The 63,864-nt window shown below is 44.6% G+C and overlaps 1 long non-coding RNA gene across 1 annotated transcript; it reads right to left on the bottom strand.

Moving 5' to 3' along the window:
- Positions 1-23,104: 23,104 nt before the first annotated feature.
- Positions 23,105-27,562, bottom strand: LOC135058055 (uncharacterized). Its single transcript, XR_010244567.1, has 3 exons — positions 27,376-27,562; positions 27,045-27,066; positions 23,105-23,236 (listed from the first exon to the last, which is right to left on the bottom strand). It is a non-coding gene; the product is annotated as an uncharacterized LOC135058055 (long non-coding RNA).
- Between the last annotated feature and the right edge of the window lie 36,302 nt (positions 27,563-63,864).

The following is a 63,864-nucleotide window of genomic DNA, read 5'->3' as shown; positions in this document are numbered from 1 at the left end:
TCCTTACTGGGCAGCAGCATAAGCCCTCATGTTGGCAGCACAGCTGCCTGTTCCTGTACAGGTGGGGGGGTGATCACACTGATCACATTCCCCCCCTCGAATTGACCCTGGCTGAGGGGCTGAGCCAGGGCTGGGGACTCAGTCAGGGGTCACTGTCAGGCACTGCACAGATTCCCACCCTAACGTTTTCCCATAAGGGGGCGTGGCCACGCCTTCCGAGATTAGGCCACGCTCCAAAAACGTCTTGGCAGCGGAGCTTTGTGTGATCTGAGGGGGTAATTCCAAGTTGATCGCAGCAGGAATTTTTTTTAGCAGTTGGGCAAAACCATGTGCACTGCAGGGGAGGCAAATATAACATGTGCAGGGTGAGTTAGATTTGGGTGGGTTATTTTGTTTCTGTGCAGGGTAAATACTGTCTGCTTTATTTTTACACTGCAATTTAGATTGCAGATTGAACACACCACACCCAAATCTATCTCTCTCTGCACATGTTATATCTGTCTCCCCTGCACTGCACATGGTTTTGCCCAACTGCTAAAAAATTTCCTGCTGCGATCAACTTGGAATTACCCCCTGAGGCCGCACACTGGGGAGGAGACGGGGGAGAGAGCGGCGCTACACGCTGCCAGCGCTGCCGCTACCTGTCATCCAGTTTGACAGATCCAGCGGTAGCAGCAGGGTAGCAAAGCGGGGAAAGCGTATCCCTGCTTTGCATACCCTTGCTGAGCGAGCAGCGCCTGCTCTGTGGCTGCAAGGATCAGGAGGTAAGCGCTCCCTTACGCATCTGTCATATTTTGGGGGGGGGACAAGCTGCCCCCTTGCCCCCCCCCCCCCCCCCCCCCCCCCCCCCCCCTGTTCCGACGCCCCTGAGTCTTGGGAATAAATTGACTGCGCCGCATTTTTCAAAGCTGCTGTGTGTTTGGCTGTGCTAGCTGCTGGATTTAAAGGGTAATAATATCAAATACAAAACATCTGGTTTTGAAAAGCACCGCATAGTAAATCACTCTTCAGTTTGGAAAGCAAAGTGAATTTAGTTTCCGAGGTTGACTAAAACAAAAAAATGATTATCTCTGAGAAGCAACTTGTAATATGAACAGTTATCTAATAACTGTAATTGGCTGACTTTATTTACGTTCTTAATACATTTGAAGTAAAATAGTGAATGAAGCACAATATAGGGCAGATATAGAGGTTAGTGCAGGTCGGCTTTGCAGATGCATCTTGAGTGATTTTGCAGTGCGCATGCTCCGGAGCCTAGCAAACACAAGTGAGGGTGTTTTATGCAACTGAGTCGCATTTCTGCTTGCAGATGAATGGGAGTAACTGGGTGGCAAAAGATTCATGCATAGGCAGGGCCAGTTTGGTTAGATGATCATCATATACAGTAGCGTATCTACTGTAGAACATTGAGGGCTAATGTCATAATGTTTTTATTGGTACAGACAGACAGGCAGGGCAGTAGAGAGCCTGGCTGGGCCCAGGTACTTTTCAGGGGGCGTGGCCTAATCACAGGAGGCGTGGTCATAAAATACTGAAAAAAAAGTATATTAAGTGACTCCATGGCCACACTGCAGCCCAGCACGCAGCAGCGTGTGCTGGGCTGAGGGGAAGAGCTGCAGCTGCTGCTGCCAGGTAAGGGGGAGGAGGTCCCCACTAGGCCCCTCCATCAGACCTGGGCCCGGGTAATTTGTACCCTCCTCCCCCCCTTTCGGCACCACTGCAGGCAGATGGATGGATGAGGTGAATGTAATAAGCATTTCTCGCCATTGTCAATTTGCCTTCAAATAGGAATGTACCCTATTTTTTTAATTTATATGAATTGAAACAGCTCAAGAGCTGACACTTCCTATTATGGAAACCTATACAGTTTGTTACAGTGTTTTATTTTCCTATAGAGAATTATGTATTTTAAGACTGGTATCCATTCAACTTGCTATTAGGTTGCTATCTAAAGTATGATATATTCAAGTTCCTTTTAGCACTTAAGGTAATGAATTGCAGGTTTCTTCAATGGTTTCATACAGTATTCCTCTCGCTCTGTCTGAGTGCATAAAAAGGAAAGATAATTTAGTTCTGAGAAGTAAGCAATTTACGTTTTACAGCCATCACTATGTTCAGAATGTGTCCTCATCTCTAGGACACACTGGGGTATATTTACTAAGCTCCCGATTTTGACCGAGATGCCGTTTTTTCATCAAAGTGTCATCTCGGTAAATCTCGGTCATTTACTAAACACTAATCACGGCAGTGATGAGGGCATTCGTAATTTTTTGCTAGTTCAGGTAAAAAATTACGAATGAATACACCATCGGTCAAAACGCGGCTGTTTAAGTATGAATCTCGGTCATTTACTAAGAAGTGCAAAGCAAAAAAACACAAAACACTGCCGTGAAAAATTACAACTCGTAAAAAAGTCCTAAAAAAAAACAGACCTGCTTTTTTTATCCGTGATTTGAGATGCATGCAGGGATCCATGAGATCCGTGCATGTATATCAGTGGGAAGGGGTGTGAAAGTGCTTATTTTTGCTAAAAAAATTGCGTGGGGTCCCCCCCTCCTAAGCATAACCAGCCTCGGGCTCTTTGAGCCGATCCTGGTTGCAGAAATATGGGGAAAAAAATGACAGGGGTTCCCCCATATTTAAGCAACCAGCATCGGGCTCTGCGCCTGGTCCTGGTCCCAAAAATACGGGGGACAAAAAGAGTAGGGGTCCCCAGTATTTTTAAAACCAGCACCGGGCTCCACTAGCTGGACAGATAATGCCACAGCCGGGGGTCACTTTTATACAGCGCCCTGCGGCCGTGGCATCAAAAATCCAACTAGTCACCCCTGGCCGGGGTACCCTGGGGGAGTGGGGACCCCTTCAATCATGGGGTCCCCCCCCCCAGCCACCCAAGGGCCAGGGGTGAAGCCCGAGGCTGTCCCCCCCCATCCAATGGGCTGCGGATGGGAGGGCTGATAGCCTTTGTTGTAAAATAAAAGATATTGTTTTTAGTAGCAGTACTACAAGTCCCAGCAAGCCTCCCCCGCATGCTGGTACTTGGAGAACCACAAGTACCAGCATGTGGCGGAAAAACGGGCCCGCTGGTACCTGTAGTACTACCACTAAAAAAATACCCAAAAAAAGACAAGACACACACACCGTGAAAGTATAATTTTATTACTTACATACACACATACATACATACTTACCTATGGCCCCACGCAGGTCGGTCCTCTTGTCCAGTAGAATCCAAGGGTACCTGTTGAATAAATTATACTCACGAGATCCAGGGGTCCAGGCTCCTCGGCAAATCCAGGGTTAATCCACGTACTTGCCAAAAATAAAAAAACGGTGTCCCGACCACGAACTGAAAGGGGACCCATGTTTGCACATGGGTCACCTTTCCCCGAATACAAGAAACCCACTTTGCCTTCTGGCTAAGTGGGTTTCTTCAGCCAATCAGGGAGCGCCACGTTGTAGCACTCTCCTGATCAGCTGTGTGCTCCTGTCTTCACTGACAGGCAGCACACGGCAGTGTTACAATGTAGCGCCTATGCGCTACATTGTAACCAATGATGGGAACTTTCTGCTCAGCGGTGACGTCACTTTAGGTCAACCGCAGGGCAGAAAGTTCCCATCATTGGTTACAATGTAGCGCATAGGCGCTACATTGTAACACTGCCGTGTGCTACCTGTCAGTGAAGACAGGAGCACACAGCTGATCAGGAGAGTGCTACAACGTGCCGCTCCCTGATTGGCTGAAGAAACCCACTTAGCCAGAAGGCAAAGTGGGTTTCTTGCATTCGGGGAAAGGTGACCCATGTGCAAACATGGGTCCCCTTTCAGTTCGTGGTCGGGACACCGTTTTTTTATTTTTGGCAAGTACGTGGATTAACCCTGGATTTGCCGAGGAGCCTGGACCCCTGGATCTCGTGAGTATAATTTATTCAACAGGTACCCTTGGATTCTACTGGACAAGAGGACCGACCTGCGTGGGGCCATAGGTAAGTATGTATGTATGTGTGTATGTAAGTAATAAAATTATACTTTCACGGTGTGTGTGTCTTGTCTTTTTTTGGGTATTTTTTTAGTGGTAGTACTACAGGTACCAGCGGGCCCGTTTTTCCGCCGCATGCTGGTACTTGTGGTTCTCCAAGTACCAGCATGCGGGGGAGGCTTGCTGGGACTTGTAGTACTGCTACTAAAAACAATATCTTTTATATTACAACAAAGGCTATCAGCCCTCCCATCCGCAGCCCATTGGATGGGGGGGGGGACAGCCTCGGGCTTCACCCCTGGCCCTTGGGTGGCTGGGGGGGGGGACCCCTTGATTGAAGGGGTCCCCACTCCCCCAGGGTACCCCGGCCAGGGGTGACTAGTTGGATTTTTGATGCCACGGCCGCAGGGCGCTGTATAAAAGTGACCCCCGGCTGTGGCATTATCTGTCCAGCTAGTGGAGCCCGGTGCTGGTTTTAAAAATACGGGGGACCCCTACTCTTTTTGTCCCCCGTATTTTTGGGACCAGGACCAGGCGCAGAGCCCGATGCTGGTTGCTTAAATATGGGGGAACCCCTGTCATTTTTATTCCCATATTTCTGCAACCAGGATCGGCTCAAAGAGCCCGAGGCTGGTTATGCTTAGGAGGGGGGACCCCACGCATTTTTTAATGGAATTTTACATTGTTTAATTTTTTTAAAAAAAAATACGAACCCCAGCACGGATCACACAGATCCAGCCGAGATTGATTGTAAAAAAAAACGGCAGTGTTTTGCTAATCACTGCCGTAAAATTAGGTAAAAAAACACGAATGACATCGACATCGGAAGCAAAGAAAAACCCGAATACGACAGCTTAGTAAATCCATCGTAATCAATTCAAAAAGTTGCAGTTTTACACTGTCGATGTCATTCGTGATTGAACTTTGACCTTTTTACGGAAATTACGAATCTTAGTAAATAAACCCCACTGTCTTATTTTAGATTAAATAACTTATATCTGCTACAGAGTTCTGAACTTGGGAACATTTTCTGTATTATTCTTAAAAGTAAAGTGCTGACAGGATACACTGGAAATAAATTGCTCCTTGATTTATCCCTTTATTTCATCTTCCATGAGTCTTGTAACTGGCTACATTAGTCCCTGTATATCAGATATTACCTCATGTCACAGCAGGATTAAGAAGCGAGTTGCTCTAAATTGTAACATCATCTGCTGTGATACTGGCTGTGAACAGTATTCTTCCTACTGTGATGATCAGAAATTGAATTACTGTAGATTATTGAAGTGCTGTGGATAGCTAGGTTGCTATAGCGCAAAGTTCTAAAAAGTAACTAATAGTGCAATGCACTATAACTGATATATAATAACATCATCACCCGAGCCCGGATCCGAGTCAGGCTTGGGTTTTCCTGCCTGACTCGGAAACCAGAACGAGGCAAAACATCATCATCCCGCTGTCGGATTCTCGCAGGGTTTGGATTCCATATAATGAGCCGCACGTCGCTGCAATTTTCACTCTGGCATTGGAGAGTGTAGAGAGTGGACGTGTCTCCATCCTCAGTGTCCTGCATCAGTTCAGTGTTAGTGTCTTGTGCTGCATCAGTCCAGTCACAGTGGTTGTGTCCTCTGCTGCCATATGTCCAGTGCTGTTGTATAAGTCCAGTCTAGTGGTGCTGTGTTGTGCTGCATCAGTGCAGTCACAGTGGTGGTGTCCTCTGCTGCCAGGGTCGGACTGGCCAACAGGGGAAACCACCAGTGGGCCCCACTGCCTGAGGGCCCTCCTCCGACCTCTAAGGATCAGGTTCCAGACTGTGCACTTGTATTATACATGGTAGATATGTTGCATTACACTGCACAAGATTATTGTGCATTTCAAGCCTCTGTGGAGGCTGGCCACACCCCCTTTGTAGGCTGGTCACACCCCTTAATATGGGCCCCTATAATTGCATTACCCCTATGGGCCCTTCATACCCCAGTCCGACACTATCTGCTGCCATATGTCCAGTGCTGCTGTATAAGTCCAGTCCAGTGGTGCTGTGTTGTGCTGCATCAATTCAGTGGTGGTTTATTGTGCTGCATCAGTCCAGTCACAGTGGTGGTGTCCTCTGCTGCCATATGTCCAGTGCTGCTGTATAAGTCCAATCCATTGCAGTGGTGCTTTGTGTCCTGCATCAGTCCAGTGGTGGTGTCCCTGTGCTGCTGTATATGTCCAGTGATACTGCCGTATATGTCCATTGATACTGCCGTATATGTCCAGCGGTACTGCCGTATAAATCCAGTGATCCTGCCATATAATTCCAGTGATCCTGCCATATAATTCCAGTGGTACTGGTGTATAAATCCAGTCCAGAAATACTGCCGTATATGTCCAGTGGTACTGCCGTATAATTCCAGTGATCCTGCCGTATAATTCCAGTGATCCTGCCGTATAATTCCAGTGATCCTGCCGTATAATTCCAGTGATCCTGCCGTATAATTCCATTGGTATTGGCATATAAATCCAGTCCATTGATACTGCCGTATATGTCCAGTGGTACTGCCATATAAGTCCAGTGGTATTGCCGTATAATTCCAGTGATCCTGCCATATAATTCCAGTGGTACTGGCGTATAAGTCCAGTCCAGTGATACTGACATATCTGTCCAGTAGTACTGCCGTATAAATCCAGTGGTACTGCCATATAAATCCAGTGATCCTCCCGTATAATTCCAGTGGTACTGGCATATAAATCCAGTGATCCTGCCGTATAATTCCAGTGGTACTGGCGTATAAATCCAGTGATTGCCATATAATTCGAGCGGTACTGGCGTATAAGTCCAGTCCAGTGGTACTGGCGTATAACTCCAGTGATCCTGCCATATAATTCCAGTGATCCTGCTGTATAAATCCAGTGATCCTGCCGTATAATTCCAGTGATCCTGCCGTATAATTCCAGTGGTACTGGCGTATAAGTCCAGCCTGGTCAAACTGCCGTATATGACCAGTGGTACTGCTGTATAAATCCAGTGGTATTGCTGTATAATTTCAGTGATCCTGCCGTATAATTCCAGTGGTTCTGGCGTATAAATCCAGTCCAGACAAACTGCTGTATATGTCCAGTGGTACTGCCGTATAAGTCTAGTGGTACTGTTGTATAAATCCAGTCCAGTGACACTGCCATATGTGTCCAGTAGTACTGCCATATAAGTCCAGTGGTACTGCAGTATAATTCCAGTGATCCTGCCGTATAATTCCAGTGGTACTGGTGTATAAATCCAGTGATCCTGCCATATAATTCCAGTGATCCTGCAGTATAATTTCAGTGGTACTAACATATACGGTAAATCCATTCCAGTGATACTGCTGTATATGTCCAGTGGTACTGCCGTATAAATCCAGTCCTGGGTGCTGCCATATAAGTTCAGTGGTGCTGTCCTGTGCTGTATATTACTTACACCAAATAAAGGGGTTATTAATATTTAATCCAAATAATTTTCACAGGGTTTGCCCTGTGTGGTGTAGAGGTACGCTCTCCTGTACCGCATATTGTTATATAACTCCAGAAAAATAATGGAGAACAAAAATTTGGAGGATAAAATAGGGAAAGATCAAGAACCACTTCCTCCTAGTGCTGAAGCTGCTGCCACTAGTCATGACATAGACAATTAAATCCCATCAATGTCGTCTGCCAAGGCCGATGCCCAATGTGATAGTAGAGGGCATGTAAAACCCAAAAAGCCAAATTTCAGTAAAAAGATCCAAAAAAAAGAAAGGGTCTGAGGAGAAACATAAACTTGCCAATATGCCATTTATGATACGGAGTGCCAAGGAACGGCTAAGGCCCTGGCCTATGTTCATGACTAGTGGTTCAGCTTCACATGACGATGGAAGTCCTCATCCTCCCGCTAGAAAAATTAAAAGAGTTAAGCTGTAAAAAGCACAGCAAAGTACTGTGCATTCTAAGATGGTATCACAAATTCCCAAGGAGAGTCCAAGTGTGTCGGCGGTTGCGATGCCTGACCTTCCCAACATTGGACAGGAAGAGGTGGCTCCTTCCACCATTTGCACGTCCTCTGCAAGTGCTGGAAGTAGCACCCACAGTCCAGTTTCTGATATTCAAATTGAAGATGTCACTGTTGAAGTACACCAGGATGGGGATATGGGTGTTGCCGGCGCTGAGGAGGAAGTTGACGATGACCATTCTGATGGTGATGTGCTTTGTTTAAATCAGGCAGCGGGGGAGACACCTGTTGTCCATGGGATGAATAAGGCCATTGTGATGCCTGGGCAAAATACCAAAAAAGCCACCTCTTCGGTGTGGAATTATTTCTCCACAAATCTGGACAACAGGTGTCAAGCTGTGTGTTGCCTCTGTCAATCTGTAATAAGTAGGGGTAAGGATGTTAACCACCTAGGAACAATCTCCCTTATACGTCAAATCCAGTGCATTCAACATAAGTCAGTGTCAAGTTGTGAAACATTGGGTAAGAGCGTAAGCAGTCCACTGACACCTAAATCCCTTTTTCCTCTTGTACCAAGCTCCTGCAAGCCACACCACCAACTCCCTCAATGTCAACTTCCTCCTCAGTCAGGAACGTCAGTAGTCCTGCAGGCCATGTCACTGGCATGACTAAGGAGTCATCTTCTAACCGGACTTCCTCCGGAGGATCCTTGAGTGGTACAGATGGGTCCACCGTTATCTTGACTAGTTTTCTGTGCCTAGTCACAACATGACTTATTAGCATAAACCCTTCATCAACTGCAATACAATACAGAGAACAATACAGCAGGGGATTAAGTCATTACAGCAGGGGATTAAGTCCGACTGGCCAGTCTCAGTTAATCCTATTAAAGGTCAAGATAAATGTGGACCCATCTGTATGCCTGCTGTTGCTGCCGCTGCTGTTGTTGCTGCTGGGAGTCGATCGTTATCCCAGAGGGGAAGTCAGAAGACCACTTGTATGACTTCTACTAAGCAATTGACTGTCAAACAGTGCTTTGTGAGGAAGATGGAATATGACATCCTTTTTGCAAAGCAGATAACTGAGGCCATGGCAGCTCTGTTGGTGTTAGACATGCATCCGGTATCCCCCATTAGTTCAGTGGGACTTAGAGAATTGTTTGAGGTAGTGTGTCCCCGATACCAAATCCAACCTAGGTTCCACTTCACTAGGCAGGTGATACCAAGAATGTACAGAGACATCAGAAAAAGTGTCCTCAGTGTCCTAAAAAATGCAGTTGTACCCTTTGTCCACTTAACCATGGACATGGGGACAAGTGGAACAGGGCAGACTAAGGACTATATGACTGTGACAGCCCACTGAGTAGATGTATGGCCTCCTGCAGGAACAACAGCAGTGGAACCAGTCGCAGCATCTCGCAAATGCCAACTTGTTCCTAGGCAGGCTACACTATGTATCACTGCTTTCCGTAAAAGGCACACCGCTGACAACCTCTTACGGAAACTGAGGTACATCACCGCACAATGGCTTACCCTAATTATTGTTAGGCGCCGGGGTCCGCTCGTCGGTGCGGCCCGGCGCCTAGCAACCAGGGACGCCGTGCGCGTACAGCCGCCGGCTCCCTGGCAACGCTAGACGCCGGGCGCACGGAGCCGCTCTGACCCTAGCAACGGGGACGCCACGTTCGGGCCGCGTTCCCCGTTGCTGGGTCTGTTCTAATTGTATCATGATGTGCTGATTGTATCATGGTGTGCTGGCCGTGCAGCATGCAAGCTGCACGGCATTAATTGTGATGACCCAGTTTGGCTCCTGATTGGGGAGCTCACACTTATAAGCACCCTTTGGACTTCTCACAGACGCCGGTGATAGCTTCCTGTTTGCCTTTGTCAGTTGCAGAGAGTTTCCAGTCCTGCTCAATCCGGTTGTTCCTGTCCTCAGTGGTCCTGTACTCGGATATTTGTCATCTATTCCTGGAGTCTGACCGAGCACCTTTAACATCCTGTGGTGTTCGTGAGTCGCGGCGCAGCCGTGTGTTGCGGCTTGTCCGCTTACTGTTTATTATTTAGTTTATTTGTGTTCTGGAGCTTTTGCGGAGGATTCCGCTCCCACAGATCCACTCTGATATCCAGCGGTGCTGGATAGGAGTAACGGATCAGTGGATCTTTGGTTGTCCTTTTCCCTGGCGGCTAGTCCGCACATACCTTGGTTTAAGTTAGTTAGCTTGTAACCCCTGGCCTGGTTGCTTAGTCAGAGGGCCCCTTGTTATCACCCTGTCTCGGATTTCCCTTTGTCTCCCATTAAGACCTGAGGGGGCATCGGGGTTGGGCAGACATAATCCGCCCTTCGAACGCGGCTGCCATGGGCTCAAGCAACCATAGTCTCGCAGGGGATTTCTGATAACACGGGCGAGACAACGGAGTTAGGGCGCCAGGGGTTACTAGGCTCTCCTGCTCCCACAACCAGCAAATCTTCCCAGTACTCAGACCTCTGCCATTAGATCTCCTCTGGTCTGGAGTACGGGAATCAGAACATTATCACCGGCCAGACAAAAAAAAAAAATTAAAAGGAGTTAATTTTTTTTCACTTATTCAGTTGGGAGATTTTGTCGGCCTCATGAATCCCACCGGTGTTGGGCCAAATCCTGGCCAACTTCTAGTTAGTCAGATTCAAGAACTTACTCAGATGGTTCAGGATCTGTCCCTCCGGGTGAGGTCACAGGAAGATCTGTTACGGACTTCCCCGAGGGTCATCCCTGAACCAAAAATGCATCTGCCTGACCGTTTTTCTGGGGATAGAAAACAGTTTTTTAATTTTAAAGAGTCTTGTAAACTTTATTTTCGTTTAAGACCAGTCTCCTCAGGTACGGAGGCTCAGCGGGTTGGAATTATTATTTCTCTGCTTCAGGGGGATCCTCAGACCTGGGCTTTTGGTTTAAAGACAGACGATCCGGCCTTATTGTCTGTAGACGCCTTTTTAAAATCTTTAGGGCTATTGTATGACGACCCTGATAGAGAGGCGTCCGCTGAGAGTCAGTTGCGTGCTCTCAGACAGGGTAGGAATCCCGCAGAGATTTATTGTACGGAGTTTCGCCGTTGGTCGAACGACTGTGGATGGAATGACCCAGCCTTACGCAGTCAGTTTCGCCTCGGCTTATCTGAATCTATAAAAGACAGTCTCCTTCAGTATCCCGCTCCTGAGACTCTCGATAAACTCATGGAGCTCTCTATTAAGATAGATCGTCGGCTCAGAGAGCGGAGGGCTGAAAAAGGAGCATCTGTCGGATCTACTCCTTGTGTTTTTTCCATTCCTGTGGACATGGAGGAGCCTATGCAGATAGGTCTCTCCAAATTGTCTCCTGAAGAAAGAACCAGGAGGCAAAATTCTGGTCTTTGTTTATACTGTGGAGGTAAGGGACATTTTGCTCATAGTTGTCCGAACAAGTCGGGAAACTACCCGACCAAGTGAGTTGTGAGGGGGTTCACTTTGGTCTGCAGCTTATCTCCTCAAATAATTCACTGTTAGTTCCTGCTAAAGTTTCCTTTGGCAGCCTCTGTTCCTCGGTCTCTGCTTTTGTGGACAGTGGAGCTGCAGGGAACTTTATGGATTTCACATGGGCCAAGGCCTTAGGTATTCCTCAGTTAACCTTGGGTAGGTGTGTCACCATGCATGGTTTAGATGGGAGTCCCTTGTCCAATGGGGTTATTTCTCTCTGTACACCTCCTGTTTTACTTTCGGTAGGAGCTCTACATTCTGAAAAGATTGAGTTTTTCCTTACCCATTGTCCAGCAGTTCCTGTGGTTCTGGGTCACCCTTGGCTGGCCTTTCATAATCCCATCATTGATTGGCAGTCGGGGGAGATCTTACAATGGGGTACCATCTGTAATAAAGAATGTATTACGCTTCCTATCCGAGTAGCTGCCGCCGTTCCCGCACCCATTCCTGTGGAATACCAGGATTTTGTTGATGTATTTTCCAAGGGCAATGCGGATATTCTGCCTCCCCATAGGCCTTATGATTGTGCCATTGAGCTAATTCCTGGTGCCACGTTGCCTAAAGGAAGGTTATATGCATTGTCTGGTCCTGAAACTGTGGCCATGAATGAGTATGTGAAAGAAAGCCTTGGGAAAGGATTTATCAGGCCGTCCAAATCCCCTTTAAGTGCAGGTTTCTTCTTCGTAGAGAAGAAGGATAGTTCTCTCAGACCCTGCATTGATTTTAGAGCTTTGAATAAAATCTCAGTAAAGAATACTTACCCTCTGCCGCTGATCTCTGTCCTCTTTGATCAGCTACGTTCGGCTGTGATTTTTTCTAAGATTGACCTGAGAGGAGCATATAACCTCATCAGAATCAAGTCAGGGGATGAGTGGAAAACGGCATTCAGTACTCAGTCAGGCCACTATGAGTATCTGGTCATGCCATTTGGCCTGTCTAACGCTCCGGCAGTCTTCCAGGATCTCATTAACGATGTGCTCCGTGAATTTCTTGGAAGGTTCGTTGTAGTCTACTTAGACGATATTTTGATATATTCTGATTCTGTAGAACAACATGTTACCCAGGTGCGTCAAGTTCTAAAAAAATTACGTGAAAATCACCTGTATGCCAAGCTGGAGAAGTGTGAATTTCATGTTACGGAGGTATCCTTTTTAGGGTACATTATTTCCCCTCGGGGATTCTGTATGGAACCAAAGAAGCTCCAAGCCATCCTTAGTTGGGCGCAACCCACCAACTTAAAAGCAATTCAGCGCTTTTTAGGGTTTGCGAACTACTATAGAAGATTTATTCACTCTTTCTCTGACCTAGTTGCTCCCATTGTGGCACTAACTAAGAAGGGAGCAGATCCTACCAATTGGTCACGTGAAGCTGAGTTATCTTTTCAGGCCTTGAAACAAGCCTTTGTCTCAGCCCCTGTCCTCAGACATCCCAACCCAGAATTGCCTTTCATTGTTGAGGTTGATGCCTCGGAGGTTGGAGTGGGGGCTATCCTATCTCAGAAGGATCCGGATTCCCTTGAATTACATCCTTGTGCCTTTATGTCCAGGAAATTCTCATCTGCAGAATCCAACTACGATGTTGGTAACCGGGAATTGCTGGCTATTAAATGGGCTTTCGAGGAGTGGAGACATTGGCTTGAAGGAGCGACTCATACTATTTCAGTTTTGACTGATCACAAAAATCTTCAATACATTGAATCAGCTAAGCGACTGAATGCCCGGCAGGCTCGTTGGGCTTTATTTTTTACTCGTTTCAAATTCATTATCACCTTCAGGCCAGGTTCCAAGAATACTAAGGCAGATGCCCTGTCACGCAGTTTTCTTCCAGTTCAAGACAACAGTCCTGTTACTCCCATACTGCCGTCCTCAACCATTCGGGCAGGCCTCACACAGGATGTATTTACCCAGTTAAAGCTGCTTCAACATCAAGCTCCTGGAAATACTCCTGCTGGTCGTCTTTTTGTCCCTGAGTTTTTGAGAGCAACTGTTTTGACGGAGTTTCATGATAGCAAAGTTGCCGGGCATCCGGGAATCGCTAAGACTTTGGAATTAGTCTCCCGCTCAGTATGGTGGCCTGGTCTTTCCAAAGACATTAAAGAGTTTGTTTTTTCGTGTCAGGTCTGTGCACAGCATAAAGTTCCCCGTTCTTTACCCATCGGTCAACTTATGCCCTTGAATGTTCCTCTTAGGCCATGGTCGCATATCTCCATGGATTTTGTGGTGGACCTCCCTCTGTCAGCCGGATGCCGAGTCATATGGGTGGTAGTGGACCGTTTTAGTAAAATGGCCCATTTCATTGCTCTTCCCCGATTGCCATCTGCCCAGGGATTGGCAGTCTTGTTCCTCCGCCATGTTTTCAGACTCCATGGCTTACCCACTGATATTGTTTCTGATCGGGGTCCACAATTCATTGCACAATTTTGGAAGTCTTTTTGTGCTTCATTAAAGATGAAGTTATCTTTAACGTCCGGCTATCATCCCCAATCCAATGGGCAGACTGAGCGAGTTAATCAATCTCTAAAACAATATTTGCGTTTGTACTCGGCCAAACTCCAAAATGACTGGTCGGAGTTTCTTCCATTGGCGGAGTTTGCTTATAATAATGCCTGTCATTCTTCCACCAATGTGTCTCCATTTTTTGCAGTTTTTGGTTTTCACCCCAGAGCTAATTCATTTTTTCAACATTCCTCTGTCTCCTCACTGGCCCTGACCTCTCATTTTAAACTTATTTGGAGAAAAGTGCACCTGGCTCTCAGAAAAGCGGCATTCCGGGAAAAAAGATTTTCTGACAGGCTCCGGCGGCCGTGCACTTTTAAAGTAGGAGATAAGGTGTGGTTGTCGACTCGCAACATTAAACTTCGACAAACCTCAGCCAGATTGGGTCCTAAATTTATTGGACCATTTCACATTATCAAAAAAGTCAATCCAGTTGCTTTCCGGTTACGTTTACCAAAAACTTTACGGATCGGAAATACCTTCCATTGCTCATTGCTGAAACCATATGTTTCGTCCAGTAGATTTCCTCGTAAAATATCTCAGGGGAGATCACCTATAAATGTACAGGGTCAGCAGGAGTTCTTAGTGGAGAAGGTTCTCGATTCCAAGTTGTCCCGGGGTCGGCTTTATTTTTTGGTACATTGGAGAGGTTATGGGCCAGAGGAAAGGTCTTGGGTCCTGGATGAGGATCTTCATGCCCCGAGGCTCAAAAGGGCATTTTTTCGAGAATTTCCTCAGAAACCTGGCTTTAGGGGTTCCTTGACCCCTCCTCAAGGGGGGGTACTGTTAGGCGCCGGGGTCCGCTCGTCGGTGCGGCCCGGCGCCTAGCAACCAGGGACGCCGTGCGCGTACAGCCGCCGGCTCCCTGGCAATGCTAGACGCCGGGCGCACGGAGCCGCTCTGACCCTAGCAACGGGGACGCCACGTTCGGGCCGCGTTCCCCGTTGCTGGGTCTGTTCTAATTGTATCATGATGTGCTGATTGTATCATGGTGTGCTGGCCGTGCAGCATGCAAGCTGCACGGCATTAATTGTGATGACCCAGTTTGGCTCCTGATTGGGGAGCTCACACTTATAAGCACCCTTTGGACTTCTCACAGACGCCGGTGATAGCTTCCTGTTTGCCTTTGTCAGTTGCAGAGAGTTTCCAGTCCTGCTCAATCCGGTTGTTCCTGTCCTCAGTGGTCCTGTACTCGGATATTTGTCATCTATTCCTGGAGTCTGACCGAGCACCTTTAACATCCTGTGGTGTTCGTGAGTCGCGGCGCAGCCGTGTGTTGCGGCTTGTCCGCTTACTGTTTATTATTTAGTTTATTTGTGTTCTGGAGCTTTTGCGGAGGATTCCGCTCCCACAGATCCACTCTGGTATCCAGCGGTGCTGGATAGGAGTAACGGATCAGTGGATCTTTGGTTGTCCTTTTCCCTGGCGGCTAGTCCGCACATACCTTGGTTTAAGTTAGTTAGCTTGTAACCCCTGGCCTGGTTGCTTAGTCAGAGGGCCCCTTGTTATCACCCTGTCTCGGATTTCCCTTTGTCTCCCATTAAGACCTGAGGGGGCATCGGGGTTGGGCAGACATAATCCGCCCTTCGAACGCGGCTGCCATGGGCTCAAGCAACCATAGTCTCGCAGGGGATTTCTGATAACACGGGCGAGACAACGGAGTTAGGGCGCCAGGGGTTACTAGGCTCTCCTGCTCCCACAACCAGCAAATCTTCCCAGTACTCAGACCTCTGCCATTAGATCTCCTCTGGTCTGGAGTACGGGAATCATAACAATTATACTCTCCTGGGGATTTGTGATATTGGACAACACCATCAATATTGTGCGTGCATTACGGGCAAATTCCAGCATGTCCCATGTTTTGCACATACAATTAATTTGGTGGTGCAGAATTTTTGAAAAAAGACAGGGGCATGCAGAAGATGCTGTCGGTGGCCCGAAATATTATGGGCCACTTTCGGCAATTCAGACACTGCGTGTAGAAGACTAGAGCACCATCAAACACTCCTGAACCTGCCCTGCCATCACCTGAAGCAAGAGGTGGTAATGAGGTGGAATTCAACACTCTATATGCTTCAGAGGATGGAGGATCAGCAAAAGGCCATTCAAACCTATACATACACCTACGATATAGGCAAAGGAGGGGGAATGCACCTGACTCAAGCGCAGTGGAGAATGATTTCTGTTTTGTGCAAGGTTCTCCAACCCTTCGAACTTGCCACACATGAAGTTAGTTCAGACACTGCCAGCTTGAGTCAGGTCATTCCCCTCATCAGGCTTTTGCAGAAGCAGCTGGAGAAATTGAAGGTGGAGCTAAGATGGAGAGATTCCACAAAGTACAGGTATGTGGAACTTGTTGATAGAGCCCTTCATTCGCTTTGCCAGGATTCAAGGGTGGTCAATCTGTTGAAATCAGAGCACTACATTTTGGCCACCGTGCTCGATCCTAGGTACAGTATAAAGCTTAAGTTGTATCTCTCTTTCCGGCAGACACAAGTCTGCAGAGATTCAAAACCTGCTATTAAGAAAATTGTCAACTCAAGCGGAACAAGACCCGTCAACAGCTCCTCCTTCATTTTCTCCCGCAACTGGGGCTGTGAGGAAAAGGATAAGACTGCCTAGCACACCCACTGGCGGTGATGCAGGGCAGTCAGGAGCAAGTGCTGACATCTGTTCCGAACTGAAGGACATGCCAACGATTACTGACATGTCTACTGTTACTGCATATGATTCTGTCACCATTGAAAGAATGGTGGAGGATTATATGAGTGACAGCTTCCAAGTAGGCATGTCAGACAGTCCGTATGTATACTGGCAGGAAAAAGAGGCAATTTGGATGCACTTGCACAAACTGGCTTTATTTTACCTAAGTTGCCCCCCCTCCAGTGTGTACTCCGAAAGAGTGTTTAGGGCAGCCGGTAACCTTGTCAGCGATCGTCGTAGGAGGTTACTTCCACAAAATGTGGAGAAGATGATGTTCAGCAAAATTAATTATAAATTCTTCCGGGAAGACCTTTACCAGCAATTGCCTCCAGAAACTACAGAGGTGATGATGGATTCCAGTGGGGACGAATTAATACTCTGTGAGGAGGAGGATGTACACACTGCAAGGGGTGAGGAATTGGAGGATGAGGATGAGGATGAGGTCGACATCTAACCTCTGTAGAGCCAGTTTGTGCAAGGAGAGATTGATTACTTCTTTTTTTGGTGGGGGCCCAAACAAACCACTCATTTCAGCCACAGTCGTGTGGCAGACCCTGTCGCTGAAATGATTGGTTTGTTAAAGTGTGCATGTCCTATTTATACAACATAAGGGTGGGTGGGAGGGCCCAAGGACAATTCCATCTTGCCATCCTGTCTGACACTGCAGTGCCACTCCTAGATGGGCCAGGTGTTTGTGTCGGCCACTTGGGTCGCTTAGCTTAGTCATCCAGCGACCTTGGTGCAAATTTTAGGACTAAAAATAATATTGTGAGGTGTGATGTGTTCAGAATAGACTGGAAATGAGTGGAAATTATGGTTATTGAGGTTAATAATACTATAGGATCAAAATTACCCCCAAATTCTATGATTTAAGCTGTTTTTGAGGGGGTTTTGAAAAAAAACACGCAAATCCAAAACACACCCGAATCCGACAAAACATTTTCAGGGAGGTTTTGCCAAAATGCGTCTGAATCCAAAACACGGCCTCGGAACCGAATCCAAAACCAAAACACAAAACCCGAAAAATTTCCGGTGCACATCTCTAATGAAAACTGCTCCAAATGCCCTTTAATACATTGGAGTGATAATAAAATAATGTGAAATGGCTGTGAAAACACCCTTTTCACATTATTTTAGTAAAAATAATGTTTATAAATAGACCCCTTAATACTGTACATTAATTTATAAATACAAATTCTCAAACTGGCAAGAACCCCATGATTTTATTTCAACAAAGCTTTTCTACAGTGACACCTTCTGGGTTCTTAAGAAACAACAGTTAAAATCATAGTAACAGACTTCCATATGATGATCACTACACTAAATGTACTGTAGATTTGGTCCATGTTTTCCTGGGATGCGGTCAAGATCCCGAACCCACAACAACAAAATATTCTTTTAAAGTCTTTAACGCCTCCCACCTTCCTCCCAACTGACACCTGTCACAGACAGACATGCTCTTTCTCACAAACCATTAGATTATCTTATGTCTATCTTACTACTGTAGTTATCTATCTATCTATCTATCTACAGTATCTGTCTAAACCTTATTTCTACAAAGTAAAATAAAACAAATGAATATATATCTTGAAATGACCGGAGGAAATCTGTATTAAAAATGTTTGCTCAAAATATGTTCTGGATACATTTAGCATTACAGTGATACACACTTATGGCTCGTGTGTACAAAATTCAACGCACAGCTTTTTAATTTAATATTAATAATATTATAACAATTTTTTCAGAGGGTTTTGTTCTATTTAACAAATACTGCACTTGTGTATAGCATTTTGTGCTTCAGTACAGTATTTACTGTACTAAGCATCAATTTTGACTGTCATTTGAAAACCAATACCGATGCCAATCAGTTTCTAAGACAATGGGCAGGATGTAACGGAGTGCCAGAGGACCAGAGCTCCGAGATTATTTTAAAGCAGCAAACATTGACAAGGCAAAAACAGTGTGATCGCTCTCCCCCCCCTCCTCCACACAGTCAGAAGAGACTCCCTGCACCCACTTCAGTCTAGCAAGCACACGGCAGCGTGAGTTGGCTGGGGAACTTAGCTTCTGCTACTGATAGGTAATGGGGCCAGAAGGAGAAGGGAAGGTGGTGGACAGCGGACCCGGGCCCCAGCCAGGCCTATCCACAAGACCTGGCTAATTAGTAAACCCCCCCCATCAGCTATAGTGCTTGTCACCAATAACCCCATGACAACAAGGCTTCTGGTACAGCATATCTGCTTTTATGGCATATGGTCAGGATCTCGGCGGTCGAGAACCCGGCAGTCTGAATTACACTGCCGCGCCGGTCAGGTAAGCTGTGGGGTGTGTGTGTGGGTGTTTAGGTTTAGGCCGTGGGGGAGGGTTAGGCTGCACCCTGGGGGTTAGGTTTATGCTGCGGGAAGGGGTGGTTAGGTTTAGGCACCCCCCAGGGAGGGTTAGGTTGTGTGGAGGGAGGGTTAGGTTTAGGCTGCGGGAAAGGGAGGTTAGGTTTAGGCTCCCCCCAGGGAGGGTTAGGGTTAGGTTGTGTGAAGGGAGGGTTAGGTTTAGGCTGCGTGAAAGGTGGGTTAGGTTTAGGCACCACCAGAGAAGGTTATGGTTAGCCTGCAGTGGGGGGATGGTTAGGTTTATGCTGCGGGAAGGGGTGATTATGTTTAGGCACCCCCCCTTCCCCCACAGGGAGGGTTAGGTTGTGTGGAGAGAGGGTTAGGTTTAGGCTGTGGGAAGGGGAGTTAGTTTTAGGCACCACCGGAGAGGGTTATGGTTAGGCTGCGGTGGGAGTATGGTTAGGTTTAGGCTGCAGGGAGGGAGGGTTAGGTGGATGGGGTGGGGGAGGTACGTATACCTACCTTTCCCTGCTGGTGCTGATTGGTGTGTGCTGTCAGGTGTTTATTAAAGAAGAGGGGGGAGTGCTGTGAGGTGATTAATGAAGTGGGGGCTCTGTGAGGTGATTATTGAAAGGTGGGGTGTCTGAGGTGAATACTGAAGGGGGTGCTGTTAGGTGATTATTAAAGAGGGGGGGTGTTTTGAGAGGTAGACATTAAAGGGGCCAGGGGTAGGGGGGGCAGAAGGGGGTCACTGTATTGCCCAATTTCATGGACTCTACCCCACAACCTGTTCTTTGCCATTTGGGCCTCAGATCCTTGCAAGGGCAGCGAGGTCTTTTGGACTTTATTGGATGTTGTCCTATTGGTGCTGTATGCGAAGGGACTACTATAACAGTTTAAACTTCAGGATCCCAAAAATGTAGGTCCGCCACTGACTTCAGTACTAAAGTATTGAAGAGTAGAATTCACCACAATGTGCTTACTAGATTAGCGCAAAGCATTTAACAGTTTCTGGTTGAATTGTACAGTGCAGAATGGATACTGGTACGGGATCCAGTCTGAAGATCGACAGTGTCTAGGTCGACAATGTTTAGGTCGACAACTATAGGTCGACAGTCACTAGGTCGACATGGATGGAAGGTCGACAGGGTTTCTAGGTCGACATGTGCTAGGTCGACAGGTCTAAAGGTCGACATGAGTTTTTCTAATTTTTTTTCTTTTTTTGAATTTTTTCATACTTAACGATCCACGTGGACTACGATTGGAACGGTAAAGTGTGCCGAGCGAAGCGGTAGCGGAGCGAAGGCACCATGCCCGAAGCATGGCGAGCGAAGCGAGCCATGCGAGTGGACGCGGTGCACTAATTTGGGATCCCGGTCACTCTACGAAGAAAACGACACAAAAATAAATAAAAATCCTCATGTCGACCTTTAGACCTGTCGACCTAGCACATGTCGACCTAGAAACCCTGTCGACCTTCCATCCATGTCGACCTAGTGACTGTCGACCTATAGTGGTCGACCTAAACATTGTCGACCTAGACACTGTCGATTTGATGAACCACACCCCCTGGTACTTGCAGACTTCAGTACGCTACATAGGATGAACAATAGTACATGTAGGCCCTCATTCCGAGTTGATCGCTCAGTTTTTCGTTCGCACAACATATTCGCAAAGTTGCGTTAGTGTAGTAAATTTGCGAACATCCGCCCCCAACGTATTTTTGCACAATCGTACGCAGTATTACACAAAGTGGGCGTACGCCAAATGAGAACGCAGCAATGCGAAACCATCGCAGCAATGCGAAACCATCGCATTAACACATACTACATCGTAAAAATACAAAGTTTTAGTAGATTTACACATTCATCTTAAAAGTGCACACTTTTGCGGACAAACGCACCACAATGGTTTTTTTCCCTTTTAAGTGGAATAACACCTTTCAATTAAAAGTCCACAAGCCCTCCTCAATTACGAATCCAATTAGTGAAATGATTTGTAATGTTCATGATCAATTAAGTATTTTTCAAATACCTGAAGAGCACTTTGTAGCCATAATTGGACATCAACATGTAATATTTTTAACTATAAATATAGATGTTTGAAATGTGCCTGGTCTAATGTTTTATGTTTATTTAGGGTGTAGAGTTTTAGTATGTGAATGAAGGTGTTTGCATGTTTATTTAGACAATAACAACATATGTTTTTTTAATGGTTTAAACAAACTTACGTTAGATGTATGAAATGTTTAAGGTAATAAATGTCTGATAGGCAATCTGCTGTTCCTTTATTGCATTAATAAATAATAAACACCCGCTTACCTTGAAATATTTTTTTTTTTATTTGTCATATTTTTTATAATAAGAAAAATAGAAAATGTAAAAAGAATTTTAACAGTCATTAAGCAAATTTTTGTAGCTGGTCAACATGATCCAGCAAGGCAAGAAGATTTTGGCGCATGTTGGCCAGAATGCCCGCAAAAGTTGTGGAATCTCCAACGGCAACATCTGAAATTAAGAGGTAACATAAACATTAATAACTTACTCACATTACTTATTATACAAGCAAGGCACAAAGCACACTTTAATGCAGGCATGTCCAAACTGCATCCCTCCAGCTGTTGTGAAACTACATATACCAGCATGCCTTGACACAGTTTTGTGGTCAGGGAATGCAAAAGCTGTGTCAGGGCATGCTGGGATGTGTAGTTTCTCAACAGTTGGAGGGCCGCAGTTTGGACAGGCCTGCTTTAATGGCAAAGTGACTACATCATGGCTGTTTTATGGTACAATCATTAGCAGAACAACACACAAGCCTGCTCAGCCTTTTTTTTTAAATTAAAAGTGTCCCAGACCATGGGGTACATTTACTACTATGTGAGTTCTATTTAAGATGGAACGTTGCCCATAGCAAACAAGCAAAAATAAGAATATTATCTTGTAGAAGTGGTTCCAAAATTTTAAAGTATAATCTTATTGGTTGCTATGGGCGACAGCCCATGTTAAAGATAACTACCATCTTCGTCAATGTTACACCATGTTGGCATTCATTCACATCTGGAGTGACGTTTTTTTTTTTTTTAGGGGGTTGGTCCTGCATCATCACACTGCATATCAACATCTTCAGAAGGACAACATATCCTAGCATGACCACACTCCCTGAAAGCTGCCCTTACTAAATAAGGTCAAACAGGTTTGACTTTATCCAATAATCATTTTGTGAGTGTAACTTTCACACCACAAATCATTGTGTCGTTAGGCGGCCTAACAAAGTGAAGCATGTGATTTGTAAGTGCAAATATTAAGAATACACAGGCACAAGTGTAAAACACCAACAACATACTAAACTCCACTCAGGTCTAACTGTTTACCAGAAAACCTAACACATATAAACCCTGTTGTCCTGGCAACCCTGTCGACCTAATGAGTGTCGACCTAGAGTGGACACAAAAAACATTGCACACATAAACACTGTACATATAATGACACTCACAAAAATGTAAATGCAACATGTAGACCATGAAGAATAACTCAAATATTTTTCCTTGGTACAAGAATTCCAACAGTACAACACTGCATGTTTTGTCATTGTAAGTGTAAGTAGGTAATCATTTTTTTAAAAATGTTAAAACACTTACTTTCCTCTGCAACATGATGACTCCCAGAAATGTCTTCAGGGGCTTCTTCTGCCCATTCACTGGGTGGGGAAGGCGGCTGGATGGGGGAAGGCGGCTGGATGGGGGAAGGCGGAGGGATTGGGGAAGGAGGAGGGATGGGGGAAGGAGGCTGGATGGGGGAAGGAGGAGGGATTGGGGATGTTATTTCAGAGGGTGGGTCTGATTGAGAGGGCGAGGGGGGCGGAGAGAATGTTAGGCCAATAGAGGGTGAGGGGGGCTGAGAAGGTGATTTGGAAGTAGAAGGAGAAGGGGTATGGGAAGGAGGAGAAGGGGTCACAGAAAGAGAAGGAGAGGTGGGCTGAGAAGGGGAGTGGAAAGTGGAGTGGGCCTGGGAAGCTGAGGGTGACTGGGAAGCTGAGGGGGATTGGGAAGCTGAGGGGGACTGGGAAGCTGAGGGGGACTGGGAAGGGGAGGGGGAGTGAGAAGGGGAGGGGGACTGGGAAGCTGAGGGGGATTGGGAAGGGGAGGGGGAGTGAGAAGGGGAGGGGGACTGGGAAGCTGAGGGGGATTGGGAAGGGGAGGGGGAGTGAGAAGGGGAGGGGGACTGGGAAGTGGAGGGGGAGTGAGAAGGGGAAGGGGGCTGAGATGGTGCCTCATGTGTTGCTTGCCGTTGTGGTCGTCCTATAATGATATTTGTGTTAAAATTTAATTTGCATGTTAAATTACATACTAAACAATTGTAAATTTCACTGTTCTGTTCCATGTAAAAGACACAGTGGTTTTTTTTTTTACAAAAAAATACATTTTAAAAACCTCTTCATGTTGCCCACAGCAAAATAAATGAGTCCAAACAATTATTTGGACGCTCATTCCTTAATCTATTCCATTGAGTCATATTGATTGGTCTAGGCAACATCACCAGATCACTATTCAAGCCACCTTATTATATAGACAGCACTGATTAAGTTTTTGGGTACAGTTTCCTGCCTGGTTATTTTTTCAGGAAAACATGCACTTGTTTGGTGACATTTTGCTACAGTCAGTACTGTTTGCCCTAACCACACACACTGTCCTATTGAAAAAAAATGTTCACTCAATGGGGTATATTTACTAAGATTCGTAATTTCCGAAAATAGGTCAAAGTTCAATCACGAATGACATCGAGAGTGTAAAACTGCAACTTTTTGAATTTATTACGATGGATTTACTAAGCTGTCGTATTCGTGTTTTTCTTTTCTTCCGATGTCGATGTCATTCGTTTTTTTTTTCCTAATTTTACGGCAGTGATTAGCAAAACACTGCCGTTTTTTTTTACAATCAATCTCGGCCGGATCTGTGTGATCCGTGCTGGGGTTCTTTTTATTTTTTATTTTTAATTAAACAATGTAAAATCCCCCCAAAAAATGCGTGGGGTCCCCCCTCCTAAGCATAACCAGCCTCGGGCTCTTTGAGCCGATCCTGGTTGCAGAAATATGGGAAAAAAATGACAGGGGTTCCCCCATATTTAAGCAACCAGCATCGGGCTCTGCGCCTGGTCCTGGTCCCAAAAATACGGGGGACAAAAAGAGTAGGGGTCCCCCGTATTTTTAAAACCAGCACCGGGCTCCACTAGCTGGACAGATAATGCCACAGCCGGGGGTCACTTTTATATAGTGCCCTGCGGCCGTGGCATCAAAAATCCAACTAGTCACCCCTGGCCGGGGTACCATGGGGGAGTGGGGACCCCTTCAATCAAGGGGTCCCCCCCCCCCAGCCACCCAAGGGCCAGGGGTGAAGCCCGAGGCTGTCCCCCCCCATCCAATGGGCTGCGGATGGGGGGGCTGATAGCCTTTGTTGTAAAATAAAAGATATTGTTTTTAGTAGCAGTACTACAAGTCCCAGCAAGCCTCCCCCGCATGCTGGTACTTGGAGAACCACAAGTACCAGCATGCGGCGGAAAAACGGGCCCGCTGGTACCTGTAGTACTACCACTAAAAAAATACCCAAAAAAACACAAGACACACACACCGTGAAAGTATAATTTTATTACATACATACACACATACATACATACTTACCTTATGTTCCCACGCAGGTCGGTCCTCTTCTCCAGTAGAATCCAAGGGGTACCTGTTGAATAAATTCTACTCACGAGATCCAGGGGTCCAGGCTCCTCGGCAAATCCAGGGATAATCCACGTACTTGAATAAAACAAAAAAACGGTTGCCCGACCACGAACTGAAAGGTGACCCATGTTTGCACATGGGTCACCTTCCCACGAATGCCAGAAACCCACTTTGCCTTCTGGCTAAGTGGGTTTCTTCAGCCAATCAGGGAGTGCCACGTTGTAGCACTCTCCTGATCAGCTGTGTGCTGCTGTCCTCACTGACAGGCAGCACGCGGCAGTGTTACAATGTTGCGCCTATGCGCTACATTGTAACCAATGGTGGGAACTTTCTGCTCAGCGGTGACGTCACTTTAGGTCAACCGCAGGGCAGAAAGTTCCCATCATTGGTTACAATGTAGCGCATAGGCGCTACATTGTAACACTGCCGTGTGCCGCCTGTCAGTGAGGACAAGAGCACACAGCCGATCAGGAGGGTGCTACAACGTGGCACTCCCTGATTGGCTGAAGAAACCCACTTAGCCAGAAGGCAAAGTGGGTTTCTGGCATTCGTGGGAAGGTGACCCATGTGCAAACATGGGTCACCTTTCAGTTCGTGGTCGGGCAACCGTTTTTTTGTTTTATTCAAGTACGTGGATTATCCCTGGATTTGCCGAGGAGCCTGGACCCCTGGATCTCGTGAGTAGAATTTATTCAACAGGTACCCCTTGGATTCTACTGGAGAAGAGGACCGACCTGCGTGGGAACATAAGGTAAGTATGTATGTATGTGTGTATGTATGTAATAAAATTATACTTTCACGGTGTGTGTGTCTTGTGTTTTTTTGGGTATTTTTTTAGTGGTAGTACTACAGGTACCAGCGGGCCCGTTTTTCCGCCGCATGCTGGTACTTGTGGTTCTCCAAGTACCAGCATGCGGGGGAGGCTTGCTGGGACTTGTAGTACTGCTACTAAAAACAATATCTTTTATTTTACAACAAAGGCTATCAGCCCTCCCATCCGCAGCCCATTGGATGGGGGGGGACAGCCTCGGGCTTCACCCCTGGCCCTTGGGTGGCTGGGGGGGGGGGACCCCTTGATTGAAGGGGTTCCCACTCCCCCAGGGTACCCCGGCCAGGGGTGACTAGTTGGATTTTTGATGCCACGGCCGCAGGGCGCTGTATAAAAGTGACCCCCGGCTGTGGCATTATCTGTCCAGCTAGTGGAGCCCGGTGCTGGTTTTAAAAATACGGGGGACCCCTACTCTTTTTTCCCCCCGTATTTTTGGGACCAGGACCAGGCGCAGAGCCCGATGCTGGTTGCTTAAATATGGGGGAACCCCTGTCATTTTTTTCACCATATTTCTGCAACCAGGATCGGCTCAAAGAGCCCGAGGCTGGTTATGCTTAGGAGGGGGGACCCCACGCAATTTTTTTTGAAAAAATAAGCACTTTCCCACCCCTTCCCACTGATATACATGCACGGATCTCATGGATCCGTGCATGCCTATCCAATCACGAATAAAAAAAAAAGGTCTGTTTTTTTTTAGCACTTTTTTACGAGTTGTAATTTTTCACGGCAGTGTTTGTTCTTTTTTGGCTTTGCACTTCTTAGTAAATGACCGAGATTCATACTTAAACAGCCGCGTTTTGACCGATGGTGTATTCATTCGTAATTTTTTACCTGAACTTGCAAAAAATTACGAATGCCCTCATCACTGCCGTGATTAGTGTTTAGTAAATTACCGAGATTAACCGAGATGACACTTTGAAGAAAAAACGGCATCTCGGTCAAAATCGGGAGCTTAGTAAATATACCCCAGTGTTGCAATTAGCCTACCACTTAGTGTAAATTTGCACAATTTATGCTAATAATCTTATGTAATGTAACTTACTGCGTGCATGCATTGCGCGGATTTGCTGCCGGATCTCCGCCAACAGCTCTGGAGTCCTCCTGCGGAGATCACTCCATCTCCTCTCCAACTGTATTATTGTCCGCCTGCTGCGGACGCGAGAACGCAGCAGGCGGCGGACCTCCGCGTAGGCCTCGCGCTTAACCCGATTTGGGATGAAGCGCCCAACGTGGCCTACGCGGCGGTCCATAACCGCAACCAGGACGCGGAGCTCCCGCCTGGTGAAAGGTGCCGCACGCATCATGGCAATGGCGTTTTCCTTATTTGGGCATATATTTATAGTGTCTGCTAGCATGTGATTGGTCCAAAATCTATGCTGTAATTTCTAATAACTTTATTGATCTTTGCAATGCTGGGAAGAGCAGTGTTAATTAGCACGAGCGGAAATACGCATTCGCAGAAGGAATTTTAAAAAATTAAAACATAAAACAAAACAAACAGACACAGACACACACACAGTTTTGGGTAAATTTAGATACATATCTGTGTACTCACCACAGTTTGTGTGATCATTCAGCTGGACAGTCACAAAGTGGACAACATTAAGTTTCATTTGTTTGTGTGTTTGTTGAAATAAACAGGATTTTAGGATAGAAAACAAATAAGGACACTATTTAGCAACATCACAGTATTGTTTTTGCAAATCACACATTGTAAGCTTAACGTGTTAACGGATTTAGTGGCAAAAAAATATTACATATTCCAACGCCAAAAAATAATTACACAATGGCCTTACAATAGCAAACAAAATGACAAAATTATTCAAAAAACAAAAGCATACTGTGGTTTTATTTTGATTAAAAAAGAGAATCTTAAAACACTATACCTGAAATATTCCGCAACAATGCTTGCCCTGACTTGGCTCCCCCTCCGTGTAACACTCCCCCCACCGAAGTGTCGGACAACCCCTGGCTCCTCATCAGGCAATTCCTCTGTCTGAGGAAGCTCTACGCTACTCCTTACCGCGATGTTGTGTAGTATAGCGCACAGGACCACTAGTTTACTTGCCATCTCCGGCGAATACATGATGTTGCCACCAGTGCGGTGGAGCACACGAAACCGCCCTTTAAGGACCCCAATTGTGCGCTACACCAGCTGCCTAGTGGCAGTAAGCGCGGAGTTAAATGCCGTCTGTGGTCCTGGCCTGGGATTACGGTAAGGAGTCATGAGCCAGGGGGTGCAAGGATATCCACGGTCTCCTGTTTGATGAGAATAACAAATTAGAAAGAGTATATTTTTTTCAAACTAGTAATTTCAGGCCAAAAATAGTGGGCCAACTCACCCAATAACCACATGTCTTCTCGTTGCCTTGATCTTAATCTGTGCCATATCCCTGATTGTCTAATGACATACGCATCATGGGAGTTTCCGGGAAACTTTGCATTCAGGGAAAGGATCTGGAGGGATGGCCCACAAACAACCATTACATTCAGAGAATGAAACAGTTTCCTGTTTCTAAAAATTTCTTCATTATGTCTTGGTGGCTGAATAGCTACATGTGTGCCATCCACAACCCCAATAACATGTGGGAAGCGACTACCACCTTCCTCAAATTGCCGCTTCACCACATCTAGGGCACCAACATCCAAAGGCATAGCAATAAATTGCTTCACACGCTTTAGGAAAGCACGGCAGACACGCCGCAGGACCTTACTGAACTGGCCCTGCGACATGCCAGCCAGGTCTCCAACCACATGCTGATAAGAGCCTGTAGCCAAAAAATGTAACACAGCAAGGAATTGTGTCAATGGTGGTATTGCTGTAGGATACCGAATTGAAGACTCCAGATCACTCTCTATTATGGAGAGAGTGTCTAGGATTAGATGTGGTGGCAGCCTGTATCTACGCACAACAACATCATCTGGCATCCCAAAAAGGAGGACACGGGGTTGGAAAATTGGTGGCCTAGCACGCCTCCGTTGCCTTGGTTGATGAGGAGCCGGTTGTGGTTGTGGGGCTTGCGGTTGGGGTGGGAGTGCTGCCGTGGGTTGGGGAGGTAGGGCTTCTGCTGCGATAAACACTGCCATCACACACTTTAAAAAAATATAACAGATATGTTGAATAAGACAAAAGCAAACCTCAAAAAATATACAACCAAACATTTTTGAAAAAAGGGAGTGTCAACTTACTGCAGGAGCATAAGACATATTTTCTGTGTTCAATTCCGGATCAAAAGGAAAATGTTAACAAAAAGGGTATACAAAATATAAAAGTTAGAAAGCTACATATTTTAAAAACATTTTAATATAAATATCAAAAAACAATACACTCAGAGCATCAAACACATCACAAACACCTTCAAACAAATAAAGCAAAGTAGGCAAAAAAAACATTACAACACAACAACCAAAGTTATCCCTTTAGTAGCTAGTACAGGCAAGAACAGCACTACTTTCCCCAACAATCCTTGAAATATATTTAACATTTCTTATCAAGATGGCAGACAAACATAAGCAAAACACTTTGAACAAACACAAACAGGCACCAACACAGGCCAAGGGCACTTACCTGCTCCAAAGAAAACAACAGTCAAATTTGTGTTCAAAATCACACTCTTTTTAAACAAAAAAAAGGGGTTACTTCACCCAGATAAATACACCTACAAGAGAACAAAAATGACATTAAAGACAACATAGAGACCATTAACACAAACAGGCACCAACACAGGCCAAGGGCACTTACCTGCTCCAAAGAAAACAACAGTCAAATTTGTGTTCAAAATCACACTCTTTTTAAACCAAAAAAAAGGGGTTACTTCACCCAGATAAATACACCTACAAGAGAACAAAAATGACATTATAGACAACATAGAGACCATTAACACAAACAGGCACCAACACAGGCCAAGGGCACTTACCTGCTCCAAAGAAAACAACAGTCAAATTTGTGTTCAAAATCACACTCTTTTTAAACAAAAAAAAGGGGTTACTTCACCCAGATAAATACACCTACAAGAGAACAAAAATGACATTATAGACAACATAGAGACCATTAACACAAACAGGCACCAACACAGGCCAAGGGCACTTACCTGCTCCAAAGAAAACAACAGTCAAATTTGTGGTCAAAATCACACTCTTTTTAAACAAAAAAAAGGGGTTACTTCACCCAGATAAATACACCTACAAGAGAACAAAAATGACATTAAAGACAACATACTAACATTAGTCCACACAACAGCAACACTGAAGCACAGGTTTAGTTTAAAAAATGGAGAAACCAAATATATATGTGTTAAAAATATTTACAAATAATCATCAAAAATATAATTTGGGAAAAAAATTAGGAACCAGACGAATGCACGAATACTCACAAACGAATTTTCGCAAAAATAATGCTATACCGTCTATATTCTAAACGCGAACAAACGGACAAATGTATGCTTGACAATTACTCACTCTGAAAAGCACAATAGCACCTTAACGCACAGCACCAAAAACTCCAAACTGACCATTAAACTCCAAACTACCAACACTCACAGCGTGCAAAGTAGGCCCTTAAATAAGCAGTGCAATCATTACCAAGATTAACACTGTACACCTGTGTGAATGAACGCCCCGCCCGTAGGTATAAATAAGCACACACCTCGGCGTACACACGTCATCGCAAACATGGCTTCTCGTGAGGAAATAGCAGCAGAGATGGCCCGCATTGCAGAGCAGCAGATGGCATTGGCGAAAAAACGCCTAGAGTGCCAGAAACGGATGATGGAATACGCCTCTGCGGATTGTGAAGAGGCAGGACCTAGTACTCTGCAAATGTCTGCTTCTGAGCCCCAACAATTGAGTGGGGATACCCTGCCACACACACATACTGGACAAACTGAGGAGGAATCAGCATTAGCCACACAAACACAACAGACAGAAGCTGCTAGTGAGGAGGAAGATGGTGAGGAGCAGCAGGAAGAAACCTCACAGGCTACCTCCAGACGTAAGAAAAGACAGCCAGCATTCACTAAGAGGGAGTTGCGTGTCTTGGTCACGCAAGCCATGTCCAAAGTACATAGAGGCCCCAAAAACATGGGTGCTGCTACAAAAGATCGCATCTGGAGGGACATCACACATTCTGTGAATGAAGTTGGCTCTGTCGTCAGAACATCGCAGGAAGTTAGACGACGGTAAGTGCATCTTGCCAGCCCTTTTTCGGTGCTAAGTTGTCTTAAAAATGTAGTGACATGTGATGTTATGTATAGCAAACAGAAGCAGAACATGTGTCCTAGATATTTACATACACAAATAATAATACTCTACTTTGCCCCTCTTTCACAATACATATGTAGGTGGGCCGACTTCAAATCCCGCCTGAAGGCAAAGAGGTCTGCGGAGTGGAATGCCTCAAGGGCTACAGGGGGAGGACCATCTGTCGCTGTGGAGTTTACAGACTTGGAGGAGATGGCGATGGCCTGTGTCAGTTATGAGGAGGGCCAAGGGGTGTCTAATATGGACACGGACCTGCCTGAGATCCTGACGGGACATGACTTGCCAGGTAAGTTTACAGATGTATTTGTCTGCAATTTAAACAGTATTTATAAACTTAAATCTAATTTTTTATTGTACTCTTTTCCCACACATTCTTCTATTTGCTTGCCACTAAACACAGCACAGGGGGATGATCAGTTTGAGTCACAGGAGGGTTATGTGGCTGAGGCTGAGGTGGAGGGACCTAGTGGGTCTGGCAGTGTGGGGACACAAGTCCCACCTCTGCAGGTTCCTACTGGCCCCCCCACCCAACCCTCTGCTATCCCGGAGATCCTGCTTGAAATCGCTAGGTATGGTGAGAGCCTAAATGCGTTTCAAGACGGGATCCTCCGGGAGGTAAGCCAGATAGCTGTCCGGCTCACTGAGCACCGATCCAGTGTTGAGCAAGGTGTTGCTCAACTCTGCCAAGGTCTGGCAGAGATCAGGCAGGGCCAAGAACAACTTGCCTCCTCATTCCAAACCCTTGCAAATAACATCTTGCAAGGGCTCCAGGCCATCGCTGTCTCCCTTGCCCACAGTGGCAGAGAGCAACCCACATCGGCTCCCTCCCCTGCCCCTGCCCAGGAAGAACAGGCCACTGGGCAGGCCCAACGAAGGTCGCTCCGCAGACCAAGTCAAGAAGAACAGCCTCAGGCGGGGAGAAAAAAAAGAAAGTGATGTCTCTCCAGATGGCCAGCACCCATGTTTTTGATGTTGCCTCTATGTTATTTTGGAGTTGGCTTGTGTGGCCAGAATGGATCACTCCCTCTTAGTGAAATGTATTATTTATGTTTGGAGGTATTGTAGCCTGTGAGTTTTTGGGTATAAACACCTGAGCCATCTTCCTCTTACTAGTGTGCTATGTATTGTTGTGTTTGTGTGGTGGATCCTAATTCTTTCTCAGTTGTGTCAAAATGTTTGTGTGGCAGGGTGTGTAATATGTATTATTTATGATTACTAATTATAATTTAGTCAGAAGCTGATTTTTGCAGAGTACTAAGTTCTGCTCTATCATTTGTGTCAGTGCCATATGCTTGCTGCTTGGTCCATCTCTGCCTGTGAGACTCACGTGTATCCATGTTTTCATTTTGTTAAATCTTACTACATTAATAAAAAAAAAAAAATTATAATTGTGCTATTTCTTCAAGGTAATGCATCAGGTAAATGTTAGTTCCAGAAAAATTAGGTCAGCATATAGACACTTGTGGACCAATCTGCAATTTCGCCTACAAAATTGCATCATCCAACAAATACAGGTATGCTTTGCACCACACTTTGATGTCCATATTAAGTAAACTGACAACACTTTTTAGATTTATGTATTGATCAACAGGACATCATTTAAAACATTGTCAAATATTATAAACCCAAAATAATGTTACATTTCTGACAAAATGAAAGAGTATGCTGCATTATTTGGTTGTCGGTTTCTTTAGCAAAAATGTTGCAGCTTTACATTTAAATTTTTATTTCACTGGTTTGTATTTGTTATTCTTACAAACATTTTTAAGAAAAAAAAAAAGGTTACACACCAACAATAACACTACAAACAACCTTATTTGGCAGTGTGTGTGATTTATATGTGAGTAGAATAAACATGTAATGTGGGTTCAGACAATTGCTATTTGCTAACTTTCATCTGCGCAGTAATTAGCTAGTAATTGTCCATCAGATGAATGTGCTCTCCAATTAACAGCTAATTACTGCATACACACTTGGTAACAGTACTTCGCAAATGTAGAGTAACTGCAGACCTACTCGGCTGCTGCGTGAAGGTTGCTACGGTTTCCTATGTTAGATTTAACAGCGACAAGGTATAATTGCGAAAAACACGCCCATTGCGAGTTGCATACTCCCACACTGTACGCCCACTTTCACGCCCATGTCGGAGCATTGCGAAGTCTCGCCTCCGCCACTCCTCGTTTTCGTTTGCCAGTTACGTGTTGGTTTAAAATTGGCAGTTTTGCACTAATGTCGTACGTATGTACTCGCGCATGCGTATTTACGCTTTTGCGCATGCGCAGACACTTAGTTTTCGTACATTTGCGATGAAATGAATCTTAGCGATCAACTCGGAATGAGGGCCGTAGAGTGAAGTGCACTTAGTAGAATGAAGATTGGTACTGCAGACTTTCAGACTGAAATGCACTGCATAGAGAGAATACTAGTCCTTGCAGACTGAAGTGCAAATAATTGTAGAAATAAAATATTGTTTTAAGGGAAGAATTTGTTTAATGATTTCCTACAAAGACACTTTCCTAAAGTAGTATTTATTGCAGTGGCATAATCTATTTTTTTCTGCCAGTTCACTTCCAGCTGACAATATAGCAAGAGCTGATAGCCTCTTCTCAGTCATTGTGGATCATAAATATGTCTTTATTAATTTTAGCTAACTAAGGGCCTAATTCAGATCTGATCGCAGCAGCAAATTTGTTAACAGTTGGGCAAAACCGCGGGGGTCATTCCGAATCCGTTTGCACGCTGCTGTTTTTCACAGCAGTGCGAACGGGTCGGTTCTGCGCATGCGCGGTGGCCGCAATGCACAGGCGCGTCGTTGCCCAACGACGGCTGTCGCTGGGCAACGACAAGAAGAACGAAGAAAGCGATCGCTGCCGTGATCGCAAGAAGATTTACAGGAGGAAGGCGTTTCGGGGTATCAACTGACCGTTTTCTGGGAGTGGTGCGGCGAACGCAGGTGTGTTCAGGAGTTTGGAGAGCAGATGTCTGATGTCAGTTCCAAGATCTGCAACGCTGGATTGAACGCACAGGGTAAGTAACTCATACCCTGGTCTTGATCTACGCAAAACTTTTTTTGCATAGCAGGGCTGCACAAGCGATCGCAGCCTTGCTATGCAAAAAAACACTTCCCCATAGGTGGCGTCTAATTGATCGCATGGGCTGCAAAAAGTTGCAGCGTACGATCAACTAAGAATGAACCCCCATGTGGACTGGGGGCAGATATAACGTGCAGAGAGAGTTAGATTTTGGTGGGGTGTGTTCAATCTGAAATCTAAAATGCAGTGTAAAGATAAAGCAGCCAGTATTTACTTGCACAGAAACAAAATAACTAGAGATGTGCACCGGAAATTTTTCGGGTTTTGTGTTTTGGTTTCGGTTCCACGGCCGTGTTTTGGATTCGGACGCGTTTTGGCAAAACACCCCTGAAAATGTTTTGTCAGATTCGGGTGTTTTTTAAAAAAAAACACCTCAAAAAAAGGTTAAATCATAGAATTTGGGGGTAATTTTGATCCTATGGTATTATTAACCTCAACCACAATTTCCACTCATTTCCAGTCTATTCTGAACACCTCACAATCCTATTTTTAGTCCTAAAATTTGCACTGAGGTCGCTGGATGACTAAGCAAAGTAACCCTAGAGGGCGGCACAAACACCTGGCCCATCTAGGAGTGGCACTGCAGTGTCAGACAGAATGGCACTTAAAAAAATTGGCCCCAAACAGCACATGATGCAAAGAAAAGAGAAAAAGAGGTGCACTGTGGCCGCTGGACGGCTAAGCTAAGTGACACAAACACCTCAATATCACAGGAATTATTTATTCTAATCAATGGTATTATTGGTCCAAATCACTGGAAGAAAATGACAAAATCACTGGAATTATTCGTAAACATTTGTAGAAAGTCGCTGCTTTCTGATTACAGAAATGCTCAGATATTCCTGCGAATCCACAATCCCTTCCCAGAGGAAAAACAAAATTGAGAAACCGTTGTTTGAGAATGTTTGTTCTCTTTCCCTTCCAAAGGAACAAACCACTTTCCAAGAAGACTGACGTTTTTGGGACAATGGAGACATAATGTTTTTGAATATAAATCCTAAAGCAGGTGGTGTATTAGAGCAAAAGAGTGCAAGAGACCAACCATGCAGTTTCTGAAATATTATGATAAAATGTTACTGTATTTCATAAGCACTCATTCCTAACTCTACTAAGTACTGTTTGGTATACTGTATCTGGCTTCCATGAGGTAGTTGTCCATTATTTCAGCTTCCATTGACCTTTTTGAAAGCGGTAGAAGTTATCGATTCTTTTTTTTTAGTTCCCCTTTTTTTTTATTTTCTCCTGCATAGCCCAATAAAATGTTGCAATGTTAAGTATTGACTTGTGCCTTCTGGGGGTCCACTTCTTCACCAAACCCAGCCAAATCTCATCCTAACCCTCTGTTCCACATTCTCTATGTACCCCATCTGTGTCACCCATGTCGGTCTACCCCATCCCTTTAGATTGTAAGCTCTCATGAGCAGGGCCCTCTTCCCTCATGTGCTTATCCTTTGTCTTACTTTAATAATCTTCAACTGTACCACATCCAGCAGTCTTCTGCCACCTGATACTTATTCCAGTGTCATCTGCTGATGTAACTATGTTTATTTACCCTGTACTTGTCCTATACTGTCATCAACTGTAGGTTGCTGTTTTCCTGTTTGATTATTTATGTACTCTGTAACTGGGCGCTGCGGAACCCTTGTGGCACCATATAAATAAAGGATAATAATAATAATAATAATAATAATAATAATAATAATAATATAGGGTGTATAATCCGCAGGTGTATCTCACACATCACACAGTACAGAATGTAGGGTGTACAATCCCCAGGTGTATCTCACACATCGCTCAGTACAGTATATAGGGTGTACAATCCCCAGGTGTATCTCACACATCACACAGTACAGTATATAGGGTGTACAATCCCCAGGTGTATCTCACACATCGCTCAGTACAGTATATAGGGTGTACAATCCCCAGGTGTATCTCACACATCACACAGTACAGTATATAGGGTGGATAATCCACAGGTGTATCTCACATATCACTCAGTACAGATTACAGGATGTATAAAATCACCAGGTGTATAACACACGTCACACAGTACAGTATACATACTGGTCACAACAATGCAGCAGATATTGAGCACTGATCAGGATACTAGAAGTGACACAGAGCTGCAAGATACAGCAATGGCCTACTGTACTGTACTATATGTATACTGCTGGTCACCAAAATGCTGCACAGTCCTACTATATACTGCTCACAATAATGCAACACAGAGATAGTATACTTGACACAGAGCTGCAAAATACAGCAATGGCCTACTGTACTGTACTATATGTATACTGCTGGTCACCAAAATGCAGCACATTGAGCACAGATATTTGCAGCACACTAAGCACAGATATGGAGCGTTTTTAGGTAGAGAACGTAGATATTTTCAGCACACTGAGCACAGATATTTGCAGCACACTGAGCACAGATATTTGCAGCACACTGAGCACAGATTACGGAGCTTTTCAGGGAGAGAACGCAGCCACGTCCTCTCCGTTCAATCTCCAATGCATGAGTGAAAATGGCGGTGACGTGTGGCTCTTTATATAGAATACGAATCTCGCGAGAATCCAACAGCGGGATGATGACGTTCGGGCACGTTCGGGTTAACCGAGCAAGGCGGGAAGATCCGAGGCTGCCTCGGAACCGTGTAAAATAGGTGAAGTTCGGGGGGGGTTCGTATCTCGGAGAACCGAACCCGCTCATCTCTAAAATTAACCCACACAAAACTAACTCTCTCTGCAAATGTTATATCTGCCACACCTGCAGTGCACATGTGACCTAATTCAGACCTGATCGTAGCAGCAAATTTGTTAGCAGATGGGCAAAACCATGTGCACTGCAGGGGGGGGGGCAGATATAACATTTGCAGAGAGAGTTAGATTTGGGTGGGTTATTTTGTTTCTGTGCAGAGTAAATACTGGCTGCTTTATTTTTACACTGCAATTTAGATTGCAGATTGAACTCACCACACCCAAATCTCTCTCTCTCTGCACATGTTATATCTGCCTCCCCTGCAGTGCACATGGTTTTGCACAACTGCTAAAAAAGTTCCTGCTGCGATCAACTTGGAATTACCCCCCATGTGCACTGTATGGGAGGCAGATATAACGTGCAGAGAGAGTTAGATTTGATGGCTTATTTTGTTTCTGTGCAGGGTAAATACGGACTGCTTTATGTTTACCGTCAGGTCTGTGGTTTTGTCTGCCCCCGGAGGGGGCACTAGTGGGTCAGTGGTGGTGCAGTGAAGAAACCGAGGAGGCTGTAAAGATTCCTGTGCAACAATGTTTATTAAATGCACACGGATTATAACAGAAATAGAAACGGATGAACTTGAAATAATTTGGTACAGGAAATGCTGACAAAGGTAATATAAACAGTCACAGATATTCGCTTGGTCTGGGAACCAGTGCAGTAATATAGGCAATGAACCAATCTGGAAACTGAAATAGCAATCTGATAGTGATCACTCCCACAGATGGATTGAAACCCAGCAATAATTCTCCACACAGTCAATAGTAATGCAAAGTCCACAACCAAGGTTTAAGCAGGAGACTGCATGAAATGCACATGAAGAGGTTGTATTAAGTGCCAGATGTCATAGCACAATGCAGCAAGCAAGTCAACCATACACAAGTGAAAACAATAGATAGCACCTGGAGAGAAGTCTCTACTGCAAACGGTGGAAGCGGACTGTAGCAGAAGCAGGAGCTGATGTAATGCTGGGACCTGTAGTTCCACAGGAATGCTGGAACTGGGAGATCACTTGGAGATAACAGAAAATAGGAGATTGCCGGAAACAGGAGTTTGAACACTGGAGACTGGAAACAGGAACGGGAACCAGGAGACGCTATGCAGCAATGCGACGCGTTGTCCAAGGCGATGAGACTGAGCCAGGAACTGGAGTTTATATACCCCTTGGTCTGTGATGATTGGATGTTGCATCTCTGTGAGAACACACCCCGCTGGATTGGGTGTTCAGATCAGCTGTGAGTTAGCTGGAGCTAATGATTCATCAGGAGAGTAATTCTGTAATGCACTGCTGATTGCTGGCTGGGCTCAGTAGTGCACCGGGAGTAATGCTGTTAACTAGAAGCAATGTGTACTCCAGGCTGCTGGCTGAAACCAGTAGTTTACCAAATGATAGCACTGGTTGGGTGGAGCACAGTGAGCTGTAGGCTGCAGGAGACTGAAGACTGAAGACTGGAACGTAACTGGAACTGCTGGGACCTGTAGTTCCACAGGTCCAATTCACAGGGGATACTCTGAAGACAGAGGACTGAAGACAGGAGACGCCTGTTCACTGGAAGTGATGCGATGGAGAATGCAGATTCCTGACAGTACCCCCCCCCCCCCTTATATGGGTGGGCACCGAACACCCACGCTGGTACTTGGAGGATTCTTGAAAAAGAACTTAGGAATACACAAAATCAGAGGTCCTCAAAAGTCTTCCCAACTTTCATCTTCAGAAGAAAGACATTCATGGTCATTTGAGGCAGAATTTATTTCCTGGGAGAAGGCATAGCTAGGAAGGATAGAACCTCCCATAATGTAATTTGAGTCATCATCAACAAACTCACTTTCAGAGTCAGAGTCCAGGTCTAGTGTGGTCATGGGAACCTTTTGTTTAGGAACAACAGTATCTGAGACAACCTGTGGACCAGTGAATTTGAAGCTATACGAGACACTGGGACTAGGGTTAATGGCAGCATAGCCAACACTTATGTCAACAGATGGTAGACTTTGAACTGGTTTTGAAGCTCTCCAGTTCTTGTAATTCTTGAACTCTTGGATGCGTTGATTCAACAATACCCGATTATGCTTGGAAAGAGTTGGGTCAAGAAACTGAGAACTGGAAGACTGGTCAGAAGACTGAGCAGATGCTGAATCCGGGGAGTCAATACTTTCATAAGTGTTGCTGTAAAATGGAGACACGGAAGCATATGCAACTTTCAAATCCAAAGTCTGAGATCCCTGTTTTGACTTTGCGAGGTTTCCTTCCTTCGCAGCTTGAAAATCTTTGATAGCTTGATCTAATGTAGCCTGATTTTGCACAGACAGAGATGTTGGAGATGATTTAGCAGTAAGCAGACTGTTGACAAATTGGGCGGAATGCCCAGATGGCTTCGAATGGACTAACTTTGGAGCAAACTCCTGTTTTACTGCGTCGAGGAAAGTGGGAAGGTCATTCAGTAGTGGATCCTTAGACTCAATGAGAGGATTCGCCCAGTCCAATGCTCCTTTGAAGAACAGTAGAAAGTATCTGATTGCATTGGCTGGAGTAATACTCGCTGAAGATCCTGATTTAGTAAAAGCGAGGTATTGGCTCGCTAATGCCTAGAACTGAGTATAATCACCATCAAAGTAGATTGGAGCTCGAGTAACTAGTGAACACTTAGAAGGCTGAATGTCAATTGAAGTCTCAGAAGACAATGTAGGACACTTAAGAGTAGAGGACTGGAATAAGCATTCAGAAGCAGGAGTTGAATCAACTTGAAATGCCCTAAGTTGGAGAGAGGATGTTATCTCCAGAATTGACTGACGAGAGTTCCCAGCTGAGGTTGACTGAACACTAGAAGCTTTATATTGTGGTGAGATGCTTAGAGCCTCCATCTGTGTTGAGGCAACAGCAATATCTGCAAGAACTGTGGACTCTGGACATAGCAACAGGAGTTGCTTACTTGAAACACTGGAGAGAACCACACCGGGTTCGGAGGAACTGGTATCGGTAGGAACCGATGGCAACTTTGGACAGACGGATGGAACCAGGATTTGTCCAGGACTATTTGAATTGACTTGAACTGAAGGAGGCTGATCTGGACAGACGGATGGGACCGGATTGGGTCCAGAAAAGCTTGTACCGGCTGGAACCAGAGGAGTCTTCGGACTGACGGTTAGGACCGGATTTGATCCTAAGATGCTGTAATCGGCTGGAACCAAAGGAGGCTGATCCGGACAGATGGATGGGACCGGATTGGGTCCAGAAGAGCTTGAACCGGCTGGAACGGGAGGAATCTTCGCACTGAAGGATAGAACCGGATTTGATCCGAAGAGGCTGGAATCGGCTGGAACCGAAGGAGGTAGCCCATCATTGGAGCCACTCAGGCTGGCTGGAACCAGTGGAGTCTTTGGACCATTGGTTGGAATAGAATTAGGTCCATTGATACTTGATTCTTTATAGACAGAATCCGTATGTTCAGATGATCCATCTTGGAGCGGTACAGAGCTGGTAGCACTCTCTGAAGTTGACAAACAAAAGTTCATGTCTGTATCTGTGGCTTTAAGAATTCCTCGTGGGATCTTGGCCCTGGATACCTCTCTTGAGGTTGAAACTCCAAAGACCCCTCCTGGGGTTAATAGATCAGACACACTTCTTTGAGTTGCATGCCCGGATGCCACTTCTGTAATCTGAACATCAGATACCCCTTCTGGGGTCACAACATCAGATGCCCCACCTGGGGCTGTAGAAACAGAAACTACTTTAGTTATGGGTAACATAGACAGTCTCTTTTGATTTCTGAACTTGGAGTTGGGCCTATTTGTCACAGAACACCAATCGTAGATTTTTTGGACACTCCTGTCCGGAGTAGAGGAAATTGGAACTGTAGATGATACACTGGAAGGTCTGCAGGTGGAAACTCTGCAATGCTGAGACCTGTTATCAACTTTTGACTTGCGGAGAGAACAGTCTCTAATGCGGTGACAAGAACTCCCACAGTAGAAACAGAGGTGAAGCTGCTTGCGATGCCGGCGTTCAGCTTCCGAGAGTCTGGAGCGTGGGTAGCTCTGAAATCTTCCCTCTCTTTGCACAGGGGGAGAGACTTTAGTTTTAAGAAAGTCTGACATCATGGTTCTATTAGTCTCAGTAGGTTGAGCGGGACTTTTTACTGCGTTTAAAGCACCTCCTAGGATTTCTGGTATTATTGGAATAATTCTTGATAGAAGACTTTGAAGTTGTTCCAATAGATGACAGAGAGTGCTTATTGGTTCAGGTTTCACAGCAGAAGACAGAGGAGTCTTGGAACCTTCGAAGGAGGAAGTCGCCCTCTCAGGAGAATTAGCTTTAAAGGGAGCGCCATAGGATTGACTTGAACGAGGTCCAACCATAGGAACGGATTGTGCAGGAGAAACTGGAATAACTGGAGCAGGAGTGACTTGAACAGGAACCAGAGGAGAAACAGAACTTGTAAGGGACTGCTGCAAGGTATCCAAGCGTGTAGACATTCCCTGTAGAAACAGGATCACTTGCTGTTGCGCAGCCTCTTGACCATCGAGTCGCGATGCAAAACCTTGGAGGGCCCCTGACCCCACACTCTGACCAGCATCTGAGTCCATTGGCCTTGGACAAACTGTCAGGTCTGTGGTTTTGTCTGTCCCCGGAGGGGGCACTAGTGGGTCAGTGGTGGTGCAGTGGAGAAACCGAGGAGGCTGTAAAGATTCCTGTGCAACAATGTTTATTAAATGCACATGGATTATAACAGAAATAGAAACGGATGAACTTGAAATAATTTGGTACAGGAAATGCTGACAAAGGTAATATAAACAGTCACAGATATTCGCTTGGTTTGGGAACCAATGCAGTAATATAGGCAATGAACCAATCTGGAAACTGAAATAGCAGTCTGATAGTGATCACAGATGGATTGAAACCCAGCAATAATTCTCCACACAGTCAATAGTAATGCAAAGTCCACAACCAAGCAAGGTTTAAGCAGGAGACTGCATGAAATACATATGAAGAGGTTGTATTAAGTGCCAGATGTCATAGCACAATGCAGCAAGCAAGTTAACCATACACAGGTGAAAACAATAGATAGCACCTGGAGAGAAATCTCTACTGCAAACGGTGGAAGCTGACTGTAGCAGAAACTGGAGCTGATGTAATGCTGGGACCTGTAGTTCCATAGGAATGCTGGAACCGGGAGATCACTTGGAGATAACAGAAAATAGGAGATTGCCGGAAACAGGAGTCTGAACACTGGAGACTGGAAACAGGAGTTTAAACACTGGAGACTGGAAACAGAAGTTTGAACACTGGAGACTGGAAACAGGAGTTTGAACACTGGAGACTGGAAACAGGAGTTTGAACACTGGAGACTGGAAACAGAAGTTTGAACACTGAAGACTAGAAACAGGTGTTTGAACACTGGAAACAGGAACGGGAACCAGGAGACGCTATGCAGCAATGCGACGCATTGTCCAAGACGATGAGACTAAGCCAGGAACTGGAGTTTATACCCCTTGGTCTGTGATGATTGGATGTTGCATCTCTGTGAGAACACACCCCGCTGGATTGGGTGTTCAGATCAGCTGTGAGTTAGCTGGAGCTAATGATTCATCAGGAGAGTAATTCTGTAATGCACTGCTGATTGCTGGCTGGGCTCAGTAGTGCACCGGAAGTAATGCTGTTAACTAGAAGCACTTGTGTACTCCAGGCTGCTGGCTGAAACCAGTAGTTTACCAAATGATAGTACTGGTTGGGTGGAGCACAGTGAGCTGTAGGCTGCAGGAGACTGAAGACTGGAACGTAACTGGAACTGCTGGGACCTGTAGTTCCACAGGTCCAATTCACAGGGGATACTCTGAAGACAGAGGACTGAAGACAGGAGACGCCTGTTCACTGGAAGTGATGTGAAGGAGAATGCAGATTCCTGACATTTACACTGCAATTTAAATTTCAGTTTGAACACGCCACACCCAAATCTAACTCTCTCTGCACATGTTATATTTGCCTCCCCTGCAGGGCCGGCGTTAGGGTGTTTGGCGCCCCCCTGCAAACTATAAATTCCCTCCCATATCTTACAAAGGGACAATGGGGGTCATTCCAAGTTGATCGCTAGTTCCCGTTGTTCGCAGCGCAACGATCAGGCTAAAAATCTGCATTTCTGCGCATGCGCATACACCTTTGTGGTTTTGCACAGGTTCTAGCGAAGCTTTAAGTCGCACGGCACAATGCAAGAAGATTGACAGGAAGGGGGCATTTCTGGGTGTCAACTGACCATTTTCAGGGAGTGTTTGGAAAAACGCAGGCGTGCCGGGGAAAACGCAAGCATGGCTGGGCGAACGCTGGGCGGGTTTGTGACGTCAAAAGCAAACTCTCCAACATTAGAATCAACGCACACAAAGAGTAAGTCCAGGGCTGGTCTTGTTTTGCACAAAATGTTTTTGCAGGTGCTCTGCTGCACAGGCATTCACACTTCTGCAAAGCGAAAATACACTATCCGCTGGGTGGCGACAATGCGTTTGCATGGCTGCTAAAAACTGCTAGCGAGCGATCAACTCGGAATGACGCCCATCATGCATCGAAAAAAGGGGAGTGTTCTCACAAGGAAGGGGCATGGACACGCAATAGTACCCCCATTTAAAATTACGTCCACAGTAGCACAATCTTATTCACATTACTCTGCGCATCTTAGTGCTGCTTATACACATATTGCACCCAGTAGTAGTGCCGCTTATACACATATTGCCCTTAGTAGTGCCTATTACACAGATAATGCCCACAGTAGTAGTGCCGCTTATACACATAATGCCCCTAGTAGTGCCTATTACACAGATAATGCCCACAGTAGCAGTGCCGCTTATACAAAAATGCTCCTAGTAGTGCCTAATACACAGATAATGCCCACAGTAGCAGTGCCACTTATACACATAATGCCCCTAGTAGTGCCTATTACACAGACAATGCCCACAGTAGCAGTGCCGCTTATACACATAATGCCCCTAGTAGTGCCTATTACACAGATAATGCCCACAGTAGTAGTGCCGCTTATACGCATAATGCCCCTAGTAGTGCCTATTACACAGATAATGCCCACAGTAGTAGTGCCGCTTATACACATAATGCCCCTAGTAGTGCCTATTACACAGATAATGCCCACAGTAGTAGTGCCGCTTATACACATAATGCCCTTAGTAGTGCCTATTACACAGATAATGCCCACAGTAGCAGTGCCGCTTATACACAAAATGCTCCTAGTAGTGCCTAATACACAGATAATGCCCACAGTAGCAGTGCCGCTTATACACAAAATGCTCCTAGTAGTGCCTAATACACAGATAATGCCCACAGTAGTAGTGCCGCTTATACACGTAATGTCCCCAGCAGAAGTGCCACTTATACATAATGCCCGCAGTCAACAGTGGATTTAGGCATCATGCCACCCCTAGGCACAACATTTTTGGCCGCCCTCCCTCTAAATAAAAAACAATTATAGGTCTCTTACTCTCACATCCCTTGCCACTCCATTGCCTTCTCATTACTACTATCATAGCTCTCACCTTGTCCGTTCCCTCCATATCTCACTGCCCTCCCTACTTCCACAGCTCACAGTACTCTCCTCACACCTCACTGCTCCCCACAGCTCACACTGCCCCGTTCACACCTTACTGGTCCCCCAGCTCACTACCTCATCACAACTCACTGCCCTATCACACTTCAGTGCTACCCCCCCCCCCCCCCACACACACACACACACACTGCCTCCCTATTGCTCACACTGTACACGCACTGCACACACAGGGGGAATTCAAATGTTTGAAAAGTCAGTTGGGTGTTTGTTTTTCCTGTCTATTAGATAGGAAAAAACAGACATCCAACTGACTTTTCAAACATTTGAATACCCCCCACAGAGTCACACACACAGACTGTGACATACTGCAATATTGGATGCAGTGATGTGCAGAAAAGATAGGCGAGGAGGCAGAGCCTCACCTATCATACTCCAGTACACTCCAGAGGTTTGACTATAAAATTAAAAAAACAGAGAAGATATTATAAATATCTTCTTTGTATTATTCTAATCATTTTATAGTCAAAACTCTGGAGTGTACTGGAGTATGATAGTTGAGGCTCTGCCTCCTCGCCTATCTTTTCTGCACATCACTGACAAACTCACCAAATTTCCAGCAATATACACTGCTGCACCTGTGTATAATGCCCACATGACCCTCGGGTTCATATATGTGTGTGTGAAAATCTGGCTCTGATAAGATCCAGTGCCTCCCCAGCTATTTACCTCATTGCACATCACTGAACCCACCCTACCCCCTCCCCCAAACAATGAGTGTAAGGTGAATGAGCCAAATCCTATTATCCCAGCTGAATGGGAATCAGTATGATTTGCCGGCTGACAGGATCCCGGCATTAATAATACAGATGCCGGGATCCTAATGAGGAGAAGACGACATGGGTAAGTGAGTGGTGTTCTCCCCTGTCCCCAACCCTCCCTAGCCCCAGTCTAACCTTAACCATCCCCCGGAGTTACCTTATCGTAACTCCCCATCCCTGCTGCCTAAACCTAAATCTCCCTCCCCCGCAGCCTGACCCTAGCCTTCCCCTGGGGTGCCTAATAGGCCCTACACACTGGGCGATATCACTCAAAGATATGAACGATCTTGTTCATTAATGAACGAGTTACCGTTCATATCTTTGAGTGTGGAGGCAGCAACGATGAACAATGTGCGGCCCCGCGCTCGTTCATCGCTGGTGCCCCATCGGGTGTGCATGCAGGCCAATATGGACGATCTTGTCCATATTTGCCTGGACTTCTATGAAGCCGGGTGATGGGGGGAGTGAAGAAACTTCACTCCGCCCGTCACTGCCTCCCCGCCGCCGGGTCGCCCGTCGGCCATATCCGCCATTGGGCAGCTCGGCGGCGGATTGGTCAATGTGTAGGGCCCTTTACCCTCCCTCCCCACTGCCTAATCTTAATCTACCATTGCACTCTGACCCTAGTCTCCTGTCTGGTGCCTAAGCCTAACCCCCCTCTCCCGGCCCTAAACCTAACCTGCCATGTATACTTATGGCAGGGATGCTACCTGTTGGGATTCAGCCTCATGGATTTTATCCTCAGACCCCAGACAGGGATGTTAATAAGATGCAGGATTACACCACCAAACCCCTACCCTACTACCACCACCTCCTTTCTCTCTCTCTCTCTCTGGCAGAGGGTGGAGGTGCTGGCTGCTTGGTGACTGGTGGGCAGGAGCAGAAGGAGGGGGTAAGATGGCACCAGAGAGAGGGGGTAGGCTCTGTGCAACACCTCCCTCTCCTCTGCTGGCTGCTATGTTCTCTCATACTTCTCCCAACCCCCATATACCCCACAAACACATACACTAACACACATGCACAACTGCACATACTATACACATACTGACATACACCTATTTCCCTCCACTCTGGCTTACCTCAGAAGCTGCAGCAGCTGTTTTTTTTTCTCTGGCAGCCTGGTCCATGTAGCTCCGCCCCCTTCACCCTGTGAAGCCCCACCTCCTTTCTGCCGAACACTGTCACTATTACATGGGGAAGGACTGGAGGCTTGCCTTGAAGCTGCCGGCGCTGGTGCCTGTCATACAGTGTGACAGGGGCAGCAGCCAGCAGCAGCAGCATGGGGACAGGCGCAGTGGCAGCACAGGAATGCATAGCAGAGAGAGCGCCTCTTCTGCTTGGCGCCTCCCTGCACTGCATCCCTTTGCTAAGCGTCTAGCACCGGGCCTGCTCCCCTGCAGTGCACATGGTTTTCCCCATATGGTAACAAAATTGCTGCTACGATCAGGTCTGAACTACCCCCATGGTTTTGCCCAACTGCTAACAAATTTGCTGCTGCGATCAGATCTGAATTACCCCCCAAAGCTTCTCTCACCATTACTTACTGTTGGTAAGTAAGAGTCTGAGGGTTATATTTACTAAAGTGTAGGTTTTTAGAAGTGGAGATGTTGCCAATAGCAACCAATCAGATTCTACTTATCATTTATATAGCACCTTCTAAAAGATAACAGCTAGAATCTGATTCTAGCTGACTCTACGGGCAACATCTCCACCCCTGAAAACCCACACCTTTACCTAGGGTTACCATCTCATCCCTTTAATTCTGGACACATATTATTTAAAAGGTTCTGTGGCTGACTAAAACCAGGTGAAATGGAGTCTTGAAGTCAGCCAGCCCAGATCTTGTGTTATTAATATGTGTCCAGAATTAAAGGGATGAGGTGGTATCCTTACCTATACCCCTTAGTGTGATGCATACAGTACATTTGGAAATAACCCTTGAGTCTCTGAAAAATATGCTGGAGAACTTCAATGTGTGTGACAGAATTTTTCACAATAGGAGGCTGACTAGGGGCCTTATTCAGGTTTGTTAGTAAACTTAAAAAGCACAATAATAGGCAAAACTATGTGCACCGCAGTGGGGGGGGGGGGGGGGGGGGGGCAGATATAACATGTGCAGAGAGATTTACATTTGGGTGAGATGTGTAAAAACTGAAATCTAAATTACAGTATAAAAATAAAGCAGCCAGTATTTACCCTGCACAGAAACTATATAACCGACCCTGCCCCAACATGGTTTTGCCCATTTACTTTTGATTTGCTAACAAACCTGAATAACCCCCAATTGTTTAAGGGCCCTACACACTGGCCAATGTGTGCGGCCGATGGGGATAATTCTGAGTTGATCGCAGCAGGATCTTTGTTAGCAGTTGGGCAAAACCATGTGCACTGCAGTGGAGGCAGATATAACATGTGCAGAGAGAGTTAGATTTGGGTGTGGTGTGTTCAAACTGCAATCTAAACTGTAGTGTAAAATAAAGCAGCCAGTATTTACCCTGCACAGAAACAAAATAACCCACCCAAATCTAACTCTCTCTGCACAAAATCCTGCTGCGATCAACTCAGAATTCCCCCCAATATGAACAATTTTGTTCAGTAATGAACGAGAAATTGTTCATATTTAGCAGCGTGTAGGCTCCAACGATGAATGATGTACGGCCCCGCGCTTGTTCATCGTTGTTGCCGAATCGTTTATACCTGCAAGCCAATATGGACAGTATCGTCCATATTAGCATGCAGGGCTATGGGGCCAGGGTAAGTCTGGGAGTGAAGAAACTTCACTCACCCTGTCACGCCTCCCGCATCCACCCCCCACCACCACCGTTGGGTCGTCTGTCGGTGTGTAGGGCCTATTAGTTCTGCGCACAACTGAAAGCCATCTAATTCTGAATCTTGTATGGATTCGCTATTATTGATCAACCTATGCAGCAAGTCCTTTCACAGTTTTAGCAATTTATATTTTATCGGGTAACATTGAGATGTATAGAAAGCTCCACATTTTGTTTTGTTTCGACAGTTAAACAAAACACCTTTCAAGTGATGTACTGTAATAATGTTGCCAAGTTAGTGGGTAAAATGTTGTTAACTTAAAACATTCTTCTTCATCTTGACGAGTCTCATTATGATTCTCATATTCAATCTTTTTTTGTTCTCAGTCTTTGTATTAAAGGATATCTCAAACTCTAAATTTATTTTGTAGTATAGGCAATTTATTTTGTAGTATACATTACCAACAGATAGCCAGAACTTTATCTCAAACCTAATATACAGTAGACCCAAAGTAGGTTATTGCAAAGTGGCAGGCTTATAAATCTGCAATGCATGGATGTGCTTACATTGTTCACTTGAAAGAGAAGCTCGTACCAGATGATGAGTCAGAATAAAACTGAAGTCTTCCAAATGTAAAACAAGTGACTTGGCCTCTTATGAAAATGATGGATCATTTTTTTAAAAAGCCCCATGTACAGTATATCTCATCCAACTGATATCGAAGAGCTTTCAAGCTTCCAATTCTGTATTCCTATAGTGTTTCACAGACTTTATACAATTAAATATTTTTTTACATGTTCCGCTCCATTGTTTTGTAGATGATGCAAACAATTAAAATAGAGCATGAAGAACTCAAAAAAGAGAAACTGATGATGCCCCATCAATCAGCAAATTCAAGCTGTGACTACCACACAAATTGAAAAATGCTCATTGATATTGCTCTAGGACTCTCTTTTGGACACCATTTTTTATTCCTATTATATTCACTTCATTTTCATACCACATGGCAGTTATCCATCTTGATAACACATTCTGATATTTCAGAGTAAAGAAGTTCATTAAATCCTATGCCAGATGTGTAATTTGCAGGACAATAAGATAAAAAAAAACCTATTACTTCAATATACAACTATTCTGTATGGCTAACGTCTGGAGAACAATCCCAAATAACTGAAAAATATTTCGCTATCTTTGCCTTTGTTACATGTGCCTCTATGGCTCTCAGTCTGATTGGCTCTCAGCTGCTACTTATCAACTTGGATGCCACTGCGGCTCTTTCCTGATTGCATTTCAGCTGTTGCTTTGTAACTTGGACACTGGCTGCTACATGCAGCCATCCAGGAAGGGTCAGGATGGTTAGGATTAGGGACCTGGGAGGGTGGTTAGGGTTAGGCACATAGAAGGGGAGGTTAGGGTTATGCATCGAGCAGGGAGGGTTAGGTTTAGGCAGCGGGAAGGGAGGGTTAGGTTTAGGCACCAAGCGGGGAAGGTTAGGGTTAGACACCACCAGGGATGGTTAGGGTTAGGCACCCACAAGGGAAGGTTAGAGTTAGGGTTGGAGGCTTCATGGTGGCCTGCCGGGATTATGATGGATGGGATGCAGCTGTCAGTATACTAACAGCCGGCATCCAGTCAATTATCAAATCAAACTGAACCCAGCCATACACCTATTTTGAATGCCCTGTTACCTGACTCCAACTTGATGACTCTTGTTATCGGTTCGCCTCTCTTTCATAAGGGATTCTGACCAGTTTCTGTTGCCGGTGATATTCCCTGGTTCCTGTTACTTTGTGATGCCTGTCACGCGGTCGCTATATATTGTACAGTACTCTGTTCCTGTGTTCTGGTCTGTCTGTGTGAGTCCTCCATCCTTATACCTTGCCTCAAGTCCTCAGTGTGCTATCCCTGTCAGTCCTTCACCCATACCCTGTTAGATCCGGCCCAGTACCTGCTATCCTGTGTTGATTCCTGTTCTGTGTCTTTGTCTTGCTGTGGCCCTCCTGTTACTCTCGTGTTGGTTACTGATTCATGTACAGGCTCCTCCCAAGGCATTGTGAATATATCCTTCCATTTCTAGTTCCATTCACGTCCAGTCTGTGTCTCTTTGGATACCTTCTGCAGTAAAGTATATTCACTCCAGCCATGCCTGTAAATCACAACCCTGCAGATATATCCAGTACTCTAGCTACATCTTAGTGCAGCATATCCAGTACTCTAGCTACATCTTAGTGTGACTCTGCTTAGATCTGTACACTAAAAGCACCTGATCATTCCAGCAGTTAACCATTGCCTGGCTAAGTTTCCTACAATTTACACCTCATTACTTCAGTTATCATTTATCCTTCTGTGAATCCATCAAGTCATCATGTCTTCAGTTACAGCAGCCTAGTCTGCATAACTTAGCTAATGTCTGTTTACTATTAACCACAGCCTTGCCAGTCATCCTGCAGCTATACTCCAGTCCATTATCTTGTGGTTTCCAGCCTACTGTGTGAGCCCCTACTGCTGTAGGTTTAAGTCCAGGGGACTCCCTAAGTAACGGTGAGCACTAAGGGAATAACAGGGTGTTGCTATTGGCAGAAGACCCTCTTGAGGGTTCTAGGGGACTCACACAAATAGTACTGGAGTTCCCTAACAGCTTTATCTAGAAATGTTTTTTTTCACTTGAGTTATGACTAAAGATGACTATAGACCTCATCTGAGGTCACTTGATGTAAATGATCCAGCATTAGTGGGTTAAAATTAACTAATAGCTCTATCAGGCTTAAGAAATTTCCATTATTGGACATGAACACAAAAAGTCAAGTTATTTTTTTAGAGAAATTACACAACTGCCATGAATTTCCCCAGTGTAGCCAAACCGCGTCTTCTGTCTGTCCGCACCTCGTGGGTTTAGTTAGTGGAGTGTAGAGAGATAGTGGTCTGAGGAGTTGGAGAGTGCAGTTTTGTTCTATATTACGAGTTCTGATTGCTGTATTGTGTTTGACAGGTGTCTAGTCTTTAATGTTCTCTTGTTAGTTATGAGTTTGTCATATTTTTTGTCAGTGTTTTTTCATTTAAGTCTCTTGTCAGTGTTTGTGTGTGTGTGTGTGTGTGTGTGTGTGTGTGTTGTGTAGAGGTAGAGGAGGAGTATGTTTTGTTTGTGTTTATTTTTTAGTGTTGTGTGTCTTAACTATGTCTCATGCAGAGGTTAGTGAGGTGGAGGAGGTTAGTGAGGGAGGTGAGGTGGAGGAGGTTAGTGAGGAGGGGGAGGGGGAGGAGGTGGCAGAGGATGCGCCTGAGTTCTCTAGTGAGAGTGATTAGAGATGTGAGGCGGGCACTTTTCATGTTTGTGTTTTGGTTTTGGTTCTGGTTCCATCCTCGTGTTTTGGATCTGGATTGGTTTTGCCAAAACCACCCTTTTGTGTTTTGGTTTTTGATCTGGACGATTTTTGGGAAAAAAACATAAAAACAGCTAAAATCACAGAATTTGGGGGTAATTTTGATCCTACGGTATTATTAACCTCAATAACACATTTCCACTCATTTCCAGTCTATTCTGAACACCTCACACCTCACAATATTGTTTTTAGGCCAAAAGGTTGCACTGAGGTGGTTGTATGACTAAGCTAAGCGACACAAGTGTGCGACACAAACACCTGGCCCGTCTAGGAGTGGCACTGCAGTGGCAGACAGGATGGTAGATTTAAAAAATAGGCCCCAAACAGCACATCATGCAAAGAAGAAAAAGAGGTGCAATGAGGTAGCTAAAACAAGAAAATAACCAACAGGCGCTCGCGCAAGGCTGGTTCACCAATAAGCAGCTGCCAAAAAATAGGATAGTCACTCCTACATATAAGCATAAAAGCCATACAGAGAAAAGGCAGCGCTAATAATGAATAATTATAAATGGATGGTCTGTAAGGTATAAACAATTTAATAAGTATAAATTACACACATGCACTAAAACACTTATATTAAAAGAAATAAATGAATAATTCACCCCAGGCATAAACTGTGCAAATTTTTGCCACTAATGGCTGGACCACTTAAATTTGTGGATGGACAATTCTTACTCCTATGGAGCTGAAGGCTCAGTCCCATGTACCAGAGTCCTACTGTAACATCCGCTGGAGAGTACTCCCAATTGGGAATTGATGATCAGAATCCTCACCAGAGCTGCAGGTGTCTTGATTGCATCAGTCTATAATAGGCACGTACCAAGGAGAAGTCCGTATAGATAAGTCCAGGCCAAAGGGTAACAGGCATGCACAGAAAAGAGATGGTTCTGTGAAATGGGGTATGGAGACGCCCACCGACGTGTTTCGCAGCCAGGCTGTGCAGCTTTATCAAGGTAGTTCTAAGGCTCCACAAACAATGTATTTATACCATTCTAATTGTATAATCAATGACACCTGATAGACCAATCCATTCAGATACAAACGACTCAAATTTACTTGATTTAATATATTACCTTTCAGTTTTATTGCTCTGAAGAAGACAGGCATAACATTTTGTAATTAATCCTATAATATCTCTATAATTAAAAGTCCATAATCGTGGAGTTAAGAAACACTTCTGGAGACATGGGGTGCAAGTGCGGTCACATGGTTTCCGGCCTGTGATGTCAGCGCCGGTCTTTGACACGCACCTTGCGTCTCAGTCTCGGGGAGTTAAAGGAAATGTCCAAATAGCGGTCACATGACCTCCAGTATACATCCTCATTTCCGGACTTTGAATCGCATTTTGCGTTTCAAGTCCCGGAAGTATACCGGACCTAGTTTGTATATACACTACGGCTCATAATAAAGTGATTATTTTATTAAGGAGTTTAATCTCTCTTTCTCTAAATCATGATTTTCGTATGATAAAGACAGCCAACACCAGACAAACAATTCATATTATATGGATTAGAATATCCTGTGTTTTCCCAAGTGAGGCGCAGGCGCAGTATGGTAGTTTCCAATGGATAGCATCCAAACTAGTACCTTGCGCTCCATTTGCCTGGGAAGCACTTAGACAATTCTGTTCAGACTAAACCTATTACAGCATAAAATTAATTATAAGTCCGATTATGATATATCCCTAATAATAGTTATTATTATTTTGTTTATGTATGTAAATAGAAAACCAAAATTTGTATTTTAAATATATGAACCTCTGATACAGATAATCCTAACCATTTTTTCTTTCTATATGATTCTAAGTAGCAGGGAAATAACATCCAATTTTCACTCAATGTCTATGGTCTATATTGATATTAGGTCAACAACATAATCAATCTTGTTTGACATTTCAGTTTATTCCAAACAAGAGGCGAAGGAATGTAGAATACAAAATAAAATATAAATAAATAAAAATAAAAGCAAGGAAAGGAGGGAACCCAAAGGACAGAATCATATTTGTAAAATATCCAAGTCCAACAAAAGGTGTATCCTATAGAACAACATTTAACTCTACTGAATCATTCAAACCCGCAGGGTAAATGCAATTCATCTTCAGCATCCAGAACACCTCCTGTTTACATAATTTAATATAGCGATCACCACCTCTTGCGGTTTTCGGAATATGTTCAACACCTAGTATTCTCAAACACTTCGGATTTCCATTATGGTCATCATTATAGTGCTTTGAGACACTATGAGTCAAAACTCTCTTTAAAATATTTCTACGGTGTTCCAAAAAACGAATATTTAGAGGTCTTGTGGTCCTCCCTATATAATTCAAACCACACCCACATATTAATAGATAGATTACATATGATGTCGTGCAATTTATAAAACTTTTTATCTCATAAGGTATATCTTCACATTTTGTCTTAACTGACAGCAAATGGTCCAGGGTATACTCAAAAGTAATGCATCTGTTTTTACCGCATTTAAAGAAACCTTTAGTTTTTCGGTTGTATTGTGTAAGCCAATTGCTTCCACTTAATCCATCTTTTCCACTTTCCCTAACAACCTTCAGGCAACTAGGTGCTAGGGCATTCTTCAAAGTCTTATTTCGCCTAAAAATAAATCAGGGTTTTTCCGGAAGGATATTACACAAAATATTATCTTGTTTAAGAATATTATAATTCTCAAGTACGATATTTTTAATCTCATAGTGGCACATATTAAAAGTAGAAATGAAGGAAATGTCATTCTCCTGTACATCATCTCTAATTGTTCTTTTTCTTGGTACTAACAATGTTTCTCTATCCAGAGCTCTTACTTCTTGTACTGCTTTCTGTACTAGATGCTCTGGATACTCTCTTATGAGGAAAGATTCGGCCATATCTTTGGCCTGTCTATCATAGGATGTTAAATCGGAACAATTGCGTCGTAGCTGAAGCAATTGTCCTTTGGGTATACACTTCTTCCAGGGCAGGAAATGAGCACTTTTATAATGAAGATAAGCATTAGTGCCCACTTCCTTAATAAAATTACATGTTGTAATTCTATTGTTCTCAATTGTGAGGGTAATATCCAAGAAATTTATTGTAGAGGGGTGGTAGGAATAAGTAAATAGTAAATTATAAGGATTTGTATTCAAAGAAAAGACAAAAGAGTGAGCAGATTCGTGATCCCCATCCCAAATAATAAAAAGATCATCAATATAACGGCCATAAAGGACCAGGGGTGCGCCAAATCCGCCCCTCCACACGAGTCGATCTTCGACCTCCCCCATGTAGAGGTTAACATAACTCAGCGCGAACCTGGTCCCCATGGCCGTTCCCATCACCTGTAAGTAGAACGTGTCTAAGAAAAGGAAATAATTGTGTTTCAAAATAAAATAAATAGAATCAAGAATAAAGTCTCGATGTCTCTCAGCGAGGTCACCATCCTGTTTTAACCTTGTGGCTATTATCTGTAAACCTAAATCATGAGGTATATTTGTATATAAACTCTGTACATCAAGAGTTTAGAAGGCGTAAGATTCCTTCCATTCAATTGGATTAATAAGATTCAGAAAATGTGTGGTATCTTTGATGTGTGACCTTAGCTGAGAGACTCGAGGCTGCAGAAAAGAATCAACATAAAAAGATAGATTAGAAGTTAAATAATAAAATGAAATGTCAAACAAGATTGATTATGTTGTTGACCTAATATCAATATAGACCATAGACATTGAGTGAAAATTGGATGTTATTTCCCTGCTACTTAGAATCATATAGAAAGAAAAAATGGTTAGGATTATCTGTTTCAGAGGTTCATATATTTAAAATACAAATTTTGGTTTTCTATTTACATACATAAACAAAATAATAATAACTATTATTAGGGATATATCATAATCGGACTTATAATTAATTTTATGCTGTAATAGGTTTAGTCTGAACAGAATTGTCTAAGTGCTTCCCAGGCAAGTGGAGCACAAGGTACTAGTTTGGATGCTATCCATTGGAAACTACCATACTGCGCCTGCGCCTTACTTGGGAAAACACAGGATATTCTAATCCATATAATGTGAATTGTTTGTCTGGTGTTGGCTGTCTTTATCATATGAAAATCATGATTTAGAGAAAGAGATTAAACTCCTTAATAAAATAATCACTTTATTATGAGCCGTAGTGTATATACAAACTAGGTCCGGTATACTTCCGGGACTTGAAACGCAAAATGCGTTTCAAAGTCCGGAAATGAGGATGTATACTGGAGGTCATGTGACCGCTATTTGGACATTTCCTTTAACTCCCCGAGACTGAGACGCAAGGTGCGTGTCAAAGACCGGCGCTGACATCACAGGCCGGAAACCATGTGACCGCACTTGCGCCCCATGTCCCAGAAGTGTTTCTTAACTCCACGATTATGGACTTTTAATTATAGAGATATTATAGGATTAATTACAAAATGTTATGCCTGTCTTCTTCTGAGCAATAAAACTGAAAGGTAATATATTAAATCAAGTAAATTTGAGTCGTTTTTATCTGAATGGATTGGTCTGTCAGGTGTCATTGATTATGCAATTAGAATGGTATAAATACATTCTTTGTGGAGCCTTAGAACTACCTTGAAAAAGCTGCACAGCCTGGCAGCGAAACGCATTGGTGGGCGTCTCCATACCCCATTTCACAGAACCATCTCTTTACTGTGCATGCCTGTTACCCTTTGGCCTGGACTTATCTATACGGACTTCTCCTTGGTACGTGCCTATTACAGACTGATGCAATCAAGACACCCGCAGCTCTGGTGAAGATTCTGATCATCAATTCCCAATTGGGAGTACCCTCCAGCGGAAGTTACAGTCGGACTCTGGTACATGGGACTGAGCCTTCAGCTCCATAGGAGTAAGAATTGTCCGTCCACAAATTTAAGTGGTCCAGCCATTAGTGGCAAAAATTTGCACAGTTTATGCCTGGGGTGAATTATTCATTTATTTTCTTTTAATATAAGTGTTTTAGTGCATGTGTGTAATTTATACTTATTAAATTGTTTATACCTTACAGACCATCCATTTATAATTATTCATTATTAGCGCTGCCTTTTCTCTGTATGGCAATGAGGTAGCTGTATGACTAAGCTAAGCAACACAAGTGTGCGGCACAAACACCGGGCCCATCTATGAGTGGCACTGCTGTTGCAGACATGATGGCACTTAAAAAAACTAGGCCCCAAACAGCATATCATGCAAAGAAGAAAAAGAGGTGCAATGATGTAGCTGTATGACTAAGCTAAGCGACACAAGTGTGCAGCACAAACATCATGGGACATGCTGGAATTTGCTCATATGTAATACACACACACAATGGGGGTAATTCCGAGTTGATCGCAGCATCAAATTTGTTAGCAGTTGGGTAAAACCATGTGCACTGCAGGGGGGCAGATATAACATTTGCAGAGAGAGTTAGATTTGGGTGGGTTATTTTGTTTCTGTGCAGGGTAAATACTGTCTGGTTTATTTTTACACTGCAATTTAGATTTCAGTTTGAACACACCCCACCCAAATCTAACTCTCTCTGCAAATGTTATATCTGCCACACCTGCAGTGCAAATGTGGCAGATGCTGCGATCAACTCGGAATTACCCCCAATATTGGTGTCACAGGAGAGCGTTCCCCTAAACCACAAACACACATGGCAAAGCCTGTAAAATTAACTTGGATAATAATAGAGATGAGTGGGTTCAGTTCTCAGAGAACTGAACCCTACCGGACTTCACGCTCTGAGCCCAGTTCCGAGTCAGGCTCGGGTTTTCCCGCCTGACTCGGAAACCCGAATGAGGCAAAACGTCATCATCCTGCTGTCGGATTCTCGCGTTATTTGGATTCCATATAAGGAGCCGCACTCCTCACTCCAGTCTCGGAGAGTGTAGTGAGAGGACGTGTCTCCGTGCTCAGTGTCTGTGTGGGGGTGGGAAAGTGGGGTGGCGAGTCTAGTGCTGTGTTCTGCTGCTCAGTCCAGTCCAGTGTAGTCAGTGTCTTATGCTGCATCAGTCCAGCCAGTCACAGTGTTGGTGTCCTCTGCTGCTATATGTTCCCAGTGCTGCTGGCTGCTTTATAAGTCCCTTGCATTTTTGCTGTGTTGTCTTGCATCAGACCAGGGGTAGTGTCTTGTGCAGCATCAGTCAAGTGACCAGTCACAGTGGTGGTGTCCTCTGCTGCCATATATCCAGTGTAGCTATATAAGTCCCTTTCAGTGGTGCTGTGTTGTCCTGCATTAGACCAGGGGAAGTGTCTTGTGCAGCATCAGTCCAGTGACCAGTCACAGTGGTGGTGTCCTCTGCTGCCATGTATCCAGTGTTACTGCCGTATAATTCCCGTGATACTGGCATATCATTTCTGTGATATTGCCGTATTATTCTCGGAATACTGGCGTATAATGCCTGTGATACTGCCATATAATTCCCGTGATACTGGCATATAATTCCTGTGATACTGCCATATAATTCCCGTGATACTGGCGTATAATTCCTGTGATACTGCCATATAATTCCCGTGATACTGGCGTATATTTCCTGTGATACTGCCATATAATTACCATGATACTGGCGTATAATTCCTGTGATACTGCCATATAATTTTCGGAATACTGGTGTATAATTCCCGTGATACTGGCGTATAATTCCTGTGATAGTGCCGTGTAATTCTCGGAATACTGGCATATAATTCCTGTGATACTGCCATATAATTCCCGTGATACTGCAGTATAGTTTCCGTTATCCTGCCATATAATTCCATATAAATCCATATAATTCTGTATAAATCTAGTCCAGTGGTGCTGCCATATAAATTCAGTGGTGCTGTCCTGTGCTGTATATTATTTACTCCAAATAAAGGAGTTATTAATATTTAATCCAAATAATTTTTAGTGTTTGCCCTGTGAGGTGTAGGGGTACGCTCTCTTGTGCGGCATATTGTGTTATATAACTCCAGAAAAATAATGGAGAACAAAAATTTGGAGAATAAAATAGGGAAAGATCAAGAACCACTTATTTCTAATGCTGAAGCTGCTGCCAATAGCCATGACACAGACGATGAAATGCCATCAATGTTGTCTGCCAGGGCCGATACCCATTATGATAGTAGAGGGCATGTAAAATCCAAAAAGCCAAAGTTCAGTAAAAAGACCCCAAAAAATTAATTTAACTGGTCTGAGGAGAAGCGTAAACTTGCCAATATGCCATTTACGACACAGAGTGGCAAGGAACGGCTGAGGCCCTGGCTTATGTTCATGACTAGTGGTTCAGCTTCTCATGACGATGGAAGCCCTCATAACTGAGGATTTGACACTTATGTTGGTGTTAGATGTGCGTCCGGTATCCGCCATTAGTGCAGTGGGATTTAGACAATTGATAGAGGTATTGTGTACCTGGTACCAAATCCCATCTAGATTCTACTTCACTAGGCAGGCGATAGCGAGATTTTGCCATTTAATTCCATTGATTTGGACATATAATTCCAGTGATTTTGACAATTAATTCCAGTGATTTGGATGTATAATTATTAATTACAGTGATTTTGCCAATTAATTACAGTGATTTGGATGTATAATTATTAATTCCAGTGATTTTGCCAATTAATTCCAGTGATTTGGACATATAATTATTAATTACAGTGATTTTGCCAATTAATTCCAGTGATTTGGACGTATAATTACAGTGATTTTGCCAATTAATTCCAGTGATTTGGACGTATAATTATTAATTACAGTGATCTTGCCAATTGATTCCAGTGATTTGGATGTATAATTACAGTGATTTTGCCAATTAATTACAGTGATTTGGACGTATACTGTAATTATTAATTACAGTAATTTTGCCAATTAATTACAGTGATTTGAACGTATAATTCCAGTGATTTTGCCAATAATTCCAGTGATTTGGACGTATAATTATTAATTACAGTGATTTTGCCAATTAATTACAGTGATTTGGACGTATAATTATTAATTACAGTGATCTTGCCAATTAATTCCAGTGATTTGGACGTATAATTCCAGTGATTTTGCCAATTAATTCCGGTGAGTTGGACATATAATTCCAGTTGGAATTGTTTGTGTCGCTTGGCTTAGTCATACAGCTACCTCATTGCACCTCTTTGACATCTTTGCATGAGGTGCTGTTTGGGGCCTAGTTTTTAAAAAGCGCCATCCTGTCTGACACTGCCGTATGAGTCCATGGGTACTGCTGTATTAGTCTTGGGGTATTGCCGTATAAGTCCACCAATTGCAGATTTTTTTTAAATGACTGGGACATGCTGGAGATGCTGTCAGTGGACTGAACAATTGTGGCCCACTCTCAACATTCAGCCACTGCATGACACTACTAGATGGGCCAGGTGGTTGTGTCGCTTAGCTTAGTCATACAGCAACCACTGTGCACCCTTTTTTCTTCTATGCATGATGTGCTGTTTGGGGCCTTTTTTTATATATGCCCTCCTGTCTGCCACTGCAGTGCCACTCCTAGATGGGCCAATTGTTTGTGTCGCTTGGCTTAGTCATACAGCTACCTCATTGCACCTCTTCTACATCTTTGCATGATGTGCCGTTTGGGGCCTTTTTTTATATCTGCCCTCCTGTCTGCCACTGCAGTGCCACTCCTAGATGGGCCAATTGTTTGTGTCGCTTGGCTTAGTCATACAACTACCTCATTGCAATTCTTTTTCTTCTTTGCATGATGTGTTGTTTGGGGCCTTTTTATATATCTGCCCTCCTGTCTGCCACTGCATTGCCACGCCTAGATGGGCCAATTGTTTGTGTCGCTTGGCTTAGTCATACAACTAACTCATTGCAATTCTTTTTCTGCTTTGCATGATGTGCTGTTTGGGGCATTTTTTTTCATATCTGCCCTCCTGTCTGCCACTGCAGTGCCATGCCTAGATGGGCCAATTGCTTGTGTCGCTTGGCACAAAGGCCCTACACACTGGGTGATCTGACTGCAAGATATGAACGATCTCATTCATTAATGAACGAGATAACGTTCATATCGTGCAGTGTGGAGGTAACAGCGATGAACGATGCGCGGCTCCACGCTCGTTCATCGCTGGTGCCCCGTCGGCTGTGCATGCAGGCCAATATGGACGATCTCGTCCATATTTGCCTGCATTGCTACGGAGTCGGGTGACGGGGGAGTGAAGGAACTTCACTCCCCCCGTCACTGCCCCCCCAGCCACCGGGTCCCCCGTCGGCCAAATCCGCCGTCGGGCAGCTCGGCAGTCGATCGTTAAATGTGTAGGGCCCTTTAGTCATACAACTACCTCATTGCAATTCTTTTTCTTCTTTGCATGATGTGCTGTTTGGGGCATTTTTTTTAATCTGTCCTTCTGTCTGCCACTGCAGTGCCACGCCTAGATGGGCCAATTGTTTGTGTCGCTTGGCTTAGTCATACAACTACCTGCTTGCAATTCTTTTTCTTCTTTGCATGATGTGCTGTTTGGGGCCTTTTTTATATCTGCCCTCCTGTCTGCCACTGCATTGCCGCGCCTAGATGGGCCAATTGCTTGTGTCGCTTGATTTAGTCATACAACTACCCAGTGACTTGCGGTGGGATGAGGCAGGTGAGGCAGATGAGGCAGAGCCTTTCCTGTCATACTAACGTTTGTGCCAGAGTTTTGACTGTATAAAGTATATGAAAAATACAAAGAATATGTTTGAACTGTCTTATTTGCATTATTCTAATAATTTTTATAGCCAAAACTCTGGAGTAAAAAGTCTATGGCAGGTGTGGCAGTGCCTCCCCAGGCTAACTTTTCCGCACATCTCTGATCAAAACTCACCAAATTTCAAGGAGTTTATACTGCTGTACCTGTGTATAATGACCAGATGTACGCTTTGGCTCATACTGTATATTGCATGTAAATCTGGCTCTGATGCTAGGCAGTGCCTCCTGAGCTATTAAGCTCACCGCACGTCCCTGCAACTACCTCACTGCAATTCTTTTTCTTCTTTGCATGATGAGCTGTTTAGGGCCTTTTTTTTTATATCTGCCCTCCTGTCTGACAGTGCAGTGCCACTCCTAGATGGGCCAGGTGTTTATGTTGTCCATTTGAGTCGCTTAGCTTAGTCATCCAGCAACTTCGGTGCAATGTTTTGGCCTGAAAACAATAATGTGAGGTGTGAGGTGTTCAGAAGAGACTGGAAATTAGTGGAAATTATCGTTATTGAGGTTGATAATACTGTAGGAGCAAAATTACCCCCAAATTCTGTCATTTTAGCTGTTTTTATGTTTTTTTTAAAAAAAATCATCCAGGTCCAAAACCAAAACCAAAACCAAAACTCGAAAGGGGTGTTTTGGCAAAACCAAAACATGAAAGTGGAATTAGAACCAAAACCAAAACCAAAACACAAAACACAAAAAGTGCCAGCCGCACATCTCCAGATAATAATAACCCTTTTAGTTGGAGCTATTATAATAATATGCAGCACAGGCGAGCGTACCCCTACACCGCACAAGGCAAACACTGTGAAAATTCTATTTGGATTAAATGTTAATAACCCCTTTATTTGGAGTAAATAATATACAGCACAGGACACTACCACTGGTCTGATGCAAGACAACACAGCAACACAGTAAGGGACTTATTATACAGCAGCACTGGACATATAGCAGCAGAGGACACCACCACTGTGATTGGTCACTGGACTGACTGATGCACAGGACACTACCACTGGTCTGATGCAGGACAACACAGCAACACTGTAAGGGACTTATACAGCAGCACTGGACATATGGCAGCAGAGGACACCACCACTGTGACCGGTCACTGGACTGACTGATGCACAGGACACTACCCTGGTCTGATGCATGATAACACAGCAACATTGTAAGGGACTTATTATACAGCAGTACTGGACATATGGCAGCAGAGGACACCACCACTGTGACTGGTCACTGGACTGACTGATGCACAGTACACTAGCACTGGTCTGATGCAGGACAACACAGCAACATTGTAAGGGACTTATTATACAGCAGCACTGGACATATGGCAGCAGAGGACACCACCACTGTGACTGGTTACTGGACTGACTGATGCACAGGACAATACCACTTGCCTGATGTAGGACAACAGAGCAACACTGTAGGGGACTTATACAGCAGCACTGGACATATGGCAGCAGAGTACACCACCACTGTGACTGGTCACTGGACTGTCTGATGCACAGGACACTACCACTGGTCTGATGCAGGACAACTGTCATGGTCCGGGTAACTGGTCATCATTTCTTACCCGTCAAGTGTCTTCTGAGGTTGGCTCTGCGTTCCAGGTTCGGGTCCCAGCAGTGTTGCTGATGTATGTATTCTGCATCGCTCCACTGTTAACCCGTAGCACTGGTACAGTGTCCTCTTTCAGTATACTTGTCAGGTCCCTGAATAGCGTTCTCATCTCGCCGCGACCGCTGCAGCCGTGCCTGTGCCTTCAGTGTGCAGAGAGCTGGGTATGACGTCTCATACTCACTGCGGTCTCTGCCGCAGTCCCTGTGGTCTGGCTGTGCAAATGGATCGGTGTGGCGTCTCCTGCCTGCCGCGGCCTCCGCTGCCATTACTGTTGTTTTCCACATTTTTTTTCCCAAGCTGACTTTCCCTCCAAGTGGTAACATGGGCGCAGCCATCTTACTTGTGGTCACATGTTGCTGTTTCCGCCAATCCTCTGTGCTACAGAAACCTACCTAATTGCTCAGCCAATGCCTGCAGACCTGCAGGTATAAATATCCTGTTCCTTTGCTGGAGGATTGTCAGTGCTTCAGTTGTCATCCCAGTGATACCAGTCTCTTTCCATTGTGGCCATTCCTGCCTGCAAACTCCACTAGAGACTTGCACCAGTTCAACTCCTTCTGGTGCAGCCTGACTCCACAGTGTCCCTACACTGCATCCTGTGTTTTCCAGAATACTAACACCGGCTCCCAGCACTCCAGCTCCCAGCAGTGTCCTGTCTCTGTGTCTGGTAATCAGCGCTCCCAAAATCTCCCATATATGCTCTCAAAGCATCATCTATATATGCTCCCAAGCATCTCCTGTATATGCTCCCAAGCATTACCCGTCTCCGCTCTCTAGCTCCATTAGTGCTCACTAGCACTATCCACACAGCTCATTCAGTGGACCAGTCCCATCTGGTAAAACCTGGCAGTTACACAGTGTAAATACCAAATTGCTTCCTAAAAAATATTTAAAATGCCCGCTCTAATATATATTGTAAACGCCTGCACCTCTTATTACCATGTGCCATGAATGTGCGCTATACATAGAAAAACACTGAATCCCATAAGAGAAAACAATACACCCACACGTTATCTGAGTTCCAGAGCTCATTGATGTATATAATTGTTATTAAAGGATATGGATTCAATATATTACAATGTACAGTATACATATAGTTATATGGTTACAACTCATACAGTAAGCAGTTAATACATACAGTTACATACAGTTACAGACCAGCATACCATACAATTCCCTCAATGCATCTTATCTCTCTCTCTCTCTCTCTCTCTCTCAGCAAATAAATACAGGAACTGATCTAGAAGCACCTCCATCATCATCTGGCACAAAACAGCAACTGGCCACTGTGTGTCTCTGTAATGTGTTATCTAGTTTTGGGGGAGGGAACTTTCTCATTCATGATGAGTCACTAGTCTGTTTGTATGCTAAACAGGTTCAGCCTTGAAGACATCAAATGGGGCTGGCCTGAGCTTCCTGTCCACTACCTGTTTCTGTAAATGTCTATTGTTCTAATAAAAGTGATTT

This window comes from Pseudophryne corroboree, chromosome 3 (assembly GCF_028390025.1).
Source record: "Pseudophryne corroboree isolate aPseCor3 chromosome 3, aPseCor3.hap2, whole genome shotgun sequence".
In the NCBI taxonomy this organism is placed as follows: Eukaryota; Metazoa; Chordata; class Amphibia; order Anura; family Myobatrachidae; genus Pseudophryne; species Pseudophryne corroboree.
Note: the sequence above shows the minus strand (reverse complement) of the source record. Positions and strands in the feature narration are given on the sequence as shown.